General features: G+C 38.0%; 1 long non-coding RNA gene across 2 annotated transcripts; it reads left to right on the top strand.

The window, feature by feature from the left end:
* Positions 1-15,677: 15,677 nt before the first annotated feature.
* On the top strand, positions 15,678-57,387 carry LOC134299582 (uncharacterized). 2 transcript variants are annotated; one of them, XR_010006785.1, is made up of 6 exons: positions 15,678-16,058; positions 21,829-21,905; positions 30,513-30,658; positions 31,296-31,403; positions 37,704-37,780; positions 54,659-57,387. It is a non-coding gene; the product is annotated as an uncharacterized LOC134299582 (long non-coding RNA). The 2 variants fall into 2 exon arrangements; XR_010006786.1 differs by lacking the exon at positions 30,513-30,658.
* Positions 57,388-72,089: the final 14,702 nt, after the last annotated feature.

Here is a 72,089-nt window from a genome sequence, read left to right as displayed (position 1 = left end):
TGGCAACTACATTAAGAAGAAATATTTACATTTAGTTGCAAATGAGGAAAAAATGAAACACACAGAAAAGGAGATAAGTAGTCATCTAGCTAAAAGGGCTGGGTAGGAACAAAAGAGATGTTGCACATCTGAGGGAGTTGGTGAATTTTATTCCAAGGAGCTAAAGACGTAGCATTATTCATAAATCATCATGTGGCTCATTCTACATGGTTCTACTTCTGCCTGCCTTTGTTCCAATGCTTAGATGGAGAGCACAGCAAATAACCAAGTTAATGTAATTTTCTTTAACTGTAGCCTCTCTCTGCTCTTGCGTGGGAGATGAATTGCCTTGTGATAGAGGCAAGATTATTTCTTACACTGGAGCAGTTGTCCTGCCTTAATCTTTCTTTAGAGCCCACCTCTGGATTATCTCAGGGGCAATAACATGATGACATCTACATTGCCATGTGTATATCTGTATCTGCATAAATATGGGAGTGGGATGCAGTACTTTTTCTGAGAAAATAGGTTTATACAATGAATCGACATGAAATAGAAAAAAAAATGTTTATTTCAAATAAAATTGCCAGGGTGGTTCTTCTTTCCAATTCATTTAATTACATTTGTATTCTTGCCTAACCTTATCTTGAAAGGTAAGTGGGAACGGTAACTGTTTGGTCACCTGATTTTTGTCCCATTGGCGGCAATGAGAGACTCTTCTTCCCCTCCGTTTTAGGACTAGAGGGTCTCACCATTTCATTGATCCTCAAGGCTTGCAGATGAGTGCCGAGTACCAAGTGCTTAGTAAGAGGCACTCTGCGCTCCGCTCAGCACTTGGCATTCAGCTGCAAGCCCTGGCAGTCAGACTTTGGGCCTGTAGGTCACACACACACACACTCTTAAAGAGAGTCTCTTTCCAAATTACTATGTGTTGAAAAGTACGGGGGGGGGCTTGCTACCCTTTTAAAAAAGTTAATGAAGCCTGAAAAACAGCGAAGGGCTGCAAAAAAAGAAAAGAAAAAGAAAAGAAAAAGAAGCATCAATGAGCCACAGACTGCATTTTGCCTATCTGGATTCAGAGACAGGGGTTTACCCCACCAACCCTAACAACTCAAATGAATGCTGGAGAGAGCCCGAGGATCAGTGAAATGGTGAGTCTCTCTAGCCCTAAAACTGAGGGGAAGGGGAGTGTAGGAAGCCCTCCCATGTTGGCCAATGGGACAAAATTTTCGTTCATTTGGACGAAAGAATGAAACAGCTAATTCGGAAAGGCCCCATTTCTGGAAGCAGCACTCAAACACAAATATGGTGCCATACAAATGAAACAAACATAAACAGATAGTGATTCTATACAAAAACACAAGACTACTAATTAATTATTATCCAGATCTGCAGCTAACTATCTTGGAACTGACAAAGAGTTTTTCCGCTCTTTTCACATCACATTTCCTTACAAAAATCCAATTTCATACCATTAGTTGCATTCCTTACATAATTCTGCTTACTTTTATTAGCTGTTCCTGAAAGAGTAGATTCCAATTCTGTCCATCAAAGGCAGCCCCATCTCTACGTGGGGCTGCCTTTGAAGACGGCCCGGAAGCTTCAATTAGTACAACGAGCGGCAGCCAGGCTTATAACTGGAGCGGCGTACAGGGAGCACACCACTCCTCTGTTGCGTCAGCTCCACTGGCTGCCAATATGCTACCGAGCCCAATTCAAAGTGCTGGTTTTGGCCTACAAAGCCCTAAACGGTTCCGGTCCAACTTACCTATCCGAACGTATCTCCTCCTATGAGCCCATGAGAACTTTAAGATCGTCTGGGGAGGCCCTGCTCTCGGTCCCACCTGCCTCACAAGTGCGGCTGGTGGGAACGAGGGACAGGGCCTTCTCGGTGGTGGCTCCTCGGCTGTGGAACTCCCTCCCCAGTGACATCCGGCAGGCTCCATCCCTTCTGAGTTTCAGAAAAAAGGTAAAAACCTGGCTTTGCGAACAAGCGTTTAATGAATGAATTATGATGGCTTTAACTCGGTCCGGACTAGGGTTTACGTGCAAGGTTTATGTGGACGAATGGATTAAGTATTTTATTATACTGTTTTAAATGTATTTATGGGATTGTTTTAAATTGATTGTTTTATATTGCTATGTTTTATTTTTCTACTGTATTGTGAGCCGCCCTGAGTCCCTTCGGGTGAGAAGGGCGGCATATAAATGATGGAAATAAATAAATAAATAAATAAATAAATAAATAAATCAAATGTCCCATGATATTAGAGCTATGTCTGGTCAAGTTTATAGTGTCCATATTGCCAATCATATTATCTGAAATGCTTGGGATCAGAAATGTTTAGATTTTTGTATTTGTTTCAGATTTTTGAATATCTATGTTCATGCATAGTAGAAGGGACTCAGATCTAAACACAAAGTTCATTTATGTTTCATAAGCATTTTATACACATACCTGAATATTTTAAATATATATTTTGCAAGAAACAAAGTTTGTGTACACTGAAACATCCAAAAGCAAAGAAGCCACTATCTCAGCCACCCACATGGACAATTTGGGGGTTTGGAACATTTCAGATTTCTGAATTCCAGAGAATAGATGCTCAACTTGTATTATATAATAGTTGTAGTACTGGATGAGGACATGAGCGATTACAGTTGCCACTAATTTATGACATTCATTGGAGTGACCATGGGACAGTCATTCTGCCTCTGCCTAAGATACTTCATAAGGTCGTTCTGAGAATAAAATTGGGAGAAGGAGTGTGGATCCTCCGCCATCAGCTAATTATCAGGTAATTATAACAAACAAATAATTAAATTGCATAATATATTGCATTATGATAACCTTTGAAAAATGTCATTTTAAAATGTTTAAGGAAGCCACAATATATTGAAGTGATTTTTATAAGCCCTGTTTTCTAAGAATTTGATCTATAAACTTCCCTTTCCAAACCCGTGGATCCTTCATCTGACCCACTGCCTTTGCACTTAGTGCTTATAAAATGCTTATGCTTGTCTTAGTAGATATTTATTGATCATCGGGGACACTGCTGAAGTGACATAAGCTATGAAAGGGGCTTTGTAATCTAATAGGAAGGTAGGCTCATTATGAAGGTGCTTCATCAAAGTTTATGTGACAGGGTGTAGCAGTTGGAAACTATTATCTAAGATCTGTCTTTTATAATTCCATGTATTTATAACCATTACATTAGCATTTCATTAAATTTGTAGAAGAATACGTGTGCTGGATGTATTCATTTTAGACATTTATCATTTTAATGATGCAGCCCACAAAAACAATTTTAATATAGTGAAGCTATAAACATTGTATTGCTGTGTTCTCTGAGAAAAGATTTTGCTCCCAAAGAAGTGAAGGATTCATTCCCAGTCCCTTAAGGGTCGAACTTCTGCACACACTTTCACTACCTCTGAAACTCCAACTTCTCTTTCCTATTACTTTTCCTGGTTTTTCTTATCTATGCTTTGGTATCACAATTCTTTTTGACTACATGTCAGACACTGCTTTATGCTCTGGGAGAAAGTTATTGTCCATATTTCACCATCTCTAAAAAAGAGAAAAGGGGAGTTTTGCTCAGCAGTACAGACCCCTGTTGCAAGTCTTTGTCACAGTTGTTATTTATTGATCATAGGCTGCATTCTGATATCAAGATGGCTCAGGCAAATGATTGTTCCTCGCAGCTCAGTTGACCCAGACATCTGTCTTCCATCCTGGTGATTTAGCATACAGGGCTATTGTAAATAATATTATTGTTGTAGGATATGTGAAGCACACTGAACATTTTAAATGCAGTCTAAATGCCACAAAGTATTACTTTCACTGATGTCAATATACAAAATATAAGCAAGGCATTTTTCAGTTGCATTTCGCCTGCTCAGTGGTGGCTGGAGGATATTACTATCCCGTTATATACCTAATTGGTACTAAAGTTGCTGCTATTCATGAATGTTTGCTAAAATGTTCAAGACCTAGTTAGTTTTATATAAATCCACCGGTTGCATAATTTTAAAAAGTGTTGAAACAAATTCTATCAGTTTTAATCTGTCAGGCTTTAACACCTTGGCTTTTTGCTTTATAGTTTAGTCTAAAACCACAGGAAAAGAGATTCCACCTGAATATTAGGAAAAATATCCTGAGATTAAGAGCTATTTGACAGTTTCTGAGTGTGGTGAAGTCTTTTCCTTTGGAGCCTTTTAATCAGAGACCAAATGACCATCTGTTGAGAGTACTTTTGTGTGCTTGCATTGGATTTGGATTGGATAGCACTTGCAGTCTTTTCCTATTCTATTATTTTATAAACAGATTTATCAACTCATCATCATGAGAACCACCAACAGCAAAATGATGGTGGTGGCGGCGATGATGATGGGTCAGACCATCATATGCTACACTGGTGTAGTTACATCTTGATAACTAAATAACATCTCTGGTCTGATCCTTAAGTCCACCTTAAGAGTCAGCAGCTGGATCAGAATTCCAACTGGGACACATGGAGGATTATATTTTCATATCTACTACCACAAAGTGAAGCTATGAAAAAAACTTGCAACAGGGGCCCTGCTACTGATTGTTGCAGAAGGGATGGAATTGAAGACATTTTTCTCCTCCTTGTATCCCGATTGGAAGCTGAATGTGGTCGCTGGCTCTTAAACTGGACTGACATGACATTTACATTTTTTTACAGTATGACTACGTAATCATTGAATATTGGGCATAGATCCATATGAAACCATATCTCTAGGTCACGAATCCACAAGTTCGGTACTGAATGCCAGCCATCATCATTTCATCTCAAGAATGGAGGAAACAACAACTGAACATGACTTTCAAAAAGCCAGCATTCTAAGTAAGATATTCTCCTCACTGACTCTTAATACTCTTGTTCAACTTTCCTAGAAAGAGATGTTCTGGAAGAAATAGCTTTTTTCAGTGGTATGCCTCAGCTTCACGGAACAATGGAGAACAGACTCTGTATATTCCAGTTACGTTTTGTATGCATAAACATTACAGGAACTGAGGACATTCTCTATGTATGCCAAATCCAAAATGGACTGAGGGTGGTAATTAATGGCTTTTTTGAAATTTGCTTCTTCTATTTTTGTAAGAGTTGGGGTCCAGAAATACCAGAGGAGAAAACTCAGAGCCAACTCCCAGCAAAATAGAAAATGACAGTAATTAGTGTTTACCTCCATTTCATGCTATGCTTATGAGTTGTATTGTTTTAGTTGAGCAGTTGATTATAGGCTCTGAACAATGACTTTTCCAATTCCAAAAATAGGTGAATGCTTGTTTATTTAAAAATGACAGATAGAGAGTAATGTACTGTTTGGATGCACTTTATTCAGATGGGAAAGTGGATTCCTTGCCAAAAGAAAAGGAATAACAAAATAGTCAAACTTTAGACCTTTCTGCCTGGAAATACTCTTTTTTTGCTTTCATTTCCTGTGGGATCTGGGAGCCTTCAATTAGTTTCTTTTGAAGAAAAATCTTTATATTACCCAGTGTCTTATACAACTATCAGAAACAGAGAGATAGGATATACTTTGCTGCACATCAAAAGAGGTTAATGTTGCATTCAAATGCAGGTTGACTATATGCCATTGCAGTTTATAGCAGTGGAATGTTATCTACCTTATCTAGGTGGGCCAGGGGGTGGTTGGCATGTGTGTGTGGGGGGGAAGGGGGGATGTTTGATGTGTGGGGAGGGAGGGTTTGACACATGGCTGCCCAGGTCTCTTGGGAGAAGACACAGCGGCTGAGAAGATGATTTGACATGTGGCTGCCCAGGGTTCTCCTGAGAACCCTGAACAACTACATGTGACTGCCTTGGTATACCTCATGCTGAGAGGATGTTGAGTCACACATGGCTGCCAAGAGCTCTCTGCAGCCACGTGTGACTGCCCCAGCCACATCTGGCCAGTGGGCTTGGGTTTGCCCACACCTGGTCTATCAGAACTTAACTGGATGATCCTCACCCTGCCTGGCCTTCCAACATGGCTACATATCATGGCCCTCTGTACTCTCTTGGCTGCATAGGGGATGGTTACATGCCGAGTCTCTGATTGGGAGACTTTCTCCTCAATAACAACAACAACAACAATAACAACAACAACCTTTGTTATATACTGCCCTATCTCCTTGAGAGGACTCAGGGTGGTTTCCAACATAGCAAATAAACCATACAACAAATTAAACATAATAAAGAATAATAAACATGAAACAACAACATACAATTCAAAACAACCACAAAAATTAAAAAAAGTTATAAAATGCTCCGTCAGCGGGGTCAGATATAATGACCAGGGATTCAGAGTGAGCGAGGCCATCTACAAAGTGCTAGGCGAGACAAGTGCAACAGAATATCATAGGGCTGGGAAATGCATAAAGTGCTGAGTGGGGTCCTAGTTAACAACTCATGGGGGCCTGGGACTTATCCTGCTCAAAAATCTGCAGCGAACCACCAAGTTTTCAGATCCTTGCAGAAAGAGGATAGTGTAGGGGCTTGTCTGATCTCTCTGGGAAGGGCGTTCCAGAGTTGGGGAGCCGCCACCAAGAAGGCTCTCTCCCTCATCTCCACCAGCTGCACTTGTGACGGAGGCAGGAGTGAGAGGAGTGTCTCCCTGGCAGATCTCAGAGCCCACGCTGGTCCATAAAGGAAGATGCAATCACGAAGATAGGGAGGGCCCAAGCCGATTAGGGCTTTATAGGTCATCACCTGCACCTTGAATTGCAATTTGCAGTTTATTGGCAGTGGAACTGCTTTATTAGGGGCGTTGTATGTTCCCTGTAGTTAGCTCCAGTTAGAAGCCTGGCTGTTAGTCTTTCAAGAACAGTTTTAAAAACTATTCCTTGGGGAGAAAACTGAACAAATGATTTGTTCCCACTGCAGGAGGGATTTCACTGAAGACAAATATTTCTAGCACATATCTTCTTTTTATGCAGTTGCTGATGTGAGAACATTTACCCCGTTCTATTGCATAGGATTGGAGGAGGATGCCTTACATTGAGTCAGACCATTTGTTCACTCCAGTATTTTCAACTCTGATTGGGAACAGATCTGCAGGAGTTGATTGCAGATATTTATGGAATCTAGAAAATAATACATCCAGATTCTAAATCTGAATATATGCTATTGGAAAACCGCATTTCTTTCAAACCATAATTGAATATTTTCAAAAGGTATCAATAGGACTTACTGGAGAGCCAGTGTGGTGTTGTAGTTTGAGCATTGGATGAGACCAGGCCTGTACAACATGTGGTCCTCCATGTGTTTTGGACTTCAGCTCCCAGAACTCCTGGTAATTGGGACAGCTAGCTAGAGCTTCTGGGAGTTGGAGGTCCAAACACCGGGAGGACCACAGGTTGTGTAGGTCTAGACTAGATCATAGGGACAAGGGTTCAAATCCTCACTCTGCCATGGAAACTCACTGGTTGACCTTGGGCAAGTCACTATCTTTCAGCTTCAAAGAAATGCAAAGGCAAACCCCTGCTGAACAAATCTTGGCACACAAAGACTGTGACAGTTATGCCAAAATGGCTTGAAGGCATACAGAAACAGCACAATGGCCATTCCTTTCATATGATACTTGCATGTTTTCTACAGGCACCCAGGGGCCCACTGAAGAGTTTCCAATCTTCCTGAAATAGGGATATAGTTCTGTCTGGGGGGTCCAACTGTAATGATATATATAAAAGCATGGACCTATCCTTAATTGACATTGCTAATGATAGACGTCTTCTGGCATGATAAAACAGGGGGCATGGAGGGAAGACAGGGTTTCATGTGCCAGTGCTACCTTTTTCACCTTGACTTTTCTGTGTAAAAGCACAGAAAAGTGTTTTTTTTTCTACTACAAATCACCTAGACATCATGTCTATGTGGCTGGGAGATTGTTATTTGTAATGACTTTTTAAAAAAGTTTTGCACCAAGTTGATAAGGAATGTTTGAAGAAAGACCGTATCTTCATTGAGGTGAGCCTTCCATAGTTTCATTAGCTTTGTGCAATCAAAGGTGCAGAAACCACGCAATTTTGCTCAGTTTGGTTCTAGCCCTGTTGAATCCTTTTCTCCAGAGTCACAGAGAAAACAGGGTGGCACATATGTCCCAACCCCCCACCCATGCTTTCTCCTACATATAATTGGAAGAGGAGCTTTTTTTTTTTGTAAGGGCTGGATTTTTTTTACCTATGCATCTTGGTATTATAGAACTCTCTGTGAATTTCACTAAAGACATCAGACCTTATAAGGATACTTATGTTTGGCGAAGTGCTCTGGGAAATGAATACTGCACTTTCATGTGAAGGAAGTATAATTATGCCGTATCACAAAACCATATCCCTCAGGACTCAGCATTTTAAATTAGTTCCATCTTATAATTATCACCACTACCTGCCAGAGCCTGCCTATTCTGCATAATTAGTATCTAATTCTTAAAACCTCTTAAATTATTTGCAAGAGATGTTCTTGGAGCACTCACCCCACCTTGCTTTGCAAATCTTGCTTTGCTTTGTAAACACTTAAGAAGAAACATTTTTGCTACTCTTTATATTACAGAGGACTGTTAACCTAACATTTCTGTCCAGTATTTATTTTTGCCATGTTGTTGTTGTTGTTGTTGTTGTTGTTGTTGTTGTTGTTGTTGTTGTTGTTGCTGCTGCTGCTGCTGCTGCTGCTGCTGTTCTTCTTACATTTTCTCAGTCTGGGATTCTAGGCAGCTTGCAAAAAATAAAATAAAAGAAATGAAATAAAATTGTTTACAGAATGCAAAGTTAAAAATAGTGGGCAAGATCCTGTATCATCAGATGTAACTATAGTGATAGAATAGTGTTTTCATAGTTATGTCTGACGATGACATCTCCCCAAACCCTCCCTTTTCAGCATGACATCACCTCAGTTGATGTGTATCTGAGACACTGCAGAGTGAGGAAACAACGCTGCAGAGTGCTGGAAAATCATGTCTGCCATTATATCCCAGCCATGGACATGGAGCATGTTTAGGAGAGCAAAAACTCTGTAGAATTTATGCAGTTTGACAATACTTTAACTGTAGGGGCTCAATGTTATGAAATCCTCAAATTTGCTGTTTAGTGAGGCAGTATTTGGCAAAGAAGGCTAAAGACTTTGTAAAACTACAATTCCCATGGTTGCATAGCATTGAGTCATAGTGGTGCCAAACTGCTTTAATTCCACTGTGTAGATGCACTCCAGTTGCTTTTCTCAGTGCTCCCCATGACTGCTGTAGATAGCCCCAGTACCCTGATTTACAATATCTGTAAATTCACAAATGCAGTTATGAGATCACATATGTAGTTTATAATATTGTAACTACTGAACAGCATGCCAGCCATAATGAAACTATCATAAGAAATGTGTGTTTCTTTTCATTTGTATGTTTATGCGAATCACATTTGCAATCTATGGGCTAAATCCAATGTTAGTCTTTCTTAAACTCTTAAACTATATTTATTGAGAGGAATTGACTTCTATTGATAGGTGTTCCTATGAATGAGAGACTGTCATGACATTTATTACTTTGACCAACATACATTTTGATGCCTCACAAATAAGCCCCGTTTCTGGGTATATTTGCTTTGCTGATTCCAAAAATGGCACCAGTTTCCCCTATCTGTTCTAATTTTTGAGATACAGAACACATGCCATATGCCAACCTTCATTCATCTGCTTGCCCATAGAAAATCATGACAACCATATCCAAGAAACTAGAGTTGATATGGTCTATCAAATGCATTTTTTTTTTGTAGCAGCACTCCAAATAACCCCAGGAAAGAGCCTGAAAACCAAAACACCTTTTTTTGTTGGACTGTGTTATTAGTAAGTTTTGCAAACTCAGGGTCTTAACTGAGTCCATCCATCTGCTCTTAGTCATCCTTTTTCCCTATTGTCTTCAACTTTCTCTTTCTCTGATGCATACTTTAAAAGCTACATTACCAGAATGAGATGGATTGGAGAAACGGTGAAAGAGAAGCTATTAAACAGTTCAAGGTCGATATTCTATAGATAAAGTAAAAACACTAACTCTTTTTAATACTGTGCAGAAGACTGGTAAACTATTTTTGAACATATGATACCACAAAACCGTATGGAAAAAAATAATCCAAATATATATTTACCCAGAAATGGTCCCACTGAACTCAATGGAGACTGATATCAAACTTAAATGTTACATAATTGTAAGTGTCCATCACTTTTATGCAGGGCCCAAGGAAATGTTAAAGGAAGTGACCAAAATACAAAATGTGTTCTGTGCTAAGTTATAATTGTAAGAATATTCAAAATGGTATCCTCAAAGTGTGCTTTCCTTGAGATCACAAAAGTGGATACTGAGGTTACATACAAAACATGGGTACATAGTTGGTACAATTCTGGATGTTGTGTAGAGAGTAGTTGCCCCTTAGATTGAGACAGTCTATTGGATCATTTTTGACTCTATGAAATGTGTGGCTTTTAAAAAGATTATAGTTTTTTTTATAGAGGCCATGGAATTTGTTAAAGCACAAATTGGTTTAGGACAAATAGATTTGACAGATTCATCATGGTTTGTGAAATATGTATTTTTCTATCATGATGGCTGCCAAAGGCATTAAATGCTCAACATGAAATTTAATAAAGAGTAGGAAGTGAAGTCAATGGAGACCACAACAAAACTATTAAGATACTCTGCCCTCCCTTCCAATTTCATTTAGTTGACAAATGTAGAAGTTTCATTTTACTGTATAGCTAATGATTTTAAACAGATAATTTATAAACATGTAGTCATGCAGTGTTTGGGAAAAATAAACCCCAAAGAATTATTTCAGTATTGCTGAAGGGAAAGGTAACAAGGATGTAATTGCTTTTGTTCTTTTGAAGAGAAATAGTGCCACTAGCTGTGGTTAAACTTAGGTAGTATCTTTCCATACATCTTGTTCAGATTGATGTTGTTTTCCAGTGATCTGCTCAACATAAGGGTTTTTTTTTCCTTTAGAGAGAGACAGAAAATATATAAGTCTAAATTTATCTTGCTGCAGACAAACTATGTTCTGTTACAGGTTTATTTTATTTAATAGAAAATAAACTTCTATCTTATGCAACATTAAAATAAATATGCTGTGTCCCTTGTTTTAATAGCATATCCATGTCAAAGAAGCCATAGGAATACAAAAAGAGCTGAATTAGATCAGATTGACAGATGTTTCTTGTACAATGTTCTGTTCATGCCAAACAGGACCCTATGCAGGCATAAGTGTGATATCAGTTGAGGAAAAAGAGTGAAGGGGCAAGGAGGAGCAAGAATTTCATACATTTTTAAAGCAGTTAAAATGTGAGATGACAGATAATTAATTGGGCTTGTATTTGCCAAATCACTTTCGGCCATTGACTATGCTGGATAGGACTAGAAGTTCCCATCCAGGAGAGCTGCATAACTTCAGTTTTTATTCTGTCCCCCAAACTTTCCTTCTTCCAATGTCCCCCTGCCTCCCATAGCACCCAACTCCTCATTTGGTGTGTTTATTCTGATGGTGATTTATGACCTCATCAGTCGGGGTTTACTTTGACGGCATGTGCCGGTTCAGTCATAATTTACCCATGGATCTCACCAGCTCCCATAACATGATGCAGAGGAACTTCCAGCAGGTGTCCATGGGTAAATTAGCACAGAACCAGTGTATGCTGCTGTGGCAGCAACATGGGAGGCTTCTCATGTTGCACTAGAAGTGGGAGGGGGGAGCAGTGTGGTTGACACTTTCCCCCCATAGGATCATCTTGCTGGTGAAGTGGGCAATGCAGGGCGTGGGGTGACAGGTTCTCCATGCCAACTCGGTTATCTGAGTCCATACTGCCATATACCAGTTCAAAGTATATAATGTGGGATTTTATTTAGCTTTGTGGAAGAAGCCCCAGTTGATTTTTTTTGCCTAAAATTTTTAGCCTTCTACATGAATATATACAGTATTCCATTTGTTTGACTTAATTATTTGAGGTTGCTGTTATGCAATCCAGTTTTTTCAAAGAGATAAAATTTTACAAGTACAGGAACTATCCCTGTGAAGTGGTGGACAAAAGGAGGCATCTAGTTTTTCCTTGTTAAAAGGATGGTTGTGTTATTATTAAAGAGACAGTGTCTTTTCATTGCTTTTAGAAATGATACATTCTTTAAAGCTGCAGCAAGAACATGTTTTATTTAGCCAGCTGCAAGAACACAATGTTCTCTGGCACTTCCTCTTACTACCACTGTAGCACTGTCATGCATTGATAGTGTGAAATGGTGTTAAAAGAGAAAAGCGCGAATACCTGGATGAAAATTTATTTTATTTATTTACTACATTTATATCCTGCCCTTCTCACCCTGAGGGGACTCAGAGTGGAAATAGCAATCCAAATGAAAACAAAACATATCACCACTGGAGATAAAGCAAATTTTAGACAGGAAAACAGAAGAGACCGGGATTCTTTTATTTTTTTATCTATTTAAAAAGTATACTCTGCTCTCTAAAAAAAGAGAGGACATTTAAGCTCTTAGATCTTCCCAAGCAAGTTCTTTTTCTTTAACTTTAAAAATGCACACTGCTGAATTGTAGCCAATGAAACAGTCCATTTTTTTTTCATTATCCTTATAATTTTCTATTCCACTGCAAGTGTCAATAAACTTTGTAACTACCATGGCTCAATGATATGGAATCTTGGGATTTGTAGTTTTACAAGGTTTTAGTTTTTTCTGCCAAAGGAGGGGATCTCCTTCCATACCATCAAGGGCCCATCCAGATAGGATTCATATCTTGGGCTCTCTTGCACTTTTACTGGAGGCGTCCAAATGATGCCTTCTGTAAAAGAGGATAAATTCAAGACAAAGTGGGAAAAGCCCACTTGATCCCAAATTAATTTGATAGCCCATTAGACCCATGCCTTTGTGAAATGTACGGGTCTAATGGGCTATGGGGCCTGTCTGTACACCCATCTCACATTTTTTGGGATCCTGGAGTCCAAAAATGTGAGATGGTGCCCATCCCCTTCCCAACCCAACCCAAAAAAACCCACTTAAAAATAAAAAAATAAAACTTCCTGGGAGCCATTAGATTGCTCTTCAGGCCTAATGGACCATACCAATGACATGCAAGAAGATGGGGGAGCCAGGAGCAATTTTGCTCCCTCATCTCCTTGCACGTCATTGGTATGTTCCATCAGGCTGAAGAGAGCCCTAATGGCACTTGGTAAGTTTTCTTTTTATTTTTAAGGGTTTTGTGGGAGAGTTTTGGAGTGGCCACATGGCAGTGTGGAAGTTACCGGCCTGGTTATGGAACAGAACTGCTTTGGTTGCCTTGGTGGATGAACTATGAAGAGGGCTAGACAGGAAGAGTGTGTCCCTGTTGGTTCTCCTGGATCTCTCAGCGACTTTTGATACCATTAACCATGGTATCTTTCTGGGGTGTCTCACTGGGATGGGACTAGGAGGCACAGTCTTACAGTGGCTCCGGTCCTTCCTGGTGGGCCATACCCAGAAGGAGGTGCTGGGGGGCTACTGTTCGAACCCCCCGGCTGTTTATCTGTAAGGTTCCTTAGGGTTCCATTTTGTCCCCCATACTGTTTAACATATACATGGAACCACTGGGAGAGGTCATCTGGAGTTTTTGGAGTTTGGTGCCACATGTATGTAGATGACACCCAATTCTACTACTCCTTTTCACCTAATGCCAAGGAAGCTGTCCTGACCCTAAACCAGTGCCTGTCAACAGTAATAGACTGGATGAAGGCAAACAAATTGAAAATTATCCAGATAAGACAGAGGTACTCCTGGTCAGTTTGGAAGGTAAACCAGGAACTAGGGATTCAGCCTGTGCTGGATGGGGCTATACCCCCCCCCCCCGAAAACACAAGTTCACAGTTTGGGGGTCCTCCTGGACTTGGCATTGAACTTGGAGGCCCAGGTGTTAGTGATGGCTGTGAGGGCCTTTGCACAATTAAAACTTGTGCACCAGTTGCACCCGTTACTTGAATCTTCAGCTTGTCCTAAGGGCTGCAGCTAGGTTGCTAACTGTGGCTGGTTACAACTCCACTGGTTGCCAGTCTGTTTCCGGGTGCAATTCAAAGTGCTGGTTATGACCTTTAAAGCCCTAAATGGTTCAGGTCTAAGCTATTTGGCTGACTGCATCCCCTTGTGTGAACCTAAGAATAGTAATTTTCATGTACATAGCTTGATGGTAGTACTATCAGCATTAAAACTGGGATATGTAATAGTGTAGCTAAATGCATGCAAATGCCCAAAAATCCCCCTTGCTGTGCTGCAAGTCCCTCATTGCTATTCTAATTGCATATTCTGTAGTAATACATCAACAAGTCTTATGAGTCCATTCTATAGACATTATACGTTTGGAAATGAGAAAGGTTGCTTTGAAGAGCAAACACTTGCTTAAAGCAGACATTCACATGTAAGTTTCTGTATGCTAAAGGTATGTTTCATTCAAGCATTATACATCTGTGATGTTAAAACCCCATTTTAACAAAAATATCTAGACTTGGGGCTAAAAACTATAAGATTCTTCATGATGAGAGGAAAATGCATAAAAGAGATTAAAGCAGAATATGATTTTATCTGTGAGCAAGAATAAGGCAAGCTATATTTTTCTCCTCTATGAAATTATGAATGGTTTTGTACATTTTAATGATTTTTAGCATTTTAGTACTCTTTTGTGAAAATTTCAAAATGAGTGGGTTTTTGTGCACAAAAGATAGGTATTTTTGTACTAAAGCCAAGGCTATCAGCAAAAAATCATATTCCATGAAAGTGTTTACTATGTAAATACCAATGGTTTGATGTGTTGTTTGCCAAAAAGGTGCTTTCGTGAATTTTTCACCAAAACAATTTGAAATATGAAATTTCTCAAAGCAGTTGACAACCCTTTTTAATAAGGTGTTCCAATACATCTCAGCATGTTGAGACAGCTTGTCTACATCTGTACCGGAGCACAAATATTATTTTATGAACACATATTATTGATCTAGCAGATTTTAAGTTCAAAGTGCTACATATAATCTGGTATGTCAATAAAAGTTCCTGGAGGAGTAGGGGAACCTTTGGCCCTTTGGATGTTTTGACTTGCAATTGCCACCAGCTCCACCCATGGTAGCCAATAGTAAGGGACTGTACGATTTGAAAACCTGGTGAGACTAGATACTTCCATTGATAGAACGAACAAATTTGAGTAACGATCATGTTCTGATGATGAGCTTTCAGTGCATGGTATAGCCTCATAGCAAAGCATTCCAACCAATGAGTGAATTGTTATTTTGTCTCATGATGTGTAAAATATACAGAAATTTCATTAGGTTGAGGAACTTTATGTTAAGAACTTGTGTTTCAGTTTTCGTTCTCCCTCATTCTCTTCTTTCTATGTTATACCATTTTATGTTATAAATCATAGTGATTAGATCATCTTGTCTTATTAATTTATCAATGTGTAAGTTGCTCTAAGCCTGTATTCAGCTGTGGAATGGGAAATAAATTTAACAATGTAAATAAATGTATCCTCTCTATATTAATAGGTTTCCACAGTTATCAGAGTTCTATGTCCATGAAACATGAGACTGTCTTTTTTATTTGTGGCACAGGCACATTTCAATTCATCAAAATATTAACAATATTTGAAATAAATTGAGCATGTCTCCAAGTAATGTGTGGTGTTCTTACAAATTCAGCTCTTTGACATAAAATTGAACTTTAACATCTGTCGCTAGAAGGAATTGGTTTCCCTTGATTGCATTAAAGTTAATAATTTGCCACTAGTACATTTAAAACAAATCTTCTTATCAATTGGTTCAACCTGTTAGTACTATGTGTGCTGCATAGTGTCTCTTAAAAGTTTTAGGCAAGCAAAATATTTGCAAGAACGTTACCCAACAGGTTGCATTTGTTAAATTACACAAATATGTTTTCAGTTCATGAAAAGATTCCAGGCAAAAAGTTTTCAAATTTACAACTCTGTGGGATAAACATGTTAGGGAGAGGCATTATGAACTTGAAGCAGCTACTCAAAGTACCAGTTAGGAGCAAAAGGATAGGTGAGTGAACAATAAATATGTAATACTTTATCTACTAGTTATTTTAAAATTTTAATGGAGAAGATATGGAGAAACTGATAAAGAAAGTGTTAAGGAGGTTCCTGCTCTGTCGCTCTTTCTCAGTTTTAGGACATATCAACTACGAGCTGTTTTCACCAAGGTTTGAAAACAACAACACTCTTTTGAACAATAAGTCCCAGAATCCCTCAATTTGCATGGCTAGTATCTTCCAAAAAAGCAACTCTTCAAATATATGGCCTTGCAACTTTGTTAAAGTTACTCAGGCTTCCAGGCTATGTGTGCACTTTGTTTTCCAGTTGGAAAAAAAAACCCCTATAAAAGTGCTTCATGCAATTCTAAACCAAAACAAAGCAAATAATCATTCTGGAAATGGAAAATGTATGAATTGACCTCTGGATTCCCACCAAACGACATAATGCATAGGAAGAATAGCATGGGAAAAAGCTACACAGTAAATTGTAATGGAAGGGTTTGCTTAGCAATTGTTTGCAAAAGGAAACATTGCAAGCTTTGGGACTTATTTAAGTGACTGTAGTGTAGTGGCGTTGCAAGCCATTTTACAGTCATAAAAATGCTATTGTAATCTATTGGTACTCTTTAAGATTGGGTAAGATTTTAATTGTCTTCTATAAAGATTAAATTATTCCACAAAATGAGCTGGATCTAGTTTGACGATTCAGTTAGTGTAATGACTCTTTGGTGTTAGGAAGACATGGATATGCAATGGAAACAAAGGGATGGAGATCTAGAGAAATATCTCCTTCACCCTGGAAACCTCTGTGTAAGGAACACATACTGATCCAGAGATGCCCAGTAAGAGCTTGGAAATTAGTGTGCTACAAATAACATCACATATTACTGTGGGGATAACACATGGTTTCCCTCCATGAAATATTGTACCAACCAATTGTGTCATTAATTGTTTTTGGAGTTGTAATGGGTGTCATTTGAAAAAGGATTAAGATAATTTGAAGTGAGTTCAGAAAAGGGCAACCAGAATGATGAGATATATGGAGAACAAAACATGTGAGTAGAAGTTGAAGGAGCCGAATATGTTCAGCTTAATGAAGAAGAGACTGAAAAGTGACATGATTGCAATCTTTAAATGCCTTAAAGAGGAGGTGTGTAGATCGGTTCTCTGCTGTCACAGCTATCTGGTGGGGATGTTTTAGCTGCAGATCCTGCACTGAGCAGGGGGTTGGACCCGATGCCCCATGGGGCTCCTTCCAAGTAGGATTCTACAAGAAATGTTTTTATATTCTTAAAATGTTACTTTTTTGTATGCCATTTTGAGGAATTGGGAACCATTTTATATTTTTAAATATCTTAAAATAGATAAAAAAGAGCTACTAATGAGTTTTATAATAAAGACTTTTTCCACATATGTGAAAAATTACAATTATCAAGAAAAAGGCTCTAAAGATTATATAGTTTCTATGCATTGATTAATGGAGCACATTGAAGAATTTAAGAAAAAAATACCTGCCTGTGGTTTGGCAAAACCTTCATCATATAGATCACAAACAATTATGGATCACTGAAAAAGAAATGGATGCGCTATGACATTTGGTTGTGCCACAAGTGGCATTATAACTGGAAGAAGAGGGGAAGAAAATTTCATACTTCCCAGGATGCAAACAAAGACAAGGAACACCAAAGGTTCTAGTCGCAGAAAATAATAAATATTTGAAATGATTACTGTTAGAAATTAAAGAGGGAAGTTCAAAATCAGAGTTAAAGCTGAGTAGTCTTATGTCTGTTTTTAATAGAATTGTTCTGGTTCTGTCTTATGATGTTGTTTATTGTGTTTACTATGTTTAACTTGGTTCTATGGTGTTTTTTTTGACAATTTAATGTTTTTTATTGTTCATGTTGGAAACCACCCTGAGTCCTCTTGAGGAGATGGAGCGGTATATAAATAAAGTTTATTATTATTATAGTAAGAAAACAGAAAATGACAAAAAATTATTTTCATAACTTATGAGTGATAAAGACAACAGAATAGTTACTTGCAGCACCTTGTCTCAGCTATCAATCAACATGGAGAATGTGGTCAAAAACTCAGAACACTAAAACCTAAAAAGAAACTAGATAAAATCCTCAAATATAATGACATATCATTGTTATCATGCCATAGTGTTTGCAGTTTTTATATATGATTGTGAAAATTGGATAATGAAGAAAGGAAATTCAAACGAAAGCATTCAAAATGTGATGCTGGTGGAACCTTTTAGAGAAACTGGAGATGGTCAAAAACACAAATGAGCGACTCTTACAGCACACAAAACTCAAAGCTTTACTAGAAGTGGAAATGATTAAACTGAGGCTATTGTACTTTTTGCATATTATGAGAATTTGAGATTCATTGGAAAAGGAATAATATTTAGAAAAGAGGTAATAATATTTGGTAATGTGAAAGCAATGGGAAAAGAGGGAGACTGCACTAAAGATGGATTGAGTCAACCAAGGAAGCCATAGGCCTGAGCGTGCAAAAATCGAGTTGGATGGTTAATGACTGGGGTCCTTTGATGCCTCTCATGCACAGGGTTGCCTCAAAATTGATGCCAACTTGATGGCAAATGAGAACAACAACAAACGAGTAACATAAATGGGTGTGACAATGTAACAATGTCTAACAATTTTGAACAAATATTAGTTTAGACTCTGCCTCTCACCAGCTTTTCAGATGAGGTTGCAGCTGCAGGGAAGGAAAGCGTAATGAAGACTTTCCCATTCATCAGGAGCAAAGAATCATTGCTAAACATAATTCTGGATCCAACCCAATGTTTGCAAATAAATTCCATTTGTGAAATCACCCAAAATCCAATTTATATCAGTGACAAAAACAACTATTTTCCAATGGACAATTTAAATATTATCAATGACTCGTAAGAAGAAGATGGTGCAGTCAATCTGCCCTATTATTCTGCAAGGGCGAAAAAAAACTTTGCTACCAACAAACAATGCTTCTGTATCTCTTTATGAACCATTGGTTGGCAGAGATGTGTGAGGTCAGATTGTTCCTTGGGGTTGTAAATCAAATGACTTTTCTCCTGCTTCTTATCCCTGGACAAAAGCAACAAAACCCACATGAAGAACTGCAGCACCAAGAAAGAACATCGAGGAATCAGAATCAAGGACAGGAGCACTTTTATTTTGGGTGATGGCCTTTCTGTCTGCTTATAGCCCCAGCTGCAAGGACAGTGTGTACTTCATGGAGTTACTTTTGCTGCTGTTACTAAGAAAAACACAGACGTGAAGCCAAGCGAGAGAGAGACGCAAACAAACATTAATTCCATCTGCAACCGAAACAGGATGCTCCACAATTCTGCCACAGAATGTACCAGAACGTGGAGTAGATGTGCAGAACAGAGGATGTTCTACAGAACAGTAAAGTGCAAATACCTTAGAAAGCAAATACCAGGCAGACACATCACATTAGGAAACAGTAACCAATAGAAGCATGCAAGAAAAAGGGATTGTTTTGTTACTTCAACATCTGTGATTCTTCCTAGAATTACATTCATTCCATTAATATTTTTGTAATAAATTCATTTATTTTAATAATTTCCTTTCATTTGCTGTTGATATTAATGGAAACTCAACCAGCCTTTTGGTTTTTTTTTGTATTTACTGTATTTCCTCTAGTATAATGCACCATTGATTGTAATGTGCACTTCAATTTTGAAAGTGAGCATTACAAAAAAGTGATTTGTTGCTGAATGTAATGCACAGCTTTCCCTTGCCTGTCGGCTGTTTTGCTGCCTGCCTTAGCCTGATGGAGGGGAAGTGGCTTCCAAACTAAGGCATCATTCATGAGGCCTTCAAAACTGAGGGGAAGGGTTTGAATGTCTCATGAATGTCAGTTGGGAGGTCTTGGCCTGATAGAGGAGCACAGGTACATTTCCATATGTGATTCTAATGTACCATCAAATCTAATGCATGCCCCACTTTTGCAATTTATGCAATTTAGCCAAAAAGGGTGTGTATTACGTTTGAGTAAATATGATAACTTTTCCTCATCCAAATTTATTTATTTATTTATTTATTTATAGTATTTATTTATTTACAGTATTTATATTTCGCCCTTCTGAGGAGACTCAGGGCGGATTAAAATGAACATATATATGGCATCAGACAAACAGCATACAGTATAGACACACACAGAGGCAATTTTTTTTAACATTTCCAGCTTTGTGAGGGTATGCTCGATTCTGGCCACAGGGGGAGCTGTTGCTTCATCATCCATGAGTGACACTGAGTGCTATACTTCCTCATTCCTTTCCACATGCTGGTGGCAGTTTTATGGTGTTGTAAATTAATTAAATTAGCCTCCCGCATAAAGTGTCCCTAAATTTCCTAACGGACAAATACAACTGTCTTTTGGGCTGCTTAGGTAAACAGCAAGCTGAGCTAATTAATGGGACTTAACCCAACCTGGGCTTCGAACTCATGACCTCTCAGTCAGTGGTGATTTATTGCAGCTGGTTACTAGCCAGCTGTGCCACAGCCAGGGCCAAATGGTACACAATTGTCTGGAAATCTACCATCCTTTCTAATGCTATGACCATCTGAATTACAGATAGATTGGACATAGCTTTCACTTTCATAAGGTGCATCAACACTGTAGAATTAATGTAGTTTGACACCATTTTAACTGCCATGGCTCAATGGTATGGACTCATGGGAGTTGTAGTCTAACAAGATATTTAGATTTCTCTGCCAAAGAGTACTGGTGTCTCACCAAACTACAAATCTCAAAATTCCATAATAGTGAGCCATGGCAGTTAAAGTAGTGTTAAACTGCATTAATTCCTCTAGAATTAGAATTCTATGTTTTTCTATGTTCATCTTGAGACTTCTTGCCTTAGTCCAGGTAATTAGGGCATCTAAATGAGCAATTATGTTCTAGGCCTACAATTCCATTAATTTTTTTCTGTCCCATTCCTTCAGTTCTTCTTAAATTGTACAGTATAGTGAAAGTGCTATGTGAAGCACACAGATAGACTATGATACACTATGTTTCAATTTCTTGTTTTGGGGGTTGAAATGCTATTTTCTTTCTCTGTATGCATATATAAGTGTATTTTTGCACAACTGCTGTAAAAATAAAGATTTTAGGTACTGTGTTTAGATTTTTTGGGGTGCTCAGATTGAAGCACAGTCTGGAAGTATGGTCAACCATGATGAGCAGCAGAGAAAAGAGCTATGTCAACAATATGAATAAATGATGGCCCTAGCATGAACAGCATAAATAAATGATTCTCTCACTTTTCTCATCCATTTTTCTGAATATGAGATTGGTTAATTGAAAGCCTGCTTAGTTGGATTCCACCCTCATCCCTCAAAGATGCTTACTTGTTTGAGATATATAGATGACATAACCAGTGCACAAATGTGACTTACAATCATGGGACTTTTTTGGACTTCATTTCCCAGGAGCCTGGGCCAACATGACCAAAGGTGAGGGGGATTTTTGGAGATGAAGTTCAAAACAAAGAAGGGCCTAATACATGGGTCAGTTGGGGATCTGCATCCCTTTTGGCAGACTCTTGGTGAAGGGTTGTAATTACAGAGGAGGAGAATCAGATAAACCTAACCCCTTTCTTTCTCACTAAGCTGATGGCAATATTTCTATAAGCAGACTTTGCTTGTGAGATGCTACTAAAGGAACCGAGTACAATTTTATATCAATTTTACGCCATTAAAATATTTTTTTACTTACTGAAGTCACTTCTTCTCCCATCAGCTCCAGAGAGCATGGGTGATATCCAGGAGTTCTGGAACTGCGGAGAAAGGCTCTTCTAGATCTTAAAACAGAACTAGGTGAGTTTATTTAGACTCCATTTTGATGTGTATAAAAATTGAGACCAGCCATTTCTTGCAGACATGTTATAAATATCAGTTTTTCAAGTTGCAAAATAGTTTAGTTTATGGGTCATAAAATTGTAATGGCAGTGTTTTGATCCACAGGTCACACGAAGTGTATAACAACACCTTTTTTAAAACATAAAGCAGCCTGTGCAGAGCAGACACAGTGACTCCAGTTTCAAATTCCTAAATTTAAGATCACTAGATTCTTATCAACTGACCTAAAGCAGCTTTGAGTTATGTTGCCAACAGATTAACTGATATTTTAATGGGCTGATATTGTAAACACAGATCTTTAGAAGATAGAAACAATCAAAAACAGCTTGATTACTTAATCTGACTGTTTTGTTGCAAGCTGACTCACATTTTTTAATGGATCTATGTAAATCATAATAATTAAAATTAATTGCAAGGAAGGCTCATTTTGGAGCATTTTGCATTCCAATTGCACATTCAAATTTAGATAAAGCTGTTTCCAGAGAGCAACAAATTTAGGAATATTAGTTGTTCACAATAGGCCTATGGTCTACATTTGAAGTTCCTGTGTTAAGTTGCAATCATACTGTAATGTACTTATTCTGCAGTTGTTGGGGAAGTGACTTAATTGCAATTACAGTAGAATCTCACTTATCCAACACTCGCTTATCCAACATTCTGGATTATCCAACGCATTTTTGTAGTCAATGTTTTCAATATATCATGATATTTTTGTGCTAAATTCATAAATACAGTAATTACAACATAACATTACTGCACATTAAACTACTTTTTCTGTCAAATTTGTTGTCTAACATGATGTTTTGGTGCTTCATTTGTAAAATCATAACCTAATTTGATGTTTAATAGGCTTTTCCTTAATGCCTCCTTATTATCCAACATATTCACTTATCCAACATTCTGCCGGCCCGTTTATGTTGGATAAGTGAGACTCTACTGTAATAGGTGTTATAACTACTAGTTTCCTTGAAATTTATCAGTTCTTTCTTTTGACTATGTGACTTGCCTAATTAGTGGAAGTTCAAACCCTTGCCTCTGAAGTCCTCGTCCTCTAGCGGCTATATTTTCTAGAACAGATAACATAGGTCAAACTATAGAGTTAATGATTCTAGTGTATCCATTCTGCTAGAACAGGGGTCTGTATCTTGTAACTCTTCAGATGTGGTTGGACTGCAACACCCATCAGCCTTAACTAGCATATCTGTGCACTACCCACTGAAAAGAAAAGGAAAAATATCTGCAACTGCAACTTCCCCCTACTCCACAGTGTCACAGTGATAAAAGTAGCCATTATGATTAATCAAAACCAACTACCTTTGTTTCCAAATGTGCCTCCTCCAATGATATTTTACAGGTCCTTAGTCCCGCTGTCTTGCCATTTCAGTGCACAACATGAATGCAGATGTTACTAGCACAGCCAGCTACAAGCAACTTCTTTTTGCCTGTATTTAACAAATGACAACTGTGATGAGAGTTAGGTCAGGAATGGAAAAAAGACTGCATCTCCCTTGGATGTTAAGAAAGTGAATGCACTTAAAATATTTACAAGGTTATGCTGAATATTTCAGGATACTGCAATATTCTCTCCCCCCAGTCCTGGAATCTGATGCACATCAAGTGCATGGACCTCAGAGTGTGGAAAGGTTACTTTTTGGACTACCAGTCCTAAAATCTTCCATCCAGTGCAATAAATTTTAAAAAAACCTATGTTGTTAACATGGATGTTTGATGTTGTGTGTGTGGGGAGGGGTATTTTTAACCTCATGTTACATTTACATTCTGCCCTTCTTCCAGGTAACACATGGTCTCCACCCCACCATTTCATATTAATCTTGTGAGCTTAATCAAACTGAGATTAATGATTAGCTCAGGTTATCTCAATGAGTTGCATGACTGAATGGCAATTTGAAACTGGGTCAGCCCAGTCACTGCCTTACTTTCTAGTCAGTACATCAATCTGTTATGAGAAAGATGCTGGTACTCTAGAAAACTGATATTTCAGTGCACAGCTGATCCAGGAATAGATGTGCCCCACTCCTCGTCTTTTTCCCTCTCCTTGCGTGAGTTTCCCAGCCCATTTAGAAAGTTCTCTACTTCAAATGAGTGGAAAACCCTCATGCGATAGCACCTGTTTGCTGCTTCTGATAAGGTTCAAAGAGTGTTTGTTTTAGTTTGGGAGGCAAGCCATGACAGAGTGTGAGAACTCCTGCAACTTAGATGTTTTAACTCAATCCGTTTATATGGTTACGTTTTAATCTCCTAGGATGGATTGCCCAACTTGGCTGTTGACTGAAATATGCTGACTGAGGTACAAAAATATAAATACTTCATAAGAGGAACAGCATATATCAAAAGAGGGAGTGAAGGGCTATGTGCATGCACATGCCTGTCCTTGAAGTTCTTCATGCAAAGCATGTGCTCCCCTTATCCCTCCAGCTCTTGTTAAATATAATTGCTTGGCAGGTGTCCACCTTACATGGTCACCTGAGCCACTTCCATTTCCATGGCAGTGCCTGAGAAAACCAGCATCACGTGCCTTGTTTAGCTCAGTGCACAGTAACTGGCTCTTATGCCTGCCAACAAGCACAGCGTGAGACTGTTAAATTACGAAGCCAAGTCAGCATCTAATAATGCACTCTTTATGTACACAGGACAATGATTTATGTTGATGTGTGCATGGGGAGGTGGCACAGGGGACAAAACACTTCAGAGGTAACATAGTTGATATACCAAATATATCTGTCACCTGTTCCACAGAAATAATAAGAGATTGCTCCAAGAAGTAACTAGTGTAAAATAAAGAATTCTTATTGAACAAGTCCATCAAAATAACTTGCTCTGTTGTCATACCTCCCACATGGGCTGTGGGTTTTGGGGTGCAGTAGCCCATAACATCTGGAAAGTATCAAGTTCAGGAAGATTGTATTAAAGCCAAAGAATAAATCAAGTTACTAGTCCTATAGTAACTATAGTCCTAAGTAATTTAACACTTATGTGTTGCTGTTGTTGGTGCTGTTATCTTTATTTATACCCTGCCTTTTCTCCAAAACAAATTAAAACAAATGCAATATAGCTATGACATACAAAAGATCAAGATCACAACACAAAAATATCCATATATTTAAATAATGTAAAACATGCAATTAAAGATAATAAAAAGCTATTAAAATGGCACAATTAAAACAGCTTTCTTGTATAAGATCTTTTCAAAAAATTCCTTCAGTTCTAAAGGTCTGTCAAAATAAAGAAATATTTGCTTACTGATAGAGAGACAGTAAAGAGGGGGCCATCCCTGCTTAAGGAATTCCAATGCAAAGGGGCAGTCACTGAAAAGTCCAGCTGGTCTAATGGTCTTACACCAATCAAAACATGCCAGTCCTAGTGTTTGTGGTTGCACAATTACATGAAGAAATTAACATTGCTAGTATAATAAAATTTGATTCAAGATTCTTGATAATGGCTGTGAAATCTGATGAGGAAAATAAAGCTTACTTAGCAGTCCAGTGGCAGTTGGTGCCCATTTTGGCTAGTGATGATTAAAAGATAGATGTGAAAAGATAAAATGATGGAGGAAGGAGCAACATGAGGAGTTGGAGCCTAAACATGACAACACAGAGCCATGTCTTTGCACCCACAAATTTGCTGATTCAATGGAAACATATATCACAGAAGATTGAATTTAAATATACATGACCAGCAACTCTTGTAAAACAAAGCCCTCATTGACAAAGCATGCTCAGGAAGAAGAGAGAGACAGGTCAGGAGACTTCAGCACTTCTTTAGTTGTTGTTTTTCCTCCTACGCATAACACAAACAAGTTGCTTTTGCCATACAAGGTTCAATACATGTTTTTTAATGGTATACTGTACAAGGATCCAGAAAACTGAGGAGGCAGAATATTTGAAAGGAATGACAGCCAGGGCCCCATCCTGGTATTATTAATGCCTAAGGTCAGACAAATGCAACTTTCAAGAGTTTGCTTTAAATCTATAAAATACTTATATGCATTTGTCAAAATGAGTTTGACAGCTTTTAATATACGCATCATGTCTTCACAGCTTTTCTTCATTCTTCAGACCCCATTTTGCAAACATGAGGTTTCCATATGGATATGCATACATTGCTCCTTTTGACTATGTTTTGATGTGCAACATTTTCAAAATGTGTTGGTAGATGATGCCAGGGGCTGGGTGACAGATGGGCTTGAACATTCATATAGACTGTGTTCTCAAATAGTCAGAGGTATATCTGGAACTGAAGGAGCAGCTGAATTTTGGTGAAGTCTTCCAGCAGAGCTTCATGGCAATGGCACAATTTTGGAGACCTTTGTGATATTTAATGCATTGAGATTTAACATATTTTCCTTCTTTAGATGTCATGTGATTTCCTTTCTGCTGACAAGTAGCTTGTTGAGGGAGGGAAGGAAATTGTATGCTAATGGCTGGTAGCTTCTATGTGAGTGAAATAATGAATCCATTCTGGGGATTCGTTTATACAAAAATTAGTGTTCAGCACCTTTAATAGCTTCATTTAAATCTAAAGTAAAATCCAAAATGGATTCACCACCACACTAAATTGGGTTCCACCTCCTGCCATTACAATACATGATCTCTTGATAGCGGCACCATTCACTTGAAATATCATGGAAACATGATTCACACCCTGCTACACACCTGAAAGAGAGCTTGTCATTGTCATGAATCCTTTTTGAACCTTGAACATGTTTTTTAATTCATTTTCAGTGGAACAGATTGACTCAGGTACTTTCAGAAAAAGAAAGAGATACACAGATCTAATACTGGTTTTATAATAGCTATATTGATTACACAGACAGAGGGGAAACATTCACATTTTCTCCACATTAACAACAACAACAACTTTATTCTTATATCCTGCCCCATCTCCTCGAAGTGACTTGGGGCAGCCTATATGGGGATCAAGCCCTAAAAACACAATGAAACATAGCATAAAATTACATTCCAAAATTAATACATAAAATATATGAAAACATCAAACATCATAATTCAATAATCCAATAATTGACCAGTGGACATATTCAGAGTTGAGGTGAGGGATAAAATCTGTGTATAGTAGGAATAAAGGCCATTGGTAAGGAGAGGCATAAATCAGTGCAAAGCTATAGGTGAGCTAGAGATGTGCTGATTTAATCGAAAGCACATTGAAATAACCATTCACTCCATATACATTATATCCACCCATACTCATGTCCTTCTTCATTCAGGTCATCTTGGAAGGAGGTGGGTGTTCAGATTTTGCATTCCCGGCAAATCTGACACACTTTGGCAGAGGAAAGGGTTTTCTTATGTAGCAACTTCTTGCTGTTGTTCTGAATTGTTTTGCAACCTGTCATTTAGATAAGACTTGCTGTGATGCGCCATAAATTCTGGACATATGTTATTTTGTTTCTTAAGTAAGGAGCTATTGTTTCTGATTTCCTTAATTTAAAGAGTAAATTGTCTTTGACCATGTAAACATGTGTTGTTTACACCAAAAGTTCTCAGGTCAGTTATGTCAGTTCAGCAGTTTCCTCCAGCAGCATTTTTCATACCACAGTTAATCCAATCTTCACCTCCTTTGTTTCTCCATAATGGAGTTTTCCAGGTTCCAAGTATAGGATGTTGTCTCTTCAGTCTTGGCAGGCCTTAATAGGCCTTTAGTCAGACCCCAATCATACAATTTCATTCAATCCACTCATGAGATCATGTCTCTACTGATGGAATATTTTATGAAGAACGTCTTGGAGTTTCTCAGTCCATAAGGCATGAAGGAGTAGATCAGGCTGAGGGGCTCTACATCTTGTGCAATAAGATCCCATGTGCTTGGAGAGAATGGATGCAGGACCCCACTTCTTCCTTCCTTCCAGCAAGATGGGAATGATGAGCCCACTGTAGCTTGAGAGAGCACCAGTTCCTGAATACCCAAGATGTGTCCATTTGCAGAAGAACATGCTTTATAAGTTGTAGTAGTTGCAGTCCAACAACATCGGGAGGGTCATGCTCTCCCCATCTAGAATTAGCAAATCTCAGGGTCTGGCCTTTTTTCATTTCTTCTCCATGGCAAGCTGGAAGAATCCCGAGGTGGGATCATTGCTTTCAAAAATATGATCTATACCTATATGCATCTATATATATTCCTCAGATTTGATTTTTTTAAAAAAACACTATACTTAATGTATCATGCCAAGGGCTTCCACTTGCACATCACCACTGAAACCAGGGCCAGCATTCTGTAACATCATAAGCAGCCTTTCATAGGCCTAAGGTTTTGGCTCTGATATCTCTAGGATATTTCAGGATTGGGGATAGGCTTGACCTGGCAACCGCATTTCTATCCTTGTCTTCCAAACACATTCTCCCAAAACTAGGCATTCAACCAGAATGTAGCTAAGACCTGACTGATGTCTGGGAGTTAAGCTTATAACACTTAGGTGAGAACTGTTGGACAAGCATTTGGTATCAGATTGTAGCTATAATTTTATTGTCCTGTACATGCTGTACTATAATCCCTTTGAGTTAGAGCAGGGGTGATTAAAAAGTGGCAGTCCAGATGATGGTGCTGTACTGCTACAGATGATGCTAGAGTGTTGTTCCCATTAGCCATAATCATTTTAGCTACTGGTGAGGAATTCAGACAGTTTTAGTGTAGTCTCATCTGAGAGACTGCACTTTGTCCACTCTAGTTTTTAATCTTGGATTGACCCTGTTTTTGGATTTGCCCTTGCCAATATACCATGCACTCTATTTGGACCCAGTCAGCCTAGATATTGAGATGCAACAGCATTGTTCTATGGACTCCTTTGTCTTCAGCTTTGCCTGAAGTTGAAAGTGCTGCACATATACTTCAGGGCAAGAAAAAAAGTGGACCATCATTGTGCACACATCTCTAGTTGATTATGATTGTGTACACTATTCAATGACTCTACTTTAGAGGAGAAAAGTAGGAACAATATAAGAACAAAGTCTCTAACAAACCACAGCAATATATATTACATTAACACCTACCTATTTGGGTGAATGCTTTTAATGTGCCCATTAGACCATGAACTACATTTGCATTGCAAATTCCTATGTGATCTCTTCTTCACTGACAAGTACTTTGTGAAGAATTGGAGATAAACACTGGGTAAAATGTATTTCCCAACAAATTTACTACTCAGCTTGTGCAGAGCAGAGACCTTCATGCAACCTGAAAGGCCCTCTTTTGCTGTGTGAAATGAATCCCATTATAATTTTGTCCAGATCTCTCTCTCTTTTCCTTGTCCTGTACATCTGTTCAGGGTAAGTTAAAATAGCATAAAGGAGTTTTGCTCTACAACTGTTCCTGCTTGCAAATGTCTATGTTTTCCTTCCCTAGTTTAATTTGGATAGGAAATATGGATTTCCAAAGTTATGAGGTGGACTTCTGAGCCTGTACATTTACTTGGCAGAAAAATAGAAGGCATTTTACATGGTTTTAGACATGGTTTTAAAACTTTCCCAGAAGAGCTATGGATGATGGAAAGACGCTGCTGGAGGGTTGTACACTTTTTCTTTTCCCATTGATTGGAAGTGTGTTGCTGAATAATTTTGCAACTACAGTACTGTACAATTTTGCATGTACAAAAATCTCCTGAAAATTTCAAAAATACCTCTCTTTGCTGGAAACAGTTCTCAAATAAGTTTTTACCCTAACAAAATAAAATCTGGATGCCAAATTGAAAATACAGAAGTGCAAAATCTGGAGCTGAACCAAACAAGAGAGGATTTCAAAACTGAGTTTTGTTTTTGCTAATGGTACATGTATGTATGTATCCCAGCAGTTTGGCTTTCTTTATGTTATTAAAAGATGATGCTTTTATTATTGTGGATTGCAGCCAGACACTGATTCCAATTTAATAATGAAAGGGAATGTAAATGCCTGCATTTGCAACATTTGATCATTTACAGCGGTGATATAATTACCAGGAGAACATGCTGGTTCTCATTGCTGTGTGCTCTTGAATCCTTTCATGATGATTGAGTTACTGAAGAAGAAGGTCCTTTGATGCCCATAAATATCATCTCCAACTGGTCCTTAGAGCATTTGAAGCACAAGAGTGTGCCTTTGTGAAGATTGGCTTTTATATACAGTTGTTGTACACAACACATTACAGGATCTAAAAGCACTATTCCTCTTTCTTTGTTGTAATCATTAAGACAGGCATTTTGAAATTTCAGTAAAGCATACTAGTGTGAGATGTGTGGTTTAACAGCCTGATATAAAAGCCATTATTCTTTTCCTTTGGCAAAGGAACATTTGTATAGTGTGTATGCAAGGGTTGATTAAGTTGGAAGAACATATACCCCCCCAAACAGCATGCTGAAAATAATTATGTAGACTACCATGTAACATTTGCCTGAGTTATGTTGTAATACAATTCAAAATGCTTTAATGAACTCCAGCACAGATTTTCCTAGATTCACAATGTGACACATATTTAAAATAGTCAAGATCAATGATGAGCTTGACATACTTGTATTCCTTTTATTTTTTGTTTATAATACACAATTTCTTCTCTCTTTAAAGAAAATTAAAACCTGAGAGATATGCAATGATAAGAGGGAAAAAGACAAGAAAACAACAAATAAACCCAACTGAGACAGACATTGAACATGGGGGAATTAATGTTTGTTGCTACAATCCCTTACTCTAGGGAGGAAGACTATGGCAGAGTAAGTAGGGCTGAAAAATGGAATGATTTGTCATTTATATTTTTCCATTGTGTAAGTGGAAAATCTTTTGGGGATAACATTTGAAGTTACTTCTCAAACTTTGTGTCTTGTAATGTATTCCACTCTGTTCTTGAGGGGTGAGATTGATGTGAGCAAAGCAAACTTTTCCTGCTTCAGAAAACTTTTACAAATCAAGACTTATTCCTTGCCAAGGTTTTTCTTCCCACTTATTTTTCATACCATTAAAACTGTGTGTGGTGTTCTTCTACACATACAGGGTTACACATACAGGTCCCCCCCCCCCCCCCCCCAGTATGGATTGATTTCCACAAGATAACTGCCAACTAGGCAGGCCACTCTCTGTAACAGTAAACATGGAAAGCACATAAATTATTCTAACCTTTGCCTTGAACTAAGATCTCTATCTGAGTGGATTTGTATTAAAAATACAAAACACAATCCAAAGCTCAAGAGTATTTTTAGACAAAGTCAGATGGGCCCCATGTTTAAGGATTCTTCTTTTGTCCCTGATTTTATTACTAGCAAAGCTTATAAAAATTCTTACCATAGCAATATCAATGGCATTTCAGCTTTCCAAACCAGAAGTGCATTGTGCTTTTGTCTCTTGTATCCAAAGGTTTCCATCCATTCACCAGCCTATGATCTCAATCTACCAAACGATAATACCCTGCTCTCCAATGATTTCAAGCCTACGTTTCAGACATGGACTAGGAAAACTTGTGACGTGAGTATAGTGCTGCCAGTTTGGTCCTGCCCACCACTAACTTGAATTCTTCCAAGTGCACTGTGATGTCTTTTATTGGTGCTACCATTAAGTGTCCTTTCCAGAGTCTGGAAAATTAATGTTTGGAGTATTGCTTCCTATATTCCCTAGTCAGCAGAACAGCATAATCCAAAAAGTAACTTACCTAAACTTTGGCTTTGCAAAATATTGCTATCACCAGCTATCCTGTCAGTTTGTTCATGGACAGTGAATAATAATAACAAAAAACCTTTGTGGATTGAGGCCAGTAAGAGCAATAAATAACCCAACACATAATATTAGTTGAGATAACATATATTACCAAATACATATTAGAATTTATCAATACATTTTTTAAAAATTATACTTTTAAAATAACCTAGGGCTGATGGAAGAGACTGATCTTTACTGTCGATTTAAATCCAGACAGTGTCTCAACCAGTGAACACTGCATTTGGGTAGAGTCCAAGAGACTGGTTTGTTGCCACTGTTCAGAATGCCAAGTTCCACTTCAATTCCTGTTCCTTCCAGCATTACATAAACACATCTAAGGATGGGATGTGAATGAATGCCTGCTTATTTGCAGAGCTTGGGGAAATTACTATTTTGAACCACAGCTTCCAGAATTCTTCATTTATTAGTCATGCATGATGGGGGATTTTGGGAGCTGCAAGTCCAAAACTGTTTCGACTCTGGAGGGGTTGGCAGTGGTCAGGTTGATGCTAGGTCTTTCTGAATGAATCCCAGGACCACTGCAATGTGTTCAACTATGTCAGCATCAATTTTAGATCTAGAATGCTAGATTCCCTAAATTAATGTGAAGGAAATCTATAGTCATTGTACTCAGACGGAACGGTTTCAATAATGCTCTAGTGACACAGATTGCCATTGCTTTTGACCACTAACCAAGTATATGATCTCTAACGGTTTCAAAAAACATATGGACTGCATTTGCAAAAATCCTGATACTGCATTTTTTCTACGTTTACAGCAACATACATGAAGCCACTACTTTTATCATTATCCCTCCCACAACACACCCAAACCCTCACTTACCACAAGGCCCACCATGATTCTAGGCCTTTAAATCCTAGTGCAAAAGGTTGTGTAAACAGTGATTAAGTTTAAAAGCCTCAGCAGATCTTATACCAGTTCTTAAAATAATCAGGGACTGATGGCATTGTAGACACCCTGATGAGACTATCATTCAGGCACATAAAATGATGGGAAACTCCCTAAAAAGATCATAGGGAATTTGAGATATACATCTGTGGTCTATACTGTTTCCAGTTTCTTCCCTGTCCTCACCACTCCCAGGTTTTCTACATGGTTATGGAAGTCTGCCTGAAGCTATCTTTGCATTAGTTAGTACATGCAGCTTCCTGTAATAATCCCATGGCAAGACTGACTGTAGTACATCAAGCTCATATAATGTTAATGGGATGTCATGTTAAAGTTAATGGGAACTCTAAAGCTGAAATCTCCAGATAAATTTTACAGGCATATTCTGAACTGCATGGTGTCTACATTTTATTCAGAAAAGGAACTTTTTTGTGTGTGGAATGGGGTGTGGGGAAATCTTAGTAAAAATCCAGAGTTTTATGAAGTCATTGAGAACTACATTAAAACTCATATTGAAATAAAGAACAACAAAACACATGCATATTTTGGGTTGTGAATATTATTTTATGTTTTTCTTTTTATTGAAAGAGGTAGAGTGGGAGCTCCTGGGGTACCGTAGATGGCCCTCAAGAACTTGTTCAATCTGAAAAGTGGCCCCAGTCCTATTCCTGTTCTAGATATATTATGGTAAATGAATAATGCAAACCAAAAGACTTGCATACCAAAAATAAAAAGGCCTAAACAGTGAAATGAACAGCAAAAAATCAAGAGGCCTTTCCCAAGCCCCTCTGTGATGATGCTTTGCCTTTCACACACCACATGCTGAGTGGGAGATTCAGCTACAGAGGCTGGATTTAAACTGCAATATAATGCACTTTGCAATTGCATTTTATGGTTAGGATATACTCATATAATGCATTTCAACACATTGTTGAAGGCTTTCATGGCTGGAATCACTGGAGTGTTGTGTGGTTTTTGGACTGTAGGGCTGTGTTCTAGCGGCATTTTCTCCTGACATTTCACCTGCATCTGTGGCTGGCATCTTGGGAAGATCTGATGGTGGTAAAGCAAATGGATTATATATATCTGCAGAATGTCCAGCGTGGGAGAAGCAGAACAAATTCAAATAAACATTACAGAAATGTAGTGGCCTAGAGGCTTATACTTGAAAATATATACAGCGTGTATAAGACATTGATCTGTTTCTGGCTCCAAGAAGTTTTGTTTCGGAAAGCTTTGACTGAATGAAACAGCACACAATGAATATCTTTTGTTTCCAAGGTTCATTTTATTAAATTGCTTGTATTTATTTTCAAAGTCTGCTATAGACAGTTATTTGAGAAATACATATTTTACAGAGGCAGCCCAATGGATAACTTCCAATGAGATTTGCCTTTGTACATGGGCATCTATTGCTGCTTGGCAGAAACTGAACTGAAGTCATCTTCATGTCCACTTTGTAAGACAAAGTGTGACCTTATTCTACAAGTTCCTGCATGTAAAAAGTGTGATTATGTCCACGTGACCAAATACAATTCATTTTCTCTACTCATGTGATCACATTAAAGGCTCTGCAGTGCATAATTTCATACGACTGAAATTGTTCTCACACTGCTGGCTGAAGGGATCTTCAGAGTGCTAATGACAAATAAAATACCATATTATAACTTAAATATGTGTATTCATTTCAGGATAGCTATAAAAATGAACTGAATGGGGCCCATTTAGTCCAGTTTCCATAGCCAAGATTCTACATCAGACACATAGCTGCAATGTCCTGGCGATGATGTTTTTTAATCTATTCCTTGAAACTCAGTCAGCTGCTCTGAAAGTATTTTTTGCAGTACAGTGGGCCTTTTGTATTTTCTGGGGTTTAGAATCATAGAATCATAGTACTGGAAGAGACTAAGGACCATCCAGTTCAACCCCACAAAACACAATCAAGGCTCTCTTGACAGGTGATCATCCAGCCTCTGTTTAAAAACTTCCAGATAATCGGATTACCACACTCAGAAGCAGGGCATTCCACTGGTGAACAGGCCTCACCATCAGGAAGATCTTCTACATTTAGGTAGAATCTCCTTTCCTGTAGTTTGAATCTATTCACCCATGTTCTAATATTTTGAGCAGTTTAAAACCAGTCTGCTCACTCTTCAATATGACATCCCTTCAACTATTTAAACATAGTTACCATAACATCAGGGCCCCTGGTGGCACAGTGCGTTAAAGCGCTGAGCTGCTGAACTTGTGGACCAAAAGGTGCCAGGTTCAAATCCTGGGAGCGGAATGAGCGCCCGCTGTTAGCCCCAGCTCCTGCCAACCTAGCAGTTCGAAAACATGCAAATGTGAGTAGATCAATAGGCGGGAAGGTAACGGTGCTCCATGCAGTCATGCCGGCCACATGACCTTGGAGGTGTCTATGGACAACGCCGGCTCTTCAGCTTAGAAATGGAGATGAGCACCAACTCCCAGAGTCGGTCACGACTGGACTTAACATCAGGGGAAAACCTTTATCTTTACCTACCATAACATCTCTTAATCATCGTTTCTCAAGGCTAAACATATCCAGCTCTCCAAGCTGCTCCTCATAGAATTGGCTTCCAGAACTTTTACCATATTGGTCCCTCCTCCAGAAATTTTGCAGCTTGTCAATATCCTTCTTGAATATTGGTTGCAGGCCTCTACATGGATACCAAAATCTGTGGATGCTCAAGTCCCATTATACATACTAACGCTTACCAACCTGTGGTCCCGTGGACCACCAGTGGTCCCCAAGAACTAAAATATGGTCCATGGCCTCACAGTTACTACACCGTTGCAACAAGAGTGACTGGTCTCACGAAACCCTCTTATAGTGCCGAGGTAATGGGGATGTCAGGAGGGGAAAGGCTGACTATCTATGAAAAACAGTGGGTGTTTGAATGCATGGATGCAGAATGTGTGGCTGCAGAGGGCTGATTATGGAATTTTGTATTGCTTGTAAAAACTCTGAGTTTCTGTGGTGAATAGGGTATGAAGGAATAACACATTCAGATTCCTCACACAAGCAACCAGTAGTGCATCAAGTAGATATTGGCTGGCCAGAAAGTGAAGGAGTGGGCTGGATACATTAACCATCAATGCCCTGTTTGCCATTGTCACAGAACTCCATCCCTCAGTGCACCTGGCTGGATTTAAAAGCAGATTTTGGGAACATTTATAGTTGTGGCAATGATACCATGATCTAAGTGTAAATAGGAAACATCTATGTTTTAAATCTAACATACAGCATCACAATTGGCTAACAGAATGGCGGGCAATATGTTTTAAAATGCATGTTTCAGGATATGATTTATGTCTTTTCACTCCATTCAAGTTGAGATATTTGTTTTTGCAGAGGTAATGGAAAGATTCCTGGTTCCTTTCTCTTTTCCCGTTTATATTGTCTAGGGGAATGAAACTTATCTCTGACTATTCAAGGTGGCTGTTTTGTTTTCCCCTAAAATACTCCCTATGAGTTATTTCAAGATGTTCTGGGGGTGGAGGTGGTTTAAAAAGATATATATTTTTCCTGCTTTTGCAGGTAGAAAAAATCAGTAAACAAAAGACATGCCTGAAGTTGAATGTCACTTAACAAAATAATTCCTGGTGGATAAAACATGAAACCATCCATATTCTAGTGATTTAAACCAAGATTTTTAAAAAATCTTGTTTTGATAAAATAATAATGTAAAAAACCCTTTTGGTAAAATAATAATGTAAAAACGTATTTCTTGTGAAAATTGTAGGAGAAAATCTTCATGTTCTCCCTCAAGAGTCCCTGTGTAAGTCTGAACAAACCAGAACTCTTGTACCATTTTATTTACTTTTGTTTGAATACCTTTGCAGGTTCAGATCCAGTTTCCCAAGTTCACCTGAATGTGCTGTTATTATCACAAATCACAAATGCTGAAAGGAAACCCACCACAATTAGTAATCTATTTTGAAAAAACCTATTTAACGATTTCAAAGAACAAAGGTTGTTTCTTTTGTATGAGGAGCTAAACCAGGGAGTCTCCAGTAACATGTGCAAGAGGTGCAAAACAATATGTCTCAAGATATTCAAAAGATGGTCTGTTTACTAGTGGAAAATTCCAGGATGTTATAGTCTATGAGTGCTCCTAATAACTTCTTTGGAGGTATATAAAATCATAGAAGAATAAACACATTATATGAAATTTCATAAAGCAACAATAACAACAGCAGCAGCAACAGTAACCATATACCTCATTTGCTACTTAGTTAAGTATTGCATAACTTATTTCTGTTTCCAGGTCTAAACCCCTCAACTGTTAGTATCCTGATTGGGTGAAAGAGGTTTGTTCCATTGCTGGAAGCCATTAAAAGTGTGAGAGCCTGTTTCCCAAATTGATTCGTACCTTGCACAAGTTTTTAAAGTACAAGCCAGAGTTCAGAGTGAATTCACCACTGCACTGAGGTGCTTACATCTAATGAAGTGGTGAATCCATGCTGCCACTGAAAAAGGAAAAAAGGTTCATGCTCCTGTACTAGATGGAAACCCTGTGACTGTTCAGTATTTCTTTGATTAGTTCGACGGGCAGTTTCTATTCTCAAATTCTGAGGAAAGGTAGCCATAAAGATATGTTTCAAATGTTAAACAAGACCACCTATATGTCTCTTGCTATTATGTTACAACATTGAAGTAGTCACTTTAATGGAGAGAAATAATAGGAACATAGGAAAAAGATAAATGTAAGCAGCTGTGATTGGGGAAAGTATACACCATTTGTATCCATCATTGTATGCCTCTTGGACAATTTTAGCATATCAAATGCTGTACATTTTACACAATGGATTATTGAATTGTGGCCTAGTAGTTGGCATTACTGGTTATATCACCAGCAATTTCAGATAATGGTCCTTGAGGAGAAGAGCAAATTTGAAGAGAACAGTCATTCTTATATCACCACCAATATTAAACAATATCATTCTTAATGAGTCTGGGCTATTGGTGCAGCCACAAGGCATTGCTGGTACTTAAACTTCATTGCCCTACAGAGACCCCATTAAAATGAATACTAATGGACAGCTACTTGACTCAATAGATGGCTTCTAAATGTTTACATATCATTCTATTCTATGTCCAAACTCACCTTCTCTTGTCCTATACTGTCTTTCTAGAATCTGAAGTCAGAGCTGCAACAACCAGGTGGAAGAATGAGAAACTATGGATGCACTCATCCATGAAGTCTGCATTGGTGGGATTCTTTCTTTCTCCCTTGTACAGCATATTCCCTTCTATCACGTATTTAACGTAGTTTATTATTTATTTCCCCTCACTCAATGTGTGCATGTTTCTAAGGGCCCCAAACCACTTCATTACTGATAAAAATTTAAAAATAACTTTTAGCTTCCTATTTCAAAAAACTAGAAACTAATGTTGTTGTATGCCCTCAAGTCATTTACAAATTATGCTGACCCTTAAAGATAAAGGTAAAGGTTTCCCCCTGACATTAAGTCTAGTCGTGTTTGACTCTGGGGGTTGGTGCTCATCTCCATTTCTAAGACGAAGAACCGACGTTGTCCAAAGACATCTCCAAGGTCATGTGGCCGGCATGACTGCATGGAGCACTGTTACCTTCCCATTGGAGCGGTACCTATTGATCTATACACATTTGCATGTTTTTGAACTGCTAGGTTGGCAGAAGCTGGGGTAACAATGGGAGCTCACCCTGCTTCCTGGATTCAAACTGCCAGCCTTTAGGTCAGCAAGTTTAGCAGCTCAGCTGCACCACCCTTACATGACCAAAATATAGGTTTTCTGGGACTAAAAGTGTGTGAGTTACTCAAGATCACCCAGTGTGTTTCTATGGCCAGGTGGGGACTTGAATACTGGTCCCCAGAATTGTAATCCCAGTGCTCAGACCACTACACCACACTAGTTTTCTAAATAGTTAGTAATTAAAAGTTTATAAGCATTTTAAGAAAATTGTGAAAACTTTCATTCACTAGCATCTTGGAGATCCATCTCACCCGGCACATTCTTTTTTAAAAAATTATTTACATCTGGCAGATGGTACAGGGTGACAAAGACAAGGACAAACAGACTGAGAGATAGCTTTTATCCTAGAGCTGTGACTGTGTTTAACTCCATGGTTTCATATTGATGTGCCATTGGGGGTTGAGTGGTGGGGGTGTGGCAGGATGGGTGTGTTGTTTTGTGGTATGTGCTGGGGAAGGCATTTAATTTCGTTGTGCAATAGCACAATGACAATAAAGCTATTCTATTTTATTCATGAAGCATAGCATGTGATATTCCTGCTATGCTATCTGAAGCGAAGCCACATCCTATAAACATTTCAGTTCTAATGTAATGTAGTTGCATCTTAGATATCAAGAAAATGAATGAATTAAAATAACTCATTATTTCTGAACAGCTATATTGTGTGACATTTATAGGGCTCTACTTTTATAATTAGATCTCTTTTTACATGGTCTTTTTTAAAAAAAGAGTTGCATGATCTCTTTCCATATTCCATTCCCTGTCTTTCTCCTTGGCACGGTCTATTTAGTAGGCCCCCATTTTATATAATCTGCATGGGAACTGCATATATGCATTTGGATGCACAACTCTGACTGGATATTAGTCAGGAAGCTCCATGTCCCAAGGCTGGCGTGCTTTGGAATTAAGACCCCAATGTGTATTGACTTTGCAAAAGCATGTAAATCTATGATAAATGCTGATGCTCAGATTTAAGGAGATGTGTATAGTTATTGCCAAGTAGAACCAAGTCAGTTAATAATTAGGCATTTAGAAGTCTTTTTCTACAGACATTATAAATGAAGTACTGGCTATTTTTAATTTGATGTGGCACCTAGAATTGACCATTCATTTTAGTTTAATATGGTAATAGTTTTGTTGCAACCATTTTGTGTTAGACTTACTAAACTCAGGCCTGCCATTTTAATCCATTAGGCTTGGGGAGGGAATAATAGTAGGGTGCCATTTTACTGTAGATGGAAGCGCTGCATTAATTTGTTACAAAAGTCTGTCTGATTTAAGGCAGCAGTTGACTTAAAACAAAAAGCAACATTTCTGTTTTCCATGAGAAGTTAAGCAACGCCTTTCCTGTTTTAATCATGGGGCAGTACATCAGGTCAAAAGCTAAATTAACATTTTATGGGAGTGACTCAGCAACAGAAACCTGTTATCCTTTAAGGGACTTAAGATGCTTCTTTAGTCTATCAGGGAAGCACTTGCTTGCAAACATAACACAAATTCCCATTGAGCTGTAAACGTGCCCTTTTTATAATTTAAGCAGTTAAGCATAATAAATGTGCTTTGCTTTTAGTGCTCCTTGCAGATGAGGTTGACTTTGCTGCTTCTAGAACTTGGTGTCCCAGAATGATTAATTAGCCATAAATGGAAGATGCACAAACACACGTTCGTATAATTTATTTCAGAACAGGAGAAATATTATTATTGAAATTCCAATCAGCTTCAGCAGATGAGACAAGCGAGGGTGTATAATGCATCGGAGGAGTTTCTTTTAATAATGCCCATCATTTATGAGCGTAGAGTGCTTTGCCCTTGTGGGCTAGAAATAGTGGCAGCCATGGTTTGGCCTCTGCAAAATACACCCTTGGCACTAATTTAGCTTGAATATATATCCGTATCCAATTACATCTAAGAAGTGATTAAAATTTCCTAACTTTTCAACTCAAATTCAATTTGTATGGTAACAAATTGCTACTAGGAAAAGGAATAATATATTTTGCAGTTTTGAAGAAATAATTACAAACATAGCATCAGCAACACAACAGCAGCAAGAACAGTTTCCACAGGCACATACTCATGTTTCAGGTGGAAAGTAAATCAAATGTTTAAGATCACGAGTCGAAATGGTCCATGGAGTCTGTGTCTGGGGTGTAGTGAATCTGCTTGGAGTTCTATTTTAGAATGTAAAGGAACTATTCAAGGTTCTGAACCCTGTCTCCCAAATAGATTTAGCACCTTGGAGAGCTCATTTAATGTCTGAAACACAATCTGGAATACATTCACTATGCTCTTTATGCAGAAGGCACCCTCCAGGTATCATCTCAAACCTACCCTTTGGCATGCAATAGTATCAAAAGCAGTAACATCAGCAGTAGAAGTCACTGTCATCTGCATCACACAATCACCCAGGAATAGTCCTTGGTAGACACATCTGATTTTCAGTACACAGAAAGACAGGCTAAGATTGTGGCCAAGATTATGTGGCACAAAATCATGTCAGCACAGGTATACTGAAGTCATGCTGAATTCCAGTATTGAGCAAAAATATAATAAGGATTGTGTGTGCTTGGAGGTTGCTTATCTATGCTATGGCTGCCATTGTTCAAAACCCTGGAAAACACAACTGCTTGTGTAAAGCACTGCTTTTTAAACTCTGGGTCCCAACTCCAAATGGGGTCTGCTTAGCTCAGTGTTGGGGTCATGAAAAAATTGACAACAGTAAATGGTTTCTGAACACCACCTAATGGCTGTTTTAGACATTACACAAATCCATTACTATCACTGTGCAAGAGCTCCATGCAGTCATGCCGGCCACATGACCTTGGAGGTGTCTACAGACAACGCTGGCTCTTCGGCTTAGAAATTGAGATGAGCACCAACCCCCAGAGTCAGACATGACTGGACTTAACGTCAGGGGAAACCTTTACCTTTACCATTGCAGAGTTTACAGTGGACTCTGCAGAAAATGCTTCAGCTGTATTTCATGAAAGCGGGGAATTAGCCTGTTTAGGAAGCCTTGTAAATGTTTATTTATTATTAGTAAATGTTCGATTTTATATCTATTTTATATAGCCATATACCCATGGACAAGTAAACATTTCTGGGGCCAAAGGTTGCAAGCATAAAAGGTTTAAGAAGCACTGGTGTAAAAGACAGCTAGCATAAACACCCATTAGGCAATACTGACAGGGATACCATCCTTGCACAACATGCTAAAAATCATAATCACTTATGCGCTTGCATGAGTTGTGCCAGTGTAAGACAATAATAGATTTTAATCTGTGAGTGTGCAGTTAGGCTGCCAAATTTCTAATTCTGATAGCATGCAGGTTTTGGTGAAAGTACATCATACAGTTTGACAAAGTTATCATAAAGGTAACATTTGCATGCCATTTGCCAGTAATAGCATTTTTCATCTATGTGTCGCAATATTATTTTCCAATATTTTCATTGAATGGCCTCAGCTTCTTATTTATGATGGATACATTTCTGAATTTACAGTGGAAATAGGAAACTGTGGCTATTAGTGAACCCTATTGAAATGAATGACTCTTGCCAGAAGTTACCACAGAGCATTATTCCCTAGAGCATTATTCTCTCTAAGAATTTTCTAAGTCCTCCACTGACATTGCATTGTCACTTTCAGCAGAAGCAAACCATAGAATTGCCTGGGTGACATAGAGAATTCAGAGAGAGGACATATTCTGTCAAAGGTAGATGCAGTTACAGGTTATGTGAGCTTAGGGATCACACAAATAAATATTCTTCTTTGTTTCACATTTTTATATTCTTCCTAACTACAAAATCTTTTGTCACTTCTCCCCTTGTGTCCTTCATCATTTTGAATTTTTTGATAGCAAATAGGATATAAATGGCAGGTAGGGTATAAAACAGTATTCAAGAGGGTAGTTCGCTTTGGGTATGTCTCAACTGGGCAGCCTCCTGCACTCTGTTTTAATCTAAATGTATAAATCATCAAAGTAATTTTAGCATTTGTAAATTGCTAAATTGGAGCCTGGCCTTAATTATTTCAAGCCATCTGAAATTCATCTTGAATGCTGTTTTCTGGTTATGAAGAAAGATGAACCGTTAAGGGCTTGTATTTTCCATTTAGGAAATTGAGATTTAAAATCCTGCCAGATGACTGAATATGGTGATCTGGCTGATTAATTGATAAAAGAAGCAATACATGTGTACAACTAGGCCGAGGGAGGGAGAGGAGCAGAAGGCGAGAGGGAGGAAGGGAGAGAAGGGGAGAGAGAAAGCAAAAAACAGCTTACTGGAAAGAAGATGATATTTTAGAACATGGTTTTGCAATAAAATGCTTTACTGCTAAATTTGAGCATTTGCATAAATGGAAGTTTCTATCTTATGTGTTGAAACTGTGAGATAATATAATACTTTTGGTAAACACTTCCCATTAATACTTAACTACAAAAACTTCTGTATTGTTTTTTTAAGTCATGCTGAAGAAGATAAAGCACAATCTTGGATGTGTGTTAAGTAAATTACATTACTCCATAATTATTACCACATGAGAAAGGTGCAATAATAATAACAGTTATGAGAAATGGCTTTTGGCAATTGTGGGGTGCACACACAGCTACTACAATGCACATTTACTTTATTCAATTCCTACTTTAACTTGGGGAGTGATGCTGCTTCTAACTCCTTTCAGGCAGCAACATATTTTGGATAGGTTCAAGATGCTATAATAGCACCTGAGTGTAGCAAAATGAAACAAAAGTTCTAAACCCTCCCTTCTTTTTTCAGTGAAACTCAATAGGAGAAACTGTCTATCTGCTGCACAGACTGATAGTTGCTGCACTGGAAGCAAAGAAATGTTTGGAAACTTGCTATTAGCTCTAAAACCAGTGGTTACCTGTCTTGGGGTGGAAAAACTTGATTATAGTTTCTGAATAGATCCAAGGACAGTATATATTACTTATATGAAACCTTCTGTAGAATAGTTTGATTTTAAGCTTTATGAGTGGTATTCTCTGCATAAAAGAAAATTATGATATAAAACATTCTGTTAGTTTGGAAAAATTGGTCATCTTGAGGTAGCAGTGAGAATCATAGAGCCAATGGCAGGACTTTGGACTAGATGGCCTATATGGTCTTTTCCAACTCTATTATTCTATTATTTTAATGGAGCACAATGGCTTCCCAAACCATTTTTGCAGTCTCCAGAACCACTTTTCCCCATCTATTTTTTCCATACATCGTGCTATTATGAGATATATTACCTCTACAACAAAACATTTATGCTGCAGACTTTGTTTTAGCAAACAAACAAAGAATGAAACCCTGGAAGGGAAGACATATTTAACATTCTACCCAGAAGCAACTTCACTTCTCCCCTATCCCACAGCGTTTCCCTTGTTTCTGCAGACCACCGAAGGACTACAAGGGCAGGAAAAAACAACTAGCTATGTGCCTGTAGTCAAATGCAAAATGATGGGGCAATTCTCTACAACTACCAGAGAATACTGAGGAAGAGCCCAAAGAAGCCTTCATTGTTGTGCCTCTGGCACAGAACAAGAGATCTCACTTTTTTTTAAAAAAAATGCCCATTATGATAAAACTACATACAACACTATTATGAGTATCATAAATGGCAATTGTGCTTGAACATCAAAACTATGACTTCCTGATGAAAGTTAAATTAATTAAGCAATGATTAACTAAACCTCATAAAAATGGCTATATTTTTTGGCTTTTTGATATTTTTTTTATTTCACTTAAATTATTCCATTATTACACACCTTAGATATTTTTTTTAAAAGCTAACCAAGGATGAAGATGACAGTTATTAGAGGATTGTAATGGGATATATGAATCAGTAGTGTATTTGAAGTTCTACTAATCATAAATCCAGTACATGGACTCATGTGTGTAGAAACACACAGTTTGCAGAAGTGCAACTTGTCACTTTTTAAGTGCTTGCAATTATTCAAAGCAGACCCAATTTGTACATTTACACAAACAACACCAACATTAAATCTCACCTTCTCAATATTTCATGGATTTCCACAATTCGGCAAAGTCTAAAGTTTTTCAACCTTGAAATTAACCAAGGCATTGATTTTGCTCATTTATTATGAACAATAATGAACCTGCAATTTATCATACTGAATCTCAAGCAAAACAAAAAGGGAAAAAGAAAGAGGAATCAAATCGATGTCAATATTCCAATGATCTGCATGTCTTTACAGACCAATACTATTCCCCAAAGCTTCATGGCTGGTTTCACATTATACCGATTCTGAGAATTTTATTTGTTTGTGCTGGGTCAGTCAGGTTGCTTTCCCCCAGCATTTTCATTATTCTCATTAACATCATGGCAGAGGAAAACAAATATAACATTTGATGTTCTCATCTCTATAAAGCATCCTTAAATTGTGATGCACTTTTCTAATTACTTATCAGTGAGGTTTAGTCTAATAAATATATTATCTATCAAAGAAAAATTCTTCATTACTTTTCATTAAGTAATTGTGCTGGGGGGGGGGAGAGGAATCCAACCCCCTCTATTCTGTCAGGCAGGAAAAGCACAGTCAAACCACCCCCAACAGATGCCCATCCAGCCTTTGAAACAACAACAACAACAACAAACAACAACGGAAGCCTACTAGGTAAACTTTGGGGTTACTGCCTCTCAATTTTGCCTATCTCTTTTTCCAGCTTCTTCCATGCATAGTGAAATGATGGCCTCATGTTAAAGATCTGATGAACATTGTGGTCCAGAATGGTCTTTTCCTGAATTGGAAAAAAATAAGCATAAGGTATTAGACCATCTTATGCCCAGGCTGGATGGATGAAAGTGTATGTTGATATATCTTACTCTGAGGAATCCAACTCAGAGGAGAGGTCTCTGGGAACAGAACCTGGGTACTCATAACTTGTGCAGATCCTCTATACAACAAGGCTTTATCTCAGCCAAAGCAGATGAAAAGTCATCCTCCTCTGCAGATAACTGTTGAGCCAATCATGTATATAGGAGGAGCAAAGACTTAACTAAGAGATATTAAGTAATTAGATGCCAAGCTCATGTGATTATTTTTTAAAAAATAATTATATTGCTAACACAGAGATGTTTTATACAATAAATTAAAAGGAATATGAAGGGAAAAGAGAAAAGGAAAAAGAAAAGAAAAAAGGTAATTAAGGGTATATTAACTTCCATCTACTTTATGGTGGTCCTTTCAAAAATTCACAAAGAAAAAATAGCATTATGTCCTTTTTTCATTACTTCCCCTTTCGTTTTGTCTCTCATTGTGAGAGAAACTACTGTACTTTCTTATAATTTCTTTCTAATCCATATTATTAATTTCATCTTTATTTGTTTCAAATAGTTTTTAACTAGTTGCCAGTCTGTTTGATTTTTTTGGTATTCCTTGATGTATTGATACCAGGTATTTAAGTCTATCCATATTAATAATCTCTGTTATTTTAATATGCCGATCTTCAATTGGGGGTATTTCTTTGAGTCTCCAGTTCTGGCATATACTATCCTTGCTGCTGTGACTAGGTAGTTAAATAGAATCTCTTTGTTTCTTTCCTTTTCTAAGTCTAGCATTCCCAAGAGGAAATACTTAGGTTCCATTTTGATTTTTATTTCTATTTTTTTTGTATTCTTTCACAGATTTCCCTTCAGTATTTTTAATAGCAATTTTGCACATTCACCTCGTGTTGAAAAATGTGCCTGTCTGATTTCCATATTTCCAGCATTTATTTGATGCATTCTTGTAACATTTGGAAAGTTTTTGTGGGGCGATGTACCATTGGTCACGTGTTTATAAATCTCCCATTGGAAGCAGAGATTCTTGTAGTTAGCCATTCACCAAGCTGGTATACATTCTCTTTGGATTACTCGGATTCTTGACTCTTGGATTGGTCTTAGGTTTCATGGCTTGTAGCTTCCTCCCTTAGCTTCCTATGGATGACTCATACTGTTAGAGATTTCACTGGCACATGTTACTTCTAGAAATAGGACACATGAGGTTGAAAGCTACACAAAAAACACAAGTAAATATCCAAAGTTGTCTGGAGTGGTTATTATTTCCTTTTGATTTTGTGTTACCAAGCTGAGTTTAAGGAGAAAAGTGGAGGAAACACAACGCAGATGCATTTTTACTGAAAAACAAACAAATTAAAAAAAAAACAGTTCTGTGAAATTCAAAAGTTTGTGCCATTTTATCCGGGGTGGAAAAGCCTTTATCTCAAACTTTGAGATATTTTCTACTTTTTTTTTGCATTTCTATTCAAAACCTTGAAAATCTAGATCGTTGATTTCTGCATGGAAGAATCAATGCCTTCCTATTTCCTTCTTCTTGCTGATGTTGTTAATTTGTTTATGCATAATATTTTTCTTCTATTGTTTCACCACAACATGGTTCCTAGAGAAGTTTTAATAGAGTAAGGTTATATAAATGCACCTTGAAAATTAGGCTCCACTTGATTCATTGGAGTGTATCTCCAAGTAAGTGTATAAGTCTATTTGCTCTCAGTTCTGAGAGGATGCTATTCCTCCAAATTGATCTAGTTCTGACTAACAAGAAATAAAGCTTTTAAAATGGTTTAGTCAATTAAAGGCTCAAAACTTTGAATTTCCACATCTGACTCAATGTTGGGAGTCAAGCTTGGTGGCCTCTAAGCCCATATTTGTCTAAGTCAAGTTGGATCATTGTCAATACTTCAAAATGAGGATATAAACAGCCTTGTGAACATAGCATGCACCTTCTGATTGCTGCTGCTCACACTGTTTTCATGGCTTTCCTTTTTTATTATCACAATGCATCAATGATGATAAGATGAGATTGGAGCTGATGCCATATGTGAAAACTAATTTAGTAAGAAATTGCACAGTGATAAGGCAATGATATTTTATTTTTAATGGCAGCAGCCTCATTAGCAGTGATTTATTTAGATGACCTTCCTGGAGTAATGCCAATTCTCCCTTGAAATGCATGCACACATACACACTCATCAAACCTATCCTCCCTCCCCTTTGCTACCTCAGTTCTGAAACACTCCTGAAAAGCAAAAGTGATCATTGCTCTACTAAAGCTCAATCTGACAAAAGCTTAATGGGCAAAAAAGGCTCAGTGGTACAAAAATAATGAAATGAATATCAATACGTTGGAAAGCACTGAGCCCAAATTAATCAGTATTTTTTTCTGAAAAAATATCTGCAATTTTCTCCTCTTAGTCTTAGAAAAAGAAGATCCCTTTGATGAATTGTTTCAGAATATTTTCTACCTATCCATGTATGTTCTCTGGATGCCTGGAGAAAGACACTAGTCTTAGGATATGATAAAGGTTACAAAATGGTGGGCAGACTGCCAACACAATTACTTAGGGGAAAGGTGAAGAGAAACAATGGTACAGGAAGTCCCCAAGTTACAAACAACATAAGCTCTGAAGGTGTGTTATTAAACTAAATAGGCAATGCAAAAAGTCATTAGTGTCTATATGTCAGATCTTTTTCATAAGATTCATACATATGACACAATATTAAGAAATGTGGACAGCACCCATAAAAAAAACCTTAAGATTCAAAACAGTTATGTAAGTCTCATAAGTGGCTCTAGGTCTCCATCATGGGTGCCGCTTCTTCCCAAAAGGTCTGGGTTTGGTTCCCCCAAATGGTCCCAAGGCTCTTTCCCTAAAGAAGGTGGCAAGGGGGGCTCGGGCAGGAGGGAGTGAAGGAAGGATGCCTTGCTGCATGGCCGAGCAAGGAAGAAGCCCCTCCAACATATGACCGGCCTAGAGAAAGACATATTGAGGCTTTAACAAGAGCAGCCCCGATATTCTGAAGTGAGCAGAATTCTGGGAAATGTAGTTTAGGCTGGTGGCTTTTGAATTATCTGCTACGGGACCTTGCCTTCCCAAACTACATGTCCCAGAATTCTGCTTACCACCTCCTCCTTCTCACTGAAAGTTTTGGTGGGGAAAAACACATGTTCATTCTCTATAGGGATTTCGAGATAAAAGGGGATTGTTGGAAATTGAATCAACCCTCTTAGGAAGGCAAAGTTGAGAGACAGTAACTCCAAAGTTTACCTAGTAGGTTTCCTATTACTATTATTATTATTATTGGTAGTAGTATTTCAAAGGCTGGATAGGCATCTGTTGGGGATGGTTTGACAGTGTTTTTCCTGCCTGGAAAAAGGGGGTTGGACTAGATGGCTCCAGGGGTCTTCCAGTGAAATAATACTGTTAAGTTTATGTTGGTTAAAATTCCCTAAAAATCAGTGAATGCACAAATCTTTCTGAAACTTAGGGGGCATGATGATCTGGTTATATTGCGTCATTGAAAATAGAAATTCAAAGAAATAGCTCTTGAAGTTTTTTTTTAAAGTTGTTCATAAAAACATTTTTAAAATCCCAAAAATCAGTGGATGTGTGAAACGTTCTGAAACTTGGGGGAGCAACAGTGGTAAATGTGTTCTACAATTGTAGTAAGTTTCATCCTGACAGCTCTAAAATGAGGCAGAAAGGGTCCCCAGAAACTTTCTCACTTGCACAATTACATAAGGAAAAAGTAACAAAATTTTTGTTATATCATAATAGTTACAATACGGACACTTTACGATATTTTAGCAACATTTTACAAACGACTGTTGTAGAAACAAGGACTGGCGAGAAAGCTTCAGTAGAGACTCTTTCCCCCCATGATAAGTCTTTTATTTGTGAATATCCCTTCCAGGGGGTAGCTTTCTCTCACTTCTACTAAGAGTAGTTTGTAAGTTGGATGTTTATACTCAGGTATTGCCGTATTGTAGACCTGCAAAGGTCCTGAGCCAGGTGGGACAAACTTAATTAATTCTCGGCCATCTGCCTTCTTCAGATGACCTTATCATGTTCCTGTTTCTTTCTCCTCCCACATTCTCCCTTTGTGCAGATTTTACTTCAACTGCTGGGCTGTAATGGGCTGCTCCCATGACCATCCCATAACTGGGACTATCTCAACACATCAGTGACTAACTGGAATTGGGACAGGACAGTTTAATATAGGCTCACGTAGAACTCTTACTCTATGCTTAACCTTGTAGGATTTCAAAGTCTGGAATGTCTCTGTCACAAATCTCATTTTGGACTTTACCCACCTGCCAAGTTGACAGTTGCAATTTACTGCAGAATTATAGAAATTATAGAAACAGAGCTGAAATTTGAACAGCAGTGAAAGGCATTCACAGTGACATTTGCCAATCAATGTCAAAATGTAGCAGTCAGTGACAGTATTTTCTAGCATTTCCTCCCAGTTCTACTATTCCAAAAATATTAAGAAGCACCACACATAGTCAATGTTCACAGTAGAATATTCAGTTTTGATAATGAATCCCATTATTGGGAGAATGGCAGGGTACAAATAATTCAGAACAACAACTTTTGTTGCTGTTCCAAGAGACCATGGGGAACTGGAACACATTTAGCAAGGTAGCTCTATCCAGAGACAAAGGCTCTGTTTTGGCGAATTTGTGGCAGTTCTGTAGCAAACAATTAGCAAGTAAGGCACTCCTGATATTTGTTTATCAAGATATCTAATTACTATGTTTATATTAAGCATGATTGAGGGAAAACAGTAAGGTAGCAAGGGCTGCCCATCATAAGATATCAAAACCATCTAATGATTTCTCTTCATTATTTTTTCTCTAGAGAAGTTTCCATTATTTTTGTCATGTTGCTCATATGTTTTAGATTGGCATCATCCTCCATAGTAATGGTTATAAAACACTGTCAAAACTGTTGTTGCTTTTCTGCTGCATATTGTTAATTTCTCCATGGGGCTCATTCCCCAGTGTCATTATGAAAAGTATTTCATTTATTTAGAGTAAGCCATCACTAACACATGTAGAAATGGAATAAATAGAGCTCGCACAACTGCTTGTATTTTCACTAATGCATTAGTACTTCTGGCAACAACAATTTTTTCCTTGTTTTTTCACTGGATACTCATGTTGATGTTCATCTCTACACCTGAATGCATGAATGCCAATGGAAATATCAGGTATATTTTAAAGAAACAAGATGATTCTTGATTGGCTCTTCCAAGTATAATAATTCTAAAGGGCTTTGGAATATCGATAATAGAAAAGGTCAACTGACATGCTAAACTGATCCACAGGTAAGAACCTGCATTATATGGGGCTTTGTGTGTTGAGCTACGATTCTGTTGACTAGAGTTTGAATATTCATTCAGACTCAGAAACTCACTGAATAACCTTGGGCAAGTCATACACTTAGCATCAGAGGAAGGTAAAGGCAAACTCCCTTTTAAAAAACTCTTGCTAGAAAAATCTTGTGATAGGTTTGCCTTAGGGCCAAGAAAAGTCAGAAATGATTTAAAGCACAGAACAACAATAAAACTGATCTACAACTGCACAGTAGTAGGATAATGCAATGTCAGAAGTCACCAGGTCACAGCTCCCTCCCTTGACCCAAATGGCCACTGAATGGTCTAGGCTGCACCAGGTGAGTTTGCTCACCATTTAACCTTGTTGTCAGCTTTGGCCTTCTCGACTTTCATCATAAGTATTGTGGTGTAACTTTCCAAATAACTAAGCTTGTATCTCCTAAAATAGCGGCATCCCAGTGTTTCTACCAACACATTTTAAATCCTTCTCTCGATCCTTTGTACAACACATGCAAATGCAGAATTGACTTTTTGAACTACATTTTGATCCATTCCAAGCTCTCTTGGATGCAAAAAAATAAGCTATATAGTTAAATTTTGGGATGCTACCTAAAAAGGGACAGGCCCTATGTTGCATGTCAGGATGCTATCCCTCTCATACCAGACCCCTGCTGCAAAATCCAGATTATATATTCTGGGAAGCATCGTGTACAAGCAACTTGTACATAGTTCCACAGCTAAGTCTCTCTGCCAATGCATTCGCTGTGTGTCATATTTCCTAGCAGAAAGAGTAAGTTGTGACACTAGAAATCATGACAGGGATGTAACCCCATTAATCTCTAGGAGAACCAACATATTCCTCAACCCTGTGAAATTGCCATCTGTGTTATAAAAAAATTCAAGTAAGGATCAAGAAGATGAGGTCCCATGTATAAATCAATTGTATATCAACCTGGTGACATTCCAACATCTCATATTGTGTAATATACCAATTATGTGTATAGAAGAGCACAACAATCTACCCACAGTGCAGAAAATACAGGTTTAGTGTCACTTAACGAAAATACTGTACTTGAGACCAGAAGTGTTCTGTAATCTAGATTTTTTTATTTTAAATTTTGGAATACATGGATAAACATACTGAAATATCTTGAAGCTGGGACCTGAGCCTGAAGTACAAAATTTACTTATGTTTCATACACACCTAAAGCACATAGCCTAAATATAACTTTTTCTACAATATTCTAATAATGTTGAACATGAAATAAAGATGACCCATCAGGAAGCAAAGCAGTCACCATTTAAGCCACCTAAGTGGACAGCTTTGGAGTTTTGAATATTTTGGATTTTGTAATACTGTATAAGGTATGATAAGCTATATTCCATTAGGATATTGTTGATGAACTGACAAAGGTTGACTAAATGTGCTGCTTTTGATGCTCCCTAGGGTTGTGTATCATTTGGTATTGACATTAAGTGGCCAGATTATGCCCCTAGATCAGGCATGGACAAACTTTGGTCCTCTGGGTGTTTTGGACTTCAATTCCCACAATTCCTAAGAGCCTACTGGCTGTTAGGAATTGTAGGAGTTGATGTCCAAAACACCCAGAGGGCCAAAGTTTGCCCTTGCCTGCCCTAGATGGAGGTCCTTTTAATTTTGATAATATTCTCCTGAGACACCAACTGCTAATTTGCCAATTAATTATCCATATTATACAGTGTTTATTTGCCTGTGGCTGGATTAATGCCTTGCTCCAAACAGATCACCTTTAGGGATATATTTGCATATCTTGATTACTATTTAATGCCCTGGTTATCATTGTGTTTTCCCTGGGAATTTCATTCAGATCAGAGAAGAGTTCTTAAGGAAAGGAAGTAAAAGATGATTTCACATCATTATGATGTATACTGTTCAGTGGACCCTGACCATGCTTTCATTTGAATACAGAATGAAGTTGTCAATACTATTTTTTGTATCTTCAAGTTAATTTCAACTAAGACCAACCTTATCATAGTGGGGGTTTTTTTGGGCAGATTTATTTAGAGGAGGTTTGCCTTCTTGTAGTGTAACTTGCCCAAGGTGACCCACTGGGTTTCCATGGCTGGGTGGGTGGGAATTCAAATCCTAGACTCCCAGACTCTTAGTCTACTATTCAGACCATTACACTATAGTGAGTCTCTGGCAATATTTTTACTGCAATATTACAACTATTAACAATAACAATAGCCTTTATTACAACGAATACACTATTAGGCAATGCATATTTAAAACAATACAATAAAAACATTCGTATTAAATATAATTAGTATCATGCCATTTGAAATATAAAATGCTATTTGCTAAGATATATCAGTTATTACAAAATCTTACAGTATTAAAAACAGAACAAAATATTTGTGTGGTTGTTCTGCATAGACAATTTCTAATATACTGCTTTATTATCATCAATTCCTATTTTGCCAACTCAAAATAATATAGAATATAGCAGTTTCGTTAAAACTGTAAGAACAACCTAAAAAGTAACATTGTGACTATAAGACAAATACAGCTGTTATACATGTGTGTGCCATAGTCTTATGGGTTTCGACAACAGAGAAGATAAATGTTGCAACTGCTTTCATTCCTTTTTTAATCAAAATTTCCTAGCAAGTACTCCACGTTCAAATTTACAGACCTAAGAGCTTGAGTAGAATTGGTCTCGATATTTTATTCGTATAAAAGATACAGGAAAAAGATGTGAGTTAGAGGATCAACAGAACCTTTTTCACACAGACAAACACCCCTATAATGCCTAAAAACAACCCTTTAGTAAAACAGAGGGGACTACATTAAATCATGCTTTAGTGAATGTTGCACAATATTTAGGAATAGTCAGTCTTGTAAACCACCCAGAAGATTATGTTGATTAGACATGCTGAAACAATCAATACATCAATTAAATACGGAATTTATTTCATTAAATATTCGAATAAATAAAATTAGTACATTTGTGTGTGTGTGTGTGTGGATGGGGGGTGGGGTGGGGGGGAATTAGGCAAGAAAGTCTTTTGCTGGTCAACATGTTTCCATGCCTAGTCACAAATTATTTTGAATGGCCAAATCTCCTTTTATAACATTTATGTCCAGTTAGAATTTAGGTTTTATGAAACTGGATACCAGCTTCTGTTTCTTATATTATTATATCTCCCTCCGTGGTATATTTCGATTGCCCCTGCAAATGACATTTTCCTTCAGCCACCCAATTTCTAGCATTCATTCCAAGAACTCCTATTTGTTGTGTTCACATCATTCTTGTAATCTTGCCTACCCCTTTTCTTGGGTATATCTACACTGTTTCTAAATGCTCAACTGAAGTCTTAAGTCACTGCAATGCTAGAAATGTGTAAAACGAAGAATAAAATTCATTGAGGAAACATAATCTATATTTGGTGGGGAGATACCTTGATTTTGCCCACCCACTAAACATCGGTACACTCCTGGCTGTAATTTTGGTACATTGTAGGCAAATTAATAAAATTAATATATTTTGCTGCTTGTGAAAAGAAACAACAAGAAACAGAAACAGTGTGTTGTTATATTTTTGTCATATTCTGGATGAACTTTCTGGCTTACACACTTGTGTTCTATTTCAAGGCATGAATATTTATCACTAATAATGTAGCTCTTCGGCATAGTGCTCCTTTTTTTCACTGCTTTTCCTGCCTTCAATATTCTCTTCAAAAATCAAGGGAATTAAAAAGATTAAGAGCAAAATGAGTGTTGTTGTTGTGCTCATCCAATTTGGCAGCTTTAGTTTAATGCTTGCAAAGGAAGACTGAATAGATTTAATTAATGTGTCTAAAATTATGTATTTCAATGCTATAAACAAATGTAGTTGCACTTAATATAAAAAGCTATGCAAATGGCTGCTCTTTTGATTGTAGCATTATCAAAAAATTAAAGTAATGATACACTGTGATTAATTGATTCAGGATGATTTCTGTTGGGCCATTTTGTGCTTAATGAGGTTCCATCAATTCAGTTTCATTATATATATTTTTACTTGTTTTACATGTGTTCTTCCAGAGAGTGTGGTGCATAGTAAAATAAATATATAACTTGTTAGAAGACATATTATTGACCACTGAGGCATCCTTATAATAATTCACTTTTCAATCAAGCTTAAGTAAACCCTTTAGTAATTTAGACTGATTCGGGTTTTTTTCTCGTGTCAGGAACGACTTGAGAAACTACAAGTTCCTCCTGGTGTGAGAAAATTGACCGTCTGCAAGGATGTTGCCCAGGGGACACCCAGATGTTTGATGTTTTACCATCCTTGGTCAGCGAAGGATAAGAGGGATCCTCTCACCTCTGCAGGAGTCTACCATGCAGCTGTGGACAAGTCTACATAGGGATCACCAAACGCAGCGCCCAAACACGAGTCAAAGAACATGAAAGGCACTGCAGACTAACTCAACCAGAGAAATCAGCCCTAGCAGAGCACTTGATGAACCAACCTGGACACAGTATATTATTTGAGAACACAGAAATGCTTGACCACTCCAGCAATTATCATGTCAGACTACACAGAGAAGCCATTGAAATTCACAAGCATGTGGACAACTTCAACAGAAAGGAGGAAACCATGAAAATGAACAAAATCTGGCTACCAGTATTAAAAAAACTCAAAAATCATAACAGTAAATAAGAAGCAACACTTTGAAAACAGAGTTCCAGACATGAATCAACCAAGGGCAGCTAACGATTTTGAACAAAGGATGCCCCCAGGCAGGAAGAAGCCAGGAGATGAAGCTATTCAATGCTAATTAAGGTGATTAACTACAACATTCACACTGGCCTCCAACTGACAAAGAGTTCTTCTCTCACCCTGGACTTTCCACAGATCTATATAAACCTTCCTTGTTTAGTTTCTCCATACCTCACAACCTCTGAGGATGCCTGCCATAGATGTGGGCGAAACGTCAGGAGAGAATACTTCTAGAACATGACCATACAGCCCGGAAAACATACAACAACTAAAGACCTTCTTCTACTCATTAGCATATGTAGAGGAGGATTAATTAATGAGATACCACTTCCAGATCCTGATTGAGAACTATGCTGTATCTGGCTTCTGTTAATCAATGTCAGGCCATTTACCACCGTAGGCCACATAATCCAACCCACACAACTCTGTTGAACTTCAGTTGACTTTTGTAAATTACTGTGAACATTTATTTAGATTTATGTCACTATATAATTCTTGCCTGATTCTGTCTGACTATATTGGTTTAAGTTACTGATGTTATACTCAATTCAATGATGTTAGGTTTAATTTGATGTTAGGTTTTTAACTCTGTATTCATATGTGGGGTTTTGTTGGGATTTGTTGGCCCTAAGATTCCAGCAGGACTGAAATGTTTGGGGAGAGGTTCAGCACACCTGCAGCTCAGTTAATGTAGCCCCAGCTGTTTGTATTGAATGATCAGTCTCCCTAGACAAGGTAGGCAGCAAATCCTCTCTGACTGCTGGAAACAATATTGGTTGTTCACTCTGTGAAATACATCAAGGCCATCTTAGAAGCTCTGCCCTGTTTTTGAATCCAAACTACTCTTCTGCATGCCTCCCTTGTTATTTTTGTCCCCCAGCTTCTGACTGATAGCCTGGCTCTTGATCTCTGGATCTACTGACCAATAATCTGGCTCTGCTAATCAATCGCATAGCTTCTCAGTTCCTCAAATGAATTGTGAGAACTATGTGTTTTCTTGTGGTAATGAATTGTGAAGTCCCAAAGTACAAATAGTGCTTAAAAATTGCATAGAAACACTAGTAATCAGAAGAAGAATAAGCACAGATTTATATTCATAAAGACCCACTTTCCATGTAGGTGACAGATCTTACATGTCTTCATATATAAATACTAAAAAACAAAAAAACAAATCCAAACCATTGATTATACTCTTGCTCCAGAATGCCCAACATAGTTTACACAGATAGTAGTCCCAACTTTTACTTTTGTTTTTTCTAGAAACATAGTACCCAGAAGAGGGGGAAGACTGTAGGGTTGGAGAACATTTATCCTCCAAATGTTTGGGATTTTAGCTTCCTTAGTCTTTTGTCATTGATTTTGCTGGGTAAGACTGATGGGAACTGAAGCCCCAAAGATTTGGAGAGCTGTGGTAGCATAAATAGTAATTATATACGGCAGTATGATCCTTAGTGCTAATAAGAATAGCTATTAACTAATTACATCAGTATGTCATATGGAATTTGACTCCCTCTGTTTTCCCCACTTCAGATTATGTAGAATCAAAGGGGAAAGTCACCTTGACTTTCCAATCACAGGGAGAAATGTGTTCTCCTGTTTATCCTGACAGAAAATCAGTGCACTCTGCATTGCTCCAGCTATCACATGCACTGTGGCTTCAAAACTGTCCAGCAGGAGATTGATTTCTGCAAATGGAATCAGCCTCATGGCAGATGGAAGTCATATCTTCTAAACAGAATCTCACTCCTCTGGGTAAGCGATCCTTCTCACATGTGAAAAAACACATTAGCTTAGTGAGGACAGTGGGGAATTGAATCATGACATAATCCAGGGATATTTTATAGGAGCAGAGGAAGTTGCTGAGGCTAATGGATTGATTGATGAAGGCAGAGAAACCACAAATGAATATAAGATATGTTCAAATTAAAAGAAAATTCAATTCACAGACGGCAGCAGCATTTATATCACAGTCATGATCTCACTGAAACAAGCAAAAGTCAGGAAGTCCTTCAAGCAGGAACATTGCGTTTTGACTTTCACATGCCTGTTCAGAGCAGAAAAATAGACTTTGTGAAAATGCAATTAAAAACTGATGTCTCCATATTAAATTGCATGCTATAGTATCCCAGATCACTTACACATGGAATCTGATAAAAAAAACAAGTTTATAATAAATAAAATTATAAAACAGTATGAGCCAAAGTGTATGTACAGAACTTGTTGGGTGGTTCAGTCCTCTTAATTTTAAGAAAATGATATGCAAATAACATAATTAAAGTGTATGGAACACAGTTAATACAGTGTAGAGGAGATAATGTATTCAAAGACATCCCAATATCCATAAAATACAGAGGCAAAACTATGGCACATTTCCCCCTAGTATTTGCTGTTTTGATTGAGCAGAAGTAGACAATAATTGGCTAGATCCCAAGGAAGTTACATTTTGGACTACAGCTCCAGGTCTGTGGAATTATAGTCCAAAGAAATGTTTCCAAGATCGCTACTTGGTCCTTCATATGGTTTGGATTCTCTCAGAATCTGTTGACATAGGCCATGATGGCTGCGGTTTCTGGAAGCTGAAAATATCTGTAAGATGAAATGTTTGCTATATCTTTTAAAAGACATTCAACTACTGAATTTCTCATGTGCTTGCTAAAGTAGCACAGATTAGGAATTATGTTCTCAGGGTATATTGACTCTAAAATACTAGACTGAATTTCAAATTGTGAGAAATTAATGTTTCAAAGTGCACACAAGTATGAAATGACAATGTGTGAGATCCTGATAGGGGAAGTTCTATCCAGGTGAAACCATTCTTCACCTCTTTTCTCACTCCATCAAATTCCACTGTTTTCACTCTCCCTTCCACACCCAGCACAGTCGCTTACTGAGGAGGAGCTCAGATCGGCTCCCACTTGGCTTTTGTGTTGAGCAGGTTTTTGTACCATGAGGGTTCTTACCGTTATATGCTCCCGAAGTACCAAAGGTACCACAGGAAACAGAAGAAACAAAATCTGTATACAACCCTACTGGCTAGTAATGGCTTTGTAGAGATTACACAGAATGAATATGTTGCACTTGGCAGACACAAGGGTCATTGCAGAAAGGAAGCAATGAATTCCTCCTCAAATTTTGAAAGCAAGACAGACAGATAAACAGACAGACAGTGTGTGTGTGTGTGTGTGTGGGGGGGGAGTATGGAGACTTAACACTGGAGTTACATTGGTATATGTGATTAACAGTATGCCAGCCAAATCTGTATGTACTTTTAGTTTGTTGTGTGAAATATACTATTATTTATTTACTTACTATACAGTAGAGTCTCACTTATCCAACACTTACTTATCCAACATTCTGGATTATCCAATGCATTTTTTAGTCAATGTTTTCAATATATTGTGATATTTTGGTGCTAAATTCGTAAATACAGTAATTACTACATAGCATTACTGCATATTGAACTACTTTTTCTGTCAAATTTGTTGTATAACATGATGTTTTGGTGCTTAATTTGTAAAATCATAACCTAATTTGATGTTTAATAGGCTTTTCCTTAATCTCTCCTTATTATCCAACATATTTGCTTATCCAACATTCTGCCGGCCCGTTTATGTTGGATAAGTGAGACTCTACTGTATTTATATCCCTCCTTTCTCTACCCCGAGGGGTATGCAAGGCGACTTATAACGGCACTTGTGAAGTGCCTTAGACATAAAACATAGGCACAAAATAGAATTATTAAAATTGAAACAGACCTAAAACATAATTAAAATACATTCCAATTTAAGACATGTCATCCAAGGGCAAATAAATATACTAGGGAATAACTTGATACCTAATCTGCGCTCTCTTAAATAATGTAATTTAACACTGAAAGATACAATTTGTGATGGTGTTGCAAACTTGTATGTCAGACTAGAATTGCCACTAATAATTTCCCAGTTTAAAGATGTAATTCCTCATTTACAGAGTAACAGTGTCTTAGTACTTGACATGAGTGGGTGAATTTCCTGTCTCATTCATTCCTAAACTCATTTATCAATGATATTATTAACCTCATTGACTGAAACTCAAATAGGGCAAAGAGAAGACCAAGGTTTTATTCTTTTAAATAGTGCCTTTAACTAGCAAAGGTAAATTACAGGCTTGCAAGTTTTGGCCAACTAGCTGGTGTGATAAATCACATGAAAATTGTCATAGAAGTAGTTTAGAATTCAGCATTACAGTTTTGGAACCTCATCAGACTCAAGGTTTCCCTGTTTGTATTCACTTTAAATATGGAGTCTCACGGAGCCCATCAAACAACGCAGGACTGCTTCTGGTAGTTGCCCATGGGATTCTTCCTTCAAAATGTCTAGAAATGGGAGGATTGTGAAGTTGGGGAGGCATTGACTCCACTGCTCTCCCTTCCCATAGGAATGACTAAAACTGGGTATTTTAAGGTCAGATGGGAACTGTTGTTAAATTCCAAAGGATACAGAATGCCACGGAACCCATGCTAAGAAGACGATCCCCTCACTCTCCTCTCTGGTGGGATGAGGGACTGACCATATTCACTTAGACTATCTATTCATGATTGCTGCATTACTGTCACAATTGTCAAAAGCCTCCTAATCCTACCTTAACGGCCACTAGCTACTGGACATGATGGAGAATGGTTCTTCTGTCAATCAGGGTGCAGCAGTCTCATGTTTCTAATCCTTCCTGACAGCAAACTCCAATGCATGGAGGAATTATGAAAGAGATCCTGATTGTCATATTGGAGATTGCTGATAGGGGGGAGATTGAAACTTTAGTTTGCTGTGCTTCAGGGAGACATGAGAACAGATATCTGCCGTTCGTAGTGGCTGGAGGACATTACGGTTGGGATGAGAAGTTAGGTCAAACGGTGCTACTTATTTAACCTAGCCAATCTAGCATATTGATTATAAATTGCAGCACTTGATTAAACCATGAATACTGTTACATTGGAGTGTAATGAAGCCAGGAATCACAAGGTAGGCGCACTGAGATTTTTGATGAACGCGGAGGATGATATCATCTGCCATTCACTACTTGTCATCTCACTACACAGCCATTTGCCACCTGCTTTTCAGTTTCCAGCTCTTCTTAATACATTGCACATTACATTATACACTACAACTCTTTGCTCTGTGAAGGCTATTGTGATGACCAAGTGCACTTCAAAATGTAACACTTTGCCACTATATGAGCCCATCAACAAATGAAATGTCTGGAGCCAGGAACTCTTAATGCGTCTTCCCTGCAGTGTATGTCCAAAGATGTGTAGCACTCCTATGGTGAATTAGTTCACATGTCAATATAAAATTTCTTCTACAGCTTCAAAAAGTGTTTTCATTAAAGTTTGACAATGCATTTACATTTAAATTAAATTAGTTACATTTAAATTTAGATATCATTTACTCATGGTCTATCCAGGTGCCTCAAAAGAGCTAAAGGCACTATAGAATCTAATTAGTTTTACAAAGTACTAAGACAAAATACAAAATACAAAAACTTTAAAGGTTTGTATGCTATAAAATTAATATTTATTTAAAAAATAACGACTTCCCCAGAAGTTAGAGGATGGAAATAGAAGAAGTGCACATCTGTTCTTTGGCTGATCTCCACTTAAATTTATTCTGTCTTTTCCCTCTAACTAGTCGAGATGGATGAAAGGAATAATTTTGCTTTTCCTCAGATCTGAATATTAAAATTACTTGATACAATAAAATCTTGTAGTGATTTGTAGACAATAAACTATAAAATCATATGCAAAATATATTATTAAAATAACATCAGACTAATAATGAACAAATACAATTTCAGCAGGCATTTGAAGCTCATCACAGTTTCCATCTCTCACATTGACACATTGCTTGTGACATATGTGTTGGAGGGGATGGTTACCACAACTGAGAAGTTCCTTATTAGCAAATGCCCCCTTAAGGGTGATCAGCGCCTGTTAAGAGTGGTTCAGTCCTTAAACAGGCACTGAATAATACGCTAAAAAGGGATTGAAGACTTGGTTTCAAATTATTATATGGTCATAGAACATGCAGTGAGCCTTTCTCTGAAGATCCTGAAGGTAAACTACTGAATGTAGTATGATCTCCTTACCCATGGATTCTATATCCACGGTTTCACTAACCTATGCTTCAAGAAACATTCTCTCCTAGGTTTTCCAAAGCTATTCTATAGTATGCTTCTGGCCTGAGTACTAGGCTTGATCGATCCACGAAAAATTTGATTCTAAACTCGTTTCAAAACTAGAGGGGGGCAGCTTTTCGTTTCTGATAGTATTTCTGAATTTGGCCCCCAAAAAAATTCGAAATTAACGAAAATTTGTTATTTTCAAAATTAATTCGTTAATGGCGGATGCGCATGCGCAATTCCCAAAAACAGCACAGAGGGAGAGGACTTTACAGGACTCTCCCACCCTCATTTTTGAGTGATCTTCTTCCAACTTGGTACAGTGGTAGAACACATTTAACACTAATAGCTCACCAAAATTTGGAACGTTTCCCTTATCCTCTGATTTTTGGCGAATTTTCATAGCTTTTATAATAAACCATTTTTTAATAATTGCAGAAATCTGTTCCTGGTTTGAAAGTCTTATTTCCTGTTAAATTGGGTTGTCTTTACTGTGAAAGTCATTGTTCTACTTCAGAAACTTTGTTTTTGTGGCTGAAACTTTGTTAAATTGGTGTGTGTGTGATATATACTGTGTATATATATATATATATATAGTCCCTGCATAATGTGTGCGTGTGTGTGTGTGTGTGTGTGTGTGTGTATATAGGTAAAGGTAAAGGTATCCCTTGACGTTAAGTTCAGTCATGCCTGACTCTGGGGGTTGGTGCTCATCTCCATTTCTAAGCCCAAGAGCCAGTGTTGTCCATAGACACCTCCAAGGTCATGTGGCCGGCATGACTACATGGAGTGCCATTACCTTCCCGCCACAGCGGTACCTATTGATCTACTCACATTGGCATGTTTTCAAGCTGCTAGGTTGGCAGAAGCTGGAGCTAACAGCGGGCACTCACTCTGCTCCCGGGATTTGAACCTGGGACCTTTCGGTCTGCAAGTTCAGCAGCTCAGTGCTTTAACACACTTCGCCATCGGGGCTCATGTATATATAATATACATAGACATACACACAATGTGGAGAATATGTGGAAAGGTAGATAGATAAGTTGGGAGCCACAGCGAAGGCACCTTCCTGGGAGCAAGGTCTAATAATAATAATAATAATAATAATAATAATAATAATAATAATAATAATAAATCCCTTACAATATCCAAGATGGCTCACTGCTACAGAATCTTGGGAGGTTTAGTTTGATATGGTACCATTATTGGCAGAGAAAGCTAAGCTGTAGGAGTTGAAATCCAATCATTTATCCTCCCTATAGAATCAATTTTATATGCATTTTTAGCTACAGAAAAGCTAAAATCAGGACAGTAAAAGAACAACACCCAGAAAATGGGAATTCCAGACAGGAAACAATCAGGGCCAGCTAATACCTCCCAACAAAGGATTCCCCCAGGTAGGAAGCAGCCAGGCTTTGAAGCTGCAAGGCTATTCAATGCTAATCAAGGTGACCAATTGCAACATTCACACTTGCCTCCCACAGACAAGAGTTCTTTCTCCCACCCTGGACCTTCCACAGATATATAAACCCCACTTGCCTAGCTTCGCACAGACGTCAAAACCTCTGAGTATCAGGCCTGAGCTGAGGCGAGGCGGCGGCGGCCATTTTCCCCCTCCGTCTTCCTCCTCCTCCTCGGCCTCCTTCCCCCTCGCCCCCTCCCATTGGCTGAGCCCATGACGCCCCTTTTGCTGAGGGGCAAAAGGAAAGGGCCTGAATGGTGGGAGTTTGGGTGATTTGCAAAAGCTTTTTTTTCCTAACGAAAAAAACGACGACATAACGAAAAACGGCCTCTCGCGATTCGAAACCGCGATATCCAGACGTGTGGACAACCAATGCCGTATATTGCTTCAAAACAAACGAAAATAACGAATTAATAACGGTTAACGGGGAAAACAAATTATTTGAGCAAGCCTACTGAGTACAGGCAAATATAAGAATTGCTATTATGCATGGTCTTGGGGTGCCTACAATGTGTGTGTGTTTTGAAACTCATCTCAGGAAATACAGGGGTTGTACTGTAAAGAAAAGCAGTCTGCCAAGTACTTACATCAACAGAACTTCATGTGACAGTTAATGTATCAAGGACAATTTGGATAACGATTGATGGCCACAGTGAGAATCAGCAGTTCCATTCTGCACTAGGTGGAGGTTGTGAATCAGGGGCAAGGGCAGCCCCATATAAATGGGCACTGCAGTACTTTGATTATGAAATTATCAGTGCATACCACATAAAGATAAGGCTTTCCATATCTAAGATAGTCCTTTCTATCCCATTTATGTACATTGTACTATAACAAAATTGAATTAAGTTCTCAACCATTTGTTATTGTTTAAGTATTTTGGCTGCAGAGAGAACAATGTTGTTCTATCTGCCTATCTATAAGGGACTACCAAAAAATGATGACAATCCTAATTCATCATCACAAATTTGGTTGAAGACACAGGTATTCAAAGGTCATCCTTTAAGAGCTAAGCTGGTGGAGTTGTTGTGTCAGCTCAGGTCCACCCTCTTTGAAGACTTCAGCAGGGATCTCATCAGGTCTGCTGCCTGTGTTATTTTTTTGTTGGCTGATGGCATTGCTGACTTCCTCCAGACTAGGCAGTGCTGCAAGCTCATCCCTGGTTTGTTGTTGTGGGATTTGCGAGATAACCTCTTCAGCCAAGTTAGAGCTGCAACAGAAGGAGCACTCTAATTGGAGGTTAGCTGTTACCAACAGTGCTGCAGAATTTGAAGAGGAACGAATGGAGGGCTTAGGGGTGAAACATGCCAAGAGGAAGGCGCATCAAGCCAACCCTGACCAGGACCACCCTGACTGCGACCACCTTCCCTCTGGAAACTGATGTCTTCGCTGCGGAAGAACATGCAGGTCAGGAATAGGTCACCACAGCCACCTATGCATCCACCGCCAAGACACTACACTTGGAAGACCATCATCTATGAGAGATCGTCTAAGTAAGTAAGTAAGTAGGTAGGTAAACAAGAGCTAAGCACTCAAAACCCTTTGCCTGGATCTTTGCAGCCATCAGTATTGTTTGCTCTCACATATGAAGCTATTTAGTCTCAGGTTTTCTCATGCTTATATTTTTAATGAAGAAATCTGTAAATTGATGGAAATTTGCATCAAAAATTAACTGAACCCAAATGTACCAATTCCATCGAAAGGCAATAAAACAATGAATTGCTGCAATGAAGGCATTTAGTAGCGATCATCTCATTTCCAGGAACACAACACTAGGGCAAGGTCCCAGTCTGATAGCTAAAATGGACTCCTCCTTGCTGCCCCCACACCCTCACACACTTGTAGTGGAAGATTGGTGGCTGTCAGTCACCACTCAAATGTTCATAATGCAGCACCACTCTTTGATATTGGCCACCTACCCAGTGCCATCACAGGTAGTGATTTGGCCCAAAGTAACCCAAGTAGTTCGACTAGTTGTCAGCACTAAGGTTTATCTGTGCACCAAAGACGCATCGCTAAGCTCCACACTTCAAATCTGGATCCTAGTTTGGTTACTTTAACCCATTTCTACATACATACACACACTTTACCTCCAATATCAAAGTAGCTGCTAGAAGCACAACACTTTATCTAACCACATATTTGGTGAGAGGAAGATAATGAGATCCACATAGAACTTCAATTTCTCATCTTGGAAATGTTCTCATTCAGAGCAGAAGTGCTTCTTAGCTTCTGAAGTTTAGAAGATAGTCCAAGGTGTGTGTACAGTTGTGGTCCTCCCAATATTGTTTGGCAAAAACTTCCAAAATCCCACACCAGTAGTTACAATTGCTAGGGATGATAGGCGTTGTAGGTGAAACGGCACTAACACAAAGTCACAAAACGTTTGTCAGTTACAAATTACTGGCTAGAGGATCCTGAGAGCTGTAGTCCGAAATCTCACAACCTTTCTGAGCTCTGCTCTTACCTCCCACCCAACTGCTTATACATCAAGGCTTCAAATTCAGCAGGGAATATATCTGAAGGTCTTATCCAAATTGAAGTGCTAGGCATGCACAAGGATGACAGGAACAACGTGCAGATTGGCCTGGGGAGATTAGAGCAACCAAGGCTGTGGGGAATGAGACAGGATTAGGTATTAATAAATCTAAGGCTTGACACCCAAGGAGAAGAAACAAATACTGTTGGCAGAAAATGGGCACATGTAACTAGGCAACCACAACTGCAGGCAAACTCACCCACATCATTTTCCTCAAATATCCTTCTATACTGTATTTATGTTACCTAGTTTGTTCTCTAGTTAGCATGAGAAAGGATAACACTTTGGAAAGGAGAACAGAACCATTTGCTTTACCTGAACAGAGCTTTTCCTAAGGTTGCATGATCAGAATTCATCAATTTTATGCAGAACTGTAAAAAGTAACATTTTTTGAATTATAGATCTCTAAATTCTGAATCTAAGCAACTTTCCCAAGCTCTAGTTTTAATTTGATAGGAGATAAAAACTTGCTTTTTGGGATGGTGAGAGTTCAATTTTCTTTACTTTAATTTGGTTTTCTTTAAATGCCACACGGAAAATTGGCTGTCACCTTTTATCCTTTACAAGGCAGCTAATGCCTGGACTTGTATTAAAGAGAATAGCTGCCAACAGGGTCAGCCAACTTCCTTAATATAGAGCAATCTGTGTTATTCAGTGACTTTCTCAATTCTTTTTGCTGCCTACAGTTCTAAATAACTACCTTAGAATGGCAGTGTGTTATTTATGATTGGCAAAAGTACTAGTAAGTTCTAGAATGATGCATTCCACTGACATTTACCCACTTTTCAAAAAACAAAACAAAATATAAAAGATGATTCACAGGTCTTGAAAGCACATAAAAACACAGTCTTTATCACAGTAAAACCTCTCAGAACAAACACTTATCCACAAGCTGGCTTCTTCTTTGCCATCCCTTTCACTGTCACTTTAGTCCCAGCCAGTTGGCTTTGTTGCGGTGTGTATTCTTCAGCCAAGAATGTTCTCATTGCTTAATAAAACATCATCAAACTAAACTAACAGCCCTCTTGATATCCCCAATTTTTCACAAAAAGGAAAATAGCTAATACAAATCATTTGTCATTATTTCAGCAAAGCAACTCAGCAGAAGGCACTTCATTAATAAATTTGATTTGATGGATGAATGAGGAATTATTTTATGGACAGGTCATGAGTTATGAGTTATTTGTTAGAAAATAAGTATTTAGACTCAGTTGCCTACAATTTTGAGTTATATTGAATAATAATGGTAATAAATCTCAAGGCAGGATACAACATAAATTAAAATGCAATATATAATTCAAAGCACATAAAATCATTAAAACACATAGATTAAAACACATAAATGAAAGATTAAAACACAAACCATTACATTTTTAAATAATACATAAATTGTAAAATGCTGATTTAAAAATTGTGGTTTAAATTTGACTGGGTAGACCTGCTGGAAAAGAAATGTCTTTAATACTTTTTCAAATCCAGATAGCACATTTAGCTGATGAGGGTCCTTCCACACAGACCTTATATTCCAGGATCTGATCCCAGGTTTTCTGTTTATCCCAGATTATCTGGCAGTGTGGACTCATATCATTCCGTTTAAAGCAGAAAACCTGGGATCAGATCCTGGGATACAGGTCCTGTCTGGAAGGACGCTATATCTTTTCCAGGAGGTCTAGGAGCAAATGAGAGAAGGACTTCAGACAGAATTTGGAGACCCTTTTCTTTTGTGTGTGTGTATAAAATGCCTATTGGAAAGCTTAGTAAAACAAAGTGATAAACATTGCACATAGGTTATTTAGAAGTATATGCAGGATTTTTAAATTATAGTCTGAACTGTGCATCAGTTTCAATGAATGGGTTAACTTGAGGTCATAGAATGATATTCTGTGTAATTGTCTCTGTTGAAGCAACATAGTATTTTAAACTTGTATGTCTCAGATTCAAATTAAAGTTTTTAAATTCATTTGATTTTTTTTAGCTAACACAATTTCTTTTTTCAGGTGGGTTACAGTGGTATATTCCATGCACTGTGAATACTGTCATAACTGTCTTAAGATAATTGTCAAGTTTAGGGTGTTCTGGTATTAACACAAATTAAACTTACTCCCTTACTTAATTATTAGTGTAAAATAATAGAACATTGCACCGAGAAGACTACTAATCTATATCTTCAATGTATATTTTAACAATAAAAATGACTGATAACTTTCTAGAGAATTCAAGGAAATAATGCAATTCTAATAAAACTTGAAAAAATTCCCCAATATCCTGTTTATTCAAATTGAGTTCGTAACTGATTTCAAAAGCTATTGATGCACTCTGTTTTCTCATGATAGCCAATTTTTAGAAATGAACAACAAACAAAAGAAAATTAGAAATTACAGTTGAAAGATTTGATTTGAATCAATCATGTGTGGGTATCTGTCTATTTCTTGGCAAAGCCTTGTTGTCTCTCCTGATGGATAATAAACTTTGCAGTTGACAGCAATGTACAAAATAGCTTCTCTTGCTTGGCCTTTGGCTTCTACAACCTCATTGCAGATTAACACGAACTTTTTGTTAGAATACTCTTTATGAACTGAGTCCAATCATGAGCCAACGGGGGTTCAACTCCATGCTTCTCTTGGCTCTACACCAAGCCCAATAAACATGGTATTCTGTGGGTTTGGATTACAATGTCCACAAAAACACATTTTGCCACCTCTAATGTAGTGGGCAAATTTCTGAAGCAGAAGTGCTGATAGAAAGGACAGGCCTGGTATATTTTCCTGTCTTGCACATTTTCTCTGTCAATTTAAATAACATCTAAACAAGGCTACAAGCAGTGACCGTGTCCACTCAAGGATTTCTCAGAATCATATCCCAAAACGTATATGTTGAAAAGGCATCATTCTAATATGTAACTGGACACCTTTTATAAAATGTGGTGTATGAAATAGGTTTTTATGCTCATGGCAAAGTAGACTTTAAATAGGAACAAGGTTATTTCTTGAAATATATAAAGGCAAAAAGTTTGAGAAATAGAAAATAATATGACTATAATAGCCTTTCAATATTTGTAATCTTACACGGACAGGACAAGAGCTGCGAACGTCTAGTGACAAATGATGAGCGATGAATAAGGACTTAGGGAAACCAGGGTTCAAATCCTCATTCAGTCCTGGAATTGGAGTAGGCAAGTTGGTCATATCACACTTTCTCAGATGGGAAGAAGGTATTAGTAAAACACCTCAAAGTAAGTCTTGCCCTCCCTCCTCCAAAAAAATATCCTATAGCAGGATTGCAATAAGATGGAATCCACTTGAAAGCATATAAACCAAATGTATAGCATATCACTATCAGAACTAATGATTCCAATGACTATATCAGCTGTTCAATATTTGTAATCTTATATTAACAAGATAAGAGCTGCCAGGATCTAGGGACAAATGATGAGTGATGAATTGGGATTTAGGGAAACCAGGGTTCAAATCCTCATTCAGTCATGGAATCCCTAGTTCTGCTAATGTGTGTACAGGAATGATTCCAACTGTTACCTTTACATATGTAACAACCAGAGACACAATATACAGTTGGATTCAGAGCTAGATATACATATCTTCATAATTTCTTTTCTTGGACTCAGTGATATGGCCTACACATTATGGATCGAGAAGCCCAAATTTCCCTGCCTATGCAGGCATCCTGCATGTCTACAAAAATAACATTGGACGATAGTGTTTTGGAAAGATGTTTCTTTTTTGGTAACAGCTCTCTGGCATCTTGCACAGTACAGAAAAAAGCTTAGCATAAATCATGGAGCCTCTCACAAGTGAACCCAGTTTGGCTTCAAGACTCTCAAGTTGACTCTCTCTTGTAAATTCCTTTGGCTTTTGGAATTGGGGAGTAGGGATACAGCTCTGTTCCGTAGAATCAGATGAATTTGGGTGAAGTTGAAAGTCCCTTGTAGAAAATTCTGTGCTGCCTAAAATTAGACTGAAACATCCTTCAGCTGTGTAATTTTTCTCTAGAATGCCCCACCCCCAGGAAAATATAGAGAAAATGTATTTACTACAGTGTCAGTATCGCCCTTATGTTACAACATTTGTAAGAAAGCCATTATTCCTTGGTCTTTGAAAGAGCTTTTGACATAATTTACTATGCCTTCCTTCCCTATTTCAGCAAAATGATTCCTAGACTGCCGATTTCACCACACACAAGTTAGAGATAAATAATTATAACGAAAAATGTAGGACACAACATGTTTCAGGTTGATAGTATCGATTCCAGGCTTTCTATCAAAGTGAATTAATTTACTCATAAGCTCCAGCTGCAGAGCTACTCACTGCTTCTATGAAGGCCTGTTGAAACAGCTTCTGATATGCTGAAGGTCTCAGACCACACAGATCAAAACTAATTAAAACAGATTGAGCTTTTGCGCTATTGGCTTCAGAAGTTACAAAAGAGAACATCTCTGAGACAAATGCAAGTTCCTATTGACATCTGGTTTTCACTAACTGTTTAAGAAAGAAGATAATAAAGAAGATGCAAAGCAAAGGGAATGATGTGTTTTGTCCATTTGGCAACTTTGTTGGATAGTTTTCAATATTACATAGTAGGCCTGTGTGAAAATGTTCCAATATTACTAAAGTGGGGGGTGGCGGTGGCAAATAGTTTCTATAGTGTTTCTAAAATATTGTTAGGGATCTGTATGGTAACTATAATGATATAACATTTTTGTTACTTTCTTGTTATGAAATTGGACAAGTGGGGATGCTCCTGGGGTTCTTTTCCCTCGCATTTTTAGAGCTATCAGGATGAAACCTTCTACAATGGTAGAACACATTTACCACTGTAACCCCCCTCCCTAGTTTCAGAATGTTTCACACATCCACTGATGTTTGAGAATTTTTAATTTTTTTTAATGAACAACATTAAAAACTACAAGAGCTATCTCTCAAACTTCTATTTTCAGTGATACAACATAACAAGGACATCATTGCCCCAGGTTTCAGAAAGATTTGCACAGCCACTGCTTTTTAGGGAATTTAACGAACATAAACTTAACAGTACTATTTCAATGTAAGACTTCAGGGGCCATCTAGTACAACCACTTTCTGCCAGGCAGGAAAAGCACAGTCAAACCACCCCCAACAGATGCCCACCCAGCCTTTGAAATAATGATGATGATGAGGATGATAGGAAACCTACTGGGTAAATTTTGGAGTTACGGCCTCTCAACTTTGCCTACTTCACAGGGTTGATTCAACTCCCAACAATTCCCTTTTATCTTGAAATCCCTTTAGAGAATGAACACCAAAACTGTCGGTGGGGGGAAGGGGGAGGAGGAGGCACAAGGTGGGAAGCAGAATTCTAGGAAATGTAGTTTGGGAAGGGAAGGCCCCCCGTGGCAGAGAATTCAAAAGGCTCCACCCTAAACTACATTTCCCAGAATTCTTGCTCACTTCCTGCATTAAAGTGTCAATGTGATGGTTTCTGTCTGTTTCTCCCTGGACTGGCCATGTGCCGGGGGGGGGGGATTCTCCCTCACTCGGTCATCCAGCCAGGCATCCCTCCCCCCTGCCCTCTGCCCCCAGACCCCCATCCCCCCTTGCCACTCCCTTTGGGGAAACAGTGGGGCGTCTGCCTCCACTCTGGCCTCACCATCCTCCTCAGGGCTCTTTAGGGGAACCAAATCCAGCCCTTTTGGGGGAGAAGTTGCACCCGCGATGAAGACCCGGAGCCATTTAAGAGACTGACATAATTCTTCCAAAAGTCATAGGTCAATGTTTTGAATCTTAAGATTTTTGAATGGCCTCCCCTCTCAGTTCTTAATATCCAGTCATATGTTCAAATCTTATGAAATAGATATGACAAATGAGGCACAATCAAAATTTTGCACAGCCCTATTACATAGCCTTCAAACCTTTTTCTACTAAAAAGTAGGGGTAAAGGAGCACAAAATGTAATTATACATTACTTTGTTTCACCCATTTTTCTTCTTGCTTTAAAAAAAACCCCTGTCATTTTGAAAACAAACCCATAATGCTGTCAGTTTTTTCTTGCAAATCCTGGAAAATTATTCCTAGCTTTTTGCAAACTGCTGCTTTATTGGTAGAAGGCACATTGTCTTGAAATAAATGTGCTCATTTTCAATCTTAAATTGGTGGGGTGTTTTGTGCGAAATTATTTGTTGAGAATAATGTGATGGTTATATTTTCTTTGTCAGTAAGGAAACATGCTGTAAATATGTTTATATTTTTGCATTTTTATACCAAGGTTGGTAAGCGAAGTCTTAGTAAGTTGGAAATAATGGCAAGCTCTCTAATAGGTGTGTGTGTGTGTAAACCTAGACACATATACACAAATACATGTCGAATAACAACTGACAACTCTGTTTACAGGAAGAATTTGGATCCCAGAAGGATATCATAAAATTCAAATAGATTTAATTTAAATTATTGAAAGCAGGTATTTGTGTAACCATATGATTTTGCTTCAGTCTTGCTCAGTGAAATGAATTGGAATGGAGTTGGTTAGCATCATACAATGGCAATTATAGAATTTTCAGGGCCTAACACTCCTGTATAATTTAAAGATATAGTAGACCTACCTATCACATCAAGAAGCCATTCTGTGACACTTTGCATAATATGTTTTTTTTTGTAAAATCTTTGAAACTTTTTTTTCTCAGTTGGCATGCTGCTGAAAACTAAAATACTGTATAGTACACACATAGTCAAAATATTTCCCTCTTTGCTCACCTGC

The sequence above is a fragment of the Anolis carolinensis genome, chromosome 5, assembly GCF_035594765.1.
Source record: "Anolis carolinensis isolate JA03-04 chromosome 5, rAnoCar3.1.pri, whole genome shotgun sequence".
Taxonomy (NCBI): domain Eukaryota; kingdom Metazoa; phylum Chordata; class Lepidosauria; order Squamata; family Dactyloidae; genus Anolis; species Anolis carolinensis.
The sequence above is the reverse complement of the archived record's forward strand: the minus strand, read 5'-3'. Positions and strand labels throughout refer to the sequence as shown.